At 37.2% G+C, this 63,452-nt stretch overlaps 2 protein-coding genes across 8 annotated transcripts; both read left to right on the forward strand.

The window, feature by feature from the left end:
- Positions 1-816: 816 nt before the first annotated feature.
- ATP5MC3 (ATP synthase membrane subunit c locus 3) lies at positions 817-4,367 on the forward strand. The gene is made up of 5 exons (XM_068407633.1): positions 817-927; positions 1,005-1,082; positions 2,074-2,151; positions 2,522-2,715; positions 4,121-4,367. Exons 2-5 carry the CDS (start codon positions 1,044-1,046, stop codon positions 4,233-4,235), a joined length of 426 nt encoding a protein of 141 aa, XP_068263734.1. The 5' UTR covers positions 817-927; positions 1,005-1,043; the 3' UTR covers positions 4,236-4,367.
- A 4,066-nt stretch (positions 4,368-8,433) lies between these two features.
- Positions 8,434-59,440, forward strand: ATF2 (activating transcription factor 2). 7 transcript variants are annotated; one of them, XM_068407837.1, is made up of 15 exons: positions 8,434-8,489; positions 11,737-11,780; positions 12,300-12,334; positions 18,151-18,219; positions 18,862-18,931; positions 21,370-21,466; positions 23,217-23,335; positions 25,424-25,552; positions 31,333-31,511; positions 31,838-31,952; positions 32,131-32,217; positions 41,688-41,837; positions 43,919-44,125; positions 49,965-50,070; positions 56,778-59,440. In XM_068407837.1, the coding sequence occupies exons 5-15, from the start codon at positions 18,884-18,886 to the stop codon at positions 57,002-57,004; spliced, it is 1,464 nt and encodes a 487-aa protein (XP_068263938.1). In that variant the 5' UTR covers positions 8,434-8,489; positions 11,737-11,780; positions 12,300-12,334; positions 18,151-18,219; positions 18,862-18,883; the 3' UTR covers positions 57,005-59,440. The 7 variants fall into 7 exon arrangements, with proteins under 7 accessions (XP_068263938.1, XP_068263945.1, XP_068263939.1 ...); XM_068407839.1 differs by lacking the exon at positions 8,434-8,489 and adding an exon at positions 8,500-8,763; XM_068407844.1 differs by lacking the exon at positions 21,370-21,466.
- Positions 59,441-63,452: the final 4,012 nt, after the last annotated feature.

A 63,452-nucleotide genomic window follows, 5' to 3' on the forward strand; every position in this document is an offset into this window, starting at 1 on the left:
ACCATTAAAATAATGATCCCCCATATCAAGTGAAAAACATCAAAGAACATGCGATTAAAGCAGGAATCTCGGGAAGGCATGCTCAGCTCGGTAATGGTAATCTTGTTTCGATTAAGCTTCACTAAAAAGGATTTTTTTCATTACTTGCATGTGAACCTGCTCATCATGCAAAAATGATTAAATAGTAGGGACTTTTTGAACACTTCAGGTGTTCTCGGACGCGCCTTCTGCCTGTGAATCTCGCCGCGGTAGGGCCTGAGAAGCTCCGGGGCCGTTTCTGCAGTCTGTGAAGGCCCCGCACCCTGACGGACCGGCAGCTCCGGCCCGGCGCTAACGCTCCCGCACACGGGGATTGCTCTGCCTTCCTTCACCCGGCTGGCTGGGCAGGCTGCCCCGCGCCGCCCGCTCCCCGCCTCCTTCTCCTCAGCGGAGTCCGCCGCAGCTCTGCAGAGCTCTCCCGGTTAACGGGCTTTTTTCACACCGGGAGTCCCTGCCCCGCCGGAGCGAAGCGACCTCACGCGCCCCGCTCCCCTTCCGCAGGCCCTCAGGGTGCCAGCCCGCGCCGCCCTCAAAGGCGGGGTGACAGCGAGGCCGCAGGGCTGCGCCTCCTGCGCGGTGCGCAGCACCGGCTAACGGCCCTGACCGCCGGGCTCCCGCCCAGCGCCACAGCGCGGCCGTCCCCGCATCACCGCCCCCGGCTACGTCCCCGCGGCGCGGCGGCCCAGCGCCACTGCGGCTGCGCTGGGGCGGGCGGGGCGAGGCACGGTGCGCCCCCGCCGCTGCCAATAGCGCGCCGGTACAAAGTGACCTTGGCGCCGCGCCCCCCCCTCTTCCGCCGCGCTGCATCCGGGAGCTCGCCGCCGGCCCCCCAGCGCCTGCGCAGAGACGCCCCAGCCCGTCGGCCCTGAGGTGCGGCAGCTGGAGCGGGTGAGTGGCGGCATCCGCCCCCATCGCCGCCCCCGCCCGCCGCCGGGGTCCCCCTCACTCTCTCCCTTTCTCCGCAGAGACACCGGATTGTGGCCCTCGGGACGCCGCCCGCTAAGATGTTCGCCTGCGCCAAGCTCGCCACCTCGCCCTCCCTGGTGAGTGGGGGCGCCCGGGCCAGCGGGGCGGGGGGGCTGAGCCTGTTCGCCGGCCGCGTCCCGGGCTGCAGCGATGGCGGCGGTGGTCGCGGGGCGGCCGGGGGTCGGGCAGGCCGCTGAGCGCCCCGGCGGGCCCCTAGGATGAGCTCGTACCGAGGGCTGCCCGCCCGAGCGCGAAGGGTGAGGAGTGGGGGCGAGCAGCGGCAGGGCCGGGTTCTCCTTCCCGCCTCCTTGGCGTGGGCCAGGGCCCTTCGCCGAGGTGAGGGGCCTTCGCACACGAACGCCGTAAGGGGAGGGCAGCGCAGCGAAAAGCTCTTGGGCCTGGTGTGCTCTGCGCCTTGCTGTAGGTCAAACTCCCGCCTGTTGCTTGTCCTACGTAAGGCCGGGATTTTTTGCCCTTGCAGAGGCGAGGGTCTGTCCTCCTTCAAAATGTCCTCTCTAGCCTGCAGAACGTCTCGTTTTGCATGGTGCAGGCGCAGGTTTCCCGTGCAGGAAGAGCTTTGTACAAGAGCCGGTATGACCTTAGGCGGCTGGAAGTCCAAGGACACATGCAGGCCGCTTGTGAAAGAGGATTCATTCATTTATACCGTGCTAGATTTAAAAATTCGGTTATGTCTGTGCTTTTAACAGCTTTGGGATTCATTGTGATGGCTTTTATTATTTTTCATTTGAAAATGTGTATCAGTGCCTGCTGGTCTGTCTGGCTTTTTTGTTGCCGTTTTGCTATGTTTTCTGTCAGTATAACACATGTACAGGTTCATTGAATGATATAGCTGTTTGCAATAACGTCTCCTGAAAACGGTGCTATCAAATTGCATGGCAATGTTTGCTTCTGTATCATTTATTGTCTATGCAGCTATGCAGAGATTGCTGTCTTTCAAGTAAGACAAATGGCTTAGTAGATAATAGCCTTATAATATTACAGACTGTTATACAGGAACAGCTGTGATCAAATGTTTCTTTTTTTTATAGCTTTTTTCTCCTCTTGCAGATCCGTGCTGGATCAAGAGTCTTGTACAGACCAATTTCGGCATCTGTGTTGTCTAGGCCAGAGGTCAAGAATGGAGAGGTACCTTATAAACAAAATTCTGTATCTTCCTAAATTACCTGGTGAGCCTAAATGTCCTCAACCTAGACTTCACTTCTACTAACTCAAATATCTGTAGTGTGAAAGCTGCTTTAAGTCAAACACCTAATAATACTTGTTGCTGTCTTGCTGTTTTCCCTGAGGAGTCTTTTACATTTAATGTTGATTGCTTTCAGGTGGAACAGGTAATATGCTGAAGTTTTTAACTCTTAGTTTTAGTTTCATCACTTGGAAGAGGAACTAGGCATTGGATCTAATGCAGCTTTTAAAACTGCAGAGTAACACTATCAAAGTGGTCATAAAAAACGGTCTGTGTCTGAATATAATGATTTTTCATGTTTTGTTTTCTTAGGGCAACTCAACACTTAATGGGGCCCAAAATACCGTCTCCCGACTAGCACTTAGAGAATTCCAGACTAGTGCTGTCAGCAGGGACATTGACACTGCTGCCAAATTTATTGGTGCTGGTGCTGCCACAGTAGGTGTGGCTGGTTCTGGTGCTGGTATTGGAACAGTCTTCGGTAGTCTAATCATTGGTTATGCCAGGTAATCAGTCTCTCTCTTATAAAACTCTTGAATTGCATGCAGATATATCTTGAGACAGCACCCCCAGATAAGCTAAGTTATAGTAAGGATGATGGCACTGTAATAAATTCTGTTAATAATTATTATTAATGCTAAACATGGCTAAATAGAATCACATGAAACTAGTATATTCATCAGGATGGCACTGTTGTTAAATTCAGAACTTTGTACACTCTACCTGGAGAGGAGACATGAAAGAAATGAGGTCATTAGACTTGGTCGGTGTTGTGGTCACTGAAGTCCAATGTTTCAGCATTCAGTTCCAGAACTGAGTTAAAAATCTAGCCTGGGTTTTTTCCTATGTGAGGGGAGAAGTCCAAAAGAGAACCTGTATGAAAACTGGTGATAAGCAATGTGCGTTTGTGTGCTTTAGACTTTGTAGTCAGGATTGTTGTTCACAAATGGATGGTTAATTCAGTTTTCTAACACATTCAGCTTTGCATCTCAGAATATGTAATTACTTTATCGAGTGAGTAATCTTTCCTTCTAGAAAGGTGAAGGGGGTGGTGAGGGTGGGGATTTTATAGTAGGGATGAACTTCTTCCAGATAAGTGTACCATGTTCCTATAATAGGAATAGTTTGCATGGTGTCATGGAAGAGCAGAACTGATACAGGCATAAAAATGCTTTACTGAAGGTTTAGTGTTCTTCATTACTCTTTCAACCAGTTAAGACTTAATTTAAGTCTTATTTCTGAATAAAGATTTTCAAGCCCTACTGAAGACAAGTTCACTTTCCACTTGAAGAAACATAAGCGTTTTCAGTACAAAACTAATGTCGTCTTCTTTGAATTTGGCATGAACATGTCAATAAGAGGTTGTAGAACATTACTTCGTAGTATTATGTTGAAGGTTTTTTTTTCTCTCCCACACCCTTCTTAGAGGGATAATTCATTGCATTTTTGCAACAGACTGCTGTGTTTCTTTTTTTGCTCTAGGTGGTTTCAGTTCCTGTATTTGTGTGAGAGCTACTTAAAATGTCATACAAATAAACTTCCTTGGAATGTAGTCCTAATGTCACAGATGTGAAATAAATTTATAAAGCATACTGCTGATGATAGTTTCTGCATGGGAAGATGTAGAGAAATCAAATTCAAAAGCATGTATGAATGTAGTCACAAAAACTGTGCTCATTTGGAAAAGCCATATACAATCTGCATAACCTGAATCTAGTCTTAATTGCCAGGTCATTTGTCTTCAGTAAAATCCTTGCTAAAAATTACTTCTGCTTGGATTTATTGGATTTTCCTCTTATGGAATCTGTGGCAAGGAAGTATGAGGTTCTGAATCTGTCAGATGCATTAAACTGTATGAAAAAGATCTTAATTGTAAAGATAAAAAGGTCTTACACATTTGCTTTCTTCTAGAAATCCTTCTCTGAAGCAGCAGCTGTTCTCATATGCTATCCTGGGATTCGCCCTGTCTGAAGCTATGGGTCTCTTCTGTCTGATGGTTGCTTTCTTGATCCTATTTGCCATGTGAAAGGAGATCTGCCTGTAATCCTGGCATTGGAATGTAACTCTGCATTTTATGGGACTCCCAAAATGTTGGTGTCATGGAAATGGATGCTATTTCCAAAGTAATTTCATTAAAGAGAACAACTTTAACTGTCAACCTGTTGCCTGCATTTATTATCTTTCTCGCTAGGATGCCTGGAAGACAGCATCTTGTCATTCAGTCACTGTGCATTTCTCCTGATACTGACATACCATGTAGGACCCTTCAAACAATGACTTAAAGTGCAACATTTTATTTATTAATATATATTGGAATGTCACTTGTTTGTTAAAGTTAATGTGGCATATCTTTGAAAGATCAAAGGATACACATTAAATGTGAAAGGCCTGACCTTGTTCCCTCACTTGTTTCAAACTTCTCCAGAGCTGTTTCTGTGCACAATTTGGTTTTTTTCTCAGGCTAGCTTGCACATAAGGTGTGCATGGGCATGTCTTGATAGAAGGAGCTAAACACAAATCCATGAACAGTGATAGGAAAGTTGTCTTTGCCTCAGTTTTCAGTTACATTATAAATTTTGATCACCATGGTAAAAATTTTCCAATTGATTTTGAGCAGTGTCCCAGTTGAACTAAACGAATGACTACTTTATATTGGTCCAAGGCATTTAATTGTGGCACATTGATATTATACACTTACAGTTACCGCATTCTTGGCGTCACCTAATTAAAAGGGAGAACTTCTAGCTTCCTAATTTTGTAAAGTCAGCCTTGCGTTATTTCCCAAATTCTTTTTAGAGCAGTAGGATCAAAGCATTTTTAATAACAAAACATCTGCAGTATCAAGATTTGCTTCTCACAGTATCTTTTAACAATCGAAATGCATTTACAGTGTTGTCTATACTTACAGCAACATACTGTGTGCTACTATATACTAATCTGGTGGGGGGGTGATAGCATCTCAAACTTTATTCAGAATATTAAATAATAGATCTCATCATTCAACAAGTATAAGCTGAACTTTGGAAGACGGTGAGCAAGCTTGTTACAAGCTCCGTCACCTTGCTGTTAAATGTGTAATTACTGAATTAAATCTGGGAAACTACTGCAAGCTGCCTATCCCTGGGGAAATGGAGAAATGACTAGTGGTTCTTAGGTCAGTGCAAGGTGCAGGTAAGACCTTTGTTTTCATTTGAATTCACATACCAAATTAGTGTTCATGTAGCCTTAACTTGGACCTAGCATGAGAAGCTACTTTCCCTATATGTTCTTAGAAGAAAGCGGTCATCTTCTCAAAAGGATTTAAATTTGCCATGTAAATACTTTTATATATCTGAGGTTTAGGAGTGTAGAATATGCAGCATCTTTAAATATTCATCTCTAGCATAGTATTAATAGCGCCTTATATGACTAGGTCTGCAAGTGGGTTTTTTGCAGGGTGAGGGAGGGGTGGGAGGTAAAGCATATTGCAGCTATCTTCCATGTGGTCTATGCTCACACTGGGGTTTTTTATGAACTTATTATTACCCATTCTCATAAGGTGTTCTGTTACAGACCTGACGTACAGTGCATTTGCCCTGGATGAAAGGCAGATAATGATTACAAGAATTCTAGGCTGAAGCTCATCTGTGTCCTGCCAGGTGGTGAACTTTGTTCTGTTCTTTCAGTACTGTAGAGATCTGTGCAGGCATCTGAGGTGGCAATCCTTACTTCCTAATATCATGGACTAGTCTAGTGGACTAGCTTAATTCAAGCTTCAGATGTCCATACCACTGGGATTTGGCTAAACAAGGATCTTCAGACTTGTGTTGGTCAAGCCTCACTCCAGCTCTATTAATCGTTTATCAATTTGTTTACATATAAAATGGTTTTGCTGAGTTATAATTGTGTGTTTGGTGTAGAGGGAAGCTCTGGCTAAGCTATTGCTCCATAACTTCAATAAGAAAGCCACCTCAGCCACCATAAGCCACTTGAATCAGCTTTGAATAATGATTTCTGGATTTACATCCACCACCATAAGCTACCTGAATCAGCTTTGAATAATGATTTCTGGATTTACGTCCCATCTTTTCCCATGTGGTTCGCCTGGTCAACATGTACCCTTTTCCCTGCAGCCTTGTCGGAAAGGCAGCAGACATCTCAGGTGACCCTGTATATAGATGTAAAGCCTGTCTATTTTAGTAGCACCATCTCCCCAAGGTTGTTACCTTTTGACTCACTCTTAGACGGGTGAACATGGGCCAAAGCCAAGCAAAATTGCTATTAGGTCGTGCCAGTCTTGAAAGAATCGGATCTCAGTGTTACAGATAAAGACTAATCAAGGTCTTTCAAAACATGGCAACAAACCTTCATGCCAGGAGTTTATCCTCCTTATAGACAGTAAGGGACTTATGAGCAACGGGCAGATTTTCACATGTGAACGATCACAGGGCACATTGACTCCCTTTCTCTATTGCTCTGTTTTCACTGCTCTGTAAAAACAGCTTGGTTTCAGTGGTTACTTGAGCACTTCCAACAGCTCAGTCAATTTGAGTGGTCTTAGAAAAAACTCCCTTCGGTTTTCCTAAAATGCCCACAAAAGAAAGAACTATAGTTCTGTAAAAGATTAAATGCTGGTTTGTTTGGGTTTTTTTAAATAATTCTTTGCAGTGATTGGGCAGCAGCAAGCTATCTAAAAGGACTCTTGATCTTCTGCATAAGAGTTTACATAAATCTTTTTCATAGGTCAGAGAAACCAGATCCAAAGCTCCATGAGGTGATACCGTAGGCTTCGTGTTCCTGAAACCTTTGTCAGTTTTTCTGGCATGGACCGTGCTGACCTTAGAGACTGTCAACTCGTGAAGATTCATGTTGTAGATTCTTCAGATACAAAGACTGTGTTCATGTTTCAGTGTTGAAGATGGAGCCAGCTGAAGCAGAGATCTTGATTGTCGCTGAATAACTACTCTGTACGCAACAGTGTTATCCTAATGTGTAATGAAGGAAATGTTTATGTTACCAATTACATTCTCAAATTATTGCTGCAGGTAAAAGTGATTCGTCCTTTCCATCCTGCTGCTTTCCCTCTGTTTCGGTTTTTTTGTACCTATTTCAGACCGAAGAAAGGCAAAGAACTTGCAGTTCAGTTCTCTGTTCAGGACTGATGCAAGTTCTGTAGAGCGCCCACCCAAACAATTTACAAGGAATGAAACATACCATATGGTCTCTTGCAAGTTCAGGGAAACTTATGCATAATGTAATTTACTGGAACTAATACTTTTTTGGAAGTATTTTTTTATTTCAGTCTCATACTCTCAGGTCAGTCTCAGAACAAGACGAGTGATACACAGACATAGAGTTAGAACTTCCATCTGTGATTCAGAGCACATACTAGCTAAACTGTGTTGCCATATATGATTATATTTTTTAACTCATCCAAAATGCTAATTACTTCTGTGTTAAATTTAGCTGAAGACGCTTCCTTTCCTCGTACAGTGCAGCAGCATTTTTGATACCATGTTAAATGAGGTGAATGTTTAGTGGCAGTATGACTTGAGGCATGCACCTAGCTCCTGCCATAAGGCAGGTGGTGTGTAGGGAGGCTGGGAAACCAAAGGAATACAGCCAGTACGTGGTTCTGGAGGGGTTATTATTCCAATCAGCGTTGTCACTGAGCAAAGCTTTGTAGTGGTTTAGTCTGTACCTGCTTTCTGCTGCTTTCCCCGAGCAGCACCTGCCAGCCCTCCTGCAGAACCATCAGCAGAGGATGGGTGCTGCCTCCTCGGAGCTCCCCACCCACCATGGCTGTGCACATCCTCCATCGACAGCAGCTTCACCCACCGTGCTGGGTCGGGCACGGTTTGGCTTGGCTGTCGTGGCAGATGTGTGGCCCAGATGTGGTCCTTGGCAGGAGCACGTGCGGGGCACACTCCTCTGAATGTTGGGCAGCCGTTTAACGCGACTAACGAAGCTCCTCGGCGACCGCGGCGTGAGAGCCGCTGTCAGCACCGTACGCTGCTCACTCCGGACGCAGCGCCTCGGTCACCCATCCGCGGGCGGACCGAGCAGCGCCTGCTCAGCTACACCCGCGCCGCGGCCCCGCTCGGCCGCACCCACGCGTTTGGCGCTTCCGGCCACACCGTCCCCCACCGCCCCGCAGACAGCGCCCAATCAGCCGCGCGCGCCGTCCTCCGCCCCGCCCCTCCCCGCTGCCCGCGGAGATGTCAGCGGAGCTATCGCGAGACGTGACGGAAGCCTGTGGGGGACCCGGCCTTTAATGTGCGGTTCGGCCCGCGTTCCCGGGGTGAGTTAGTAAACACCAGCGCGGCGCGGCCCGGCGGCGGCTCCTCCCTCCGCGCTGCGGCGGTGCCCGGGCGGGCGAGCGAGCGCACCGGGGGCGGAGGGGAGGGAGCGGCCGCGCTCGGCAGTAGGCGGGGGATACCCGGGAGGCAGTAACATGGCGCCGCCGCTCCTCTCCGCGGCAGCCCCCTCCCCCACCGCGGCCTGCGGCTCCCGCCGCCCCTAGAGCCGGGGCGGGGCGGCCCGGCCGGCGCCGCGGAGACCGTTACCCGCCGGAGGTAGGGGTCCTGGTGGGCGCCCCGACGGAACGGGCGGGCGGGGAGGCGAGCGGGTGAAGGGGGTGCAGCTCCCCGCATCCGGAAGCGGGCTGCCCCGCAGGGGCATCGCCGGTGCCTGCCGCGGGCCCGGACCGCCGCGGCAGCGGGGGGCGAGAGACAGCGGGGAGGGTGGGGGGAAGGGGGCAGCGGGGCTCGGCCTTTCCGCCTCAGCTCTGCTCCAAGGAGGCCTCTCCCTGCATCCATCTTCTGCTCTGAAGGGAGCTCTGGGTCCGTACCCGGTGTGGGGGGTGTTCGGGGGGAGGGTAAGAGCAGCTCTTCTCACCAGAAGGAGGTGTTGGCCTGCCTGGGATCTGGCCATGGACCTTCTGGGCCAGTTGCCCCATTGACTTTGCCTGTTATTGTGCATTATGCCTCTTGAGTTGTCTTAATAAAGGTCTCGGAAGCTTTCACGTGAAAAACCACCTCACAGACCCTCAAGCAACGGTGGCTGCATGATGTTGTAGGCACAAATGTGTCACACTACAATGCAACTTGATGTTTGGAGTTAGAGGATGTGTGTGCTGCCGTGTTGCTTCTGCAGCCTTGTTCGTTCTACAACCTTTTTGCATCACTGTTCTTGGAGTGACATCCATGAGTATGTTTCCATGTCCCATCCATGCACTCTGTGCCACTCATTTGCTTCTCATTATGTTGCTTTCTCCCAGAGGTGTTTATCTTCAAATAGTGATAGTCACCTGTTTCCTAGTGCTAGAATGAGAAATTCTACTAAAGCTGGAAATTCTGAATCATCTACTACTTTCCAAATAGAGACCCTGAATATGGCCAAAGTGTATTTTCTTTTCCACCTTTTAAAATAATATTTTTGTTTTCTTCTTATCATATTCTACTCATGGCAGTGAATGTCATGTCCCAAGCTCTTGCTGAGTGTAAAGCTAGATAGTGTTAATAAAAACAAATGTTCCTGAAGTTAAGGTCATAATACTGCTAGGTCTGTGTTAGATGCTAAATTCAGCACTAGCTGAGAGGATGAGGAGGACTCTTCCTTGTGGTCCTAGTCTTCTGTAAGTGTCTAGACATGATTTCTTCAGCCTTCTGCTGAAACATAAGTTACTCTCTATTAATTGACATCCAGTTGCAGACATAATTTCAGAGGGACAAACCATAGTCAAGTTAGGCATTCACTTGAATTCTATTAGTGTTTATAATTCTGCATTCCAGAATCAAAATCGGAAAGTTGTCTTATTAAAAAACAAAGCAATAGCTCTGTCAGGGACTGCTTGTTATCTAAGCATCAGAAGAAATGTGAAGTAATTAAAAAACCTTGATGTGTACATGGAGTGAAGCAGCTTTTTTAAAAATCCATTATGAGTTTATGTTTTAATACTGATATTGCATGCTAATACTTAATCAACTAGTTGAGCCTTTGATCACTACTTCATAGTGTAGTTGATATTTCTATCCTCATTAAAGTTCTAGAAATATGAACATGCTTGGTACGTCTTTTCCAGAAATTTCAAGACTGTGCAGCATTAACATAAGGTGCTTTCAGGTCTTAAATTTCATCATACATAATTTTATAAATAATTTGGTTTTTCATGCTACTTCTGTTTTGTGAGAAAGTGTTGAGCAGCCTGAAATATGATATTCTTTTGAATCTTGTTTAGTTAAATTTTGGGTATGTCTATTGCCTAAAATTCCTTTTCTGTCATCAGCTATTCTTTTTTTTCCTTCCACTATTAGTTAATTTAAACTTACAAATGCACATTTATATCTCTGAGAAGCTTTGCTAGCTTTAGAAGTTTATATGTTATTTCTAATCTCAACATTTTTTTTATCGTTTCTTAAAATGATCTTGAATTTCTGTATAAAATTAATGTATCAACTGTTTTCAAAGGAGCAAATATGATTCAATACTATTAACTTCTTTTTTGGAGTAATGAATAGATTTTAAGTTATCATTGTCCTGCATAACTTAACTACATTTGTTTCAAATCAATAATGTGTATGCTAAGGAGACATTGGATGTAGTTAGTGATAGAAATATCAGTCAATATTTAATAATGGCACAATAAATATTTTTTTTCCAAGTTTATGCTGTACTGTTTCCAACTTTGTTATGTGTCAGTTTCAGTTCAGCCTGAGAACTTTTCCATTAGCTTCAGTTCAGATAGGAGCTTCTAAGTTATGCCAAGCAATATAGTATGTTTCTCTTTCTAGGTAAATGCCAATGGTCATTTATATTATTACTTACTAGAAAGAAAAAGATCATTCTGTTTCAGTGAGCAATGGGAGTCCTGTAGTGGGATATTTGTGATATATTTAAAGATTTTTAAAAATTAAATTCTTAATTATTGTATTCAATTTTATACTTCAGGGCTGCAATCTGAAAAAATGTAAAAGTGAAGTAACTTTTTGTCAAGTTGTTTTTTTTTTTAATTTGTTGGAAGTAATGTAGCAAAAGGAGATTGGATTTCTAATGTTTGTTGGGTTGCTGAGCAATAGTAAGACATTCAAACCTAGATAAATGAACTGGGGAAGGTAAGTCCTAATATCTCCCTAAGCAAACTGTGAAAAGATCAGTGGAGTATTAACCCCTGTATATTTCTTCTCTGAGTTTCATTGGCCTTTCACTTATCTACAAGAGCTGTATTCACACAGCATGAATTTCCAGTAAGTCGAAGAAAGATCAAAGCACCTCTGGAAAATACTTGAGCCAGGGGGTTAACTTAGGAGCTGCCATATTGAGCCAACAGGAAGCGTTAGGTCTAAGGACCTTTCTTCATTCCATTAGTGCTCTCCGTTTACCGGAAATGTACCTTCATGTGGAACAAGCCTGCTCCTTCAGCAGAGCTGAAGTAACTTAATTGTTTTGTTTCTGTGCAAGTGACTATCTGTCCAACTGTCTTTCTTGTTCTTATTTGAACTTGTTAAGTCAATTGTCCTCACTTCTCACATCTTTTTCTTCTTGTCCAGATGCTCTCCCCGTTATTTGTGGAATCTTAGACAAACCAAGGAAGGTATGGAATTAACTTTAGGCATCAGTTACAAGCAGTTAACTAATAACATCAGCAAAAAGTGCCCAAAGTTTGGCTTTTTTAAAGAAAAAATCTGAGCCTTATGGTGCAAGCACAACATTCTTCCTTACTCTTCCCCGGAACTCCCTGATACAGATCATGTGTCTTCTAGGAAACAGCTCAACCACTCTATTAAGCAGTGAGGTGTGAAGAAGGAGCTCCCGTTTTCTTGTTTGTCTGTTTTGAGGTTTACAACCTTTAAATATTGTGGACTATGGCTTATAGTTTTCTTGCAGACTCTGCCTGAGCTACTTTTTTGTGATCCCACTTTCTTCATAAGTAGGAGTGTTGTTATTTTTCAACCTTTTCCTCCTCCATTCTCTTAATTGTACATTTTTATTTTTTAGGAATGCTAAATTCTATGGCATTACACAAATAGTCAGAACACTTTTGAAAGTGGACTTTAATGGTCAAGTGTGCATTACACCACTTTTGCTTCACCTTTCTTCTTTTGCTTCATAGGAAACTGAAAAAAATAGCTGTTCCAGTCCCTCCAGGTAAGTGGAGCAATGATTTTAAACTTTAAAATACAAATTTTTATTTTATTTATTTATTGTACTTCTTAGCAAGTGGTGTATTCTACATACTAACTTCCTATTTTTACTGACAGCAAAACTTGCAAGTCTGCCTCTATAAAAAATTGTAGAAATAAAGATAGGCGCAAATATGGGAGGTGATTAAAATGTACGCTGTGCAATGCTGTATGCAAGTATTGAAAGTATAAAAGGTACCCTGTTCATTTTGATTTGCGTTGATTCGTTTGGTTGCATGAGAAAGCCATCTCTTTTAATTTTGAAGTGTTTAAATTTGGAAAACAAAAATAGCTACTTTTTTTTCTCTCATCTAAAGCAGCATGTCTATTAAAATTCTTGTATGGAGTCGAGCAAAACACTAAATTCAGCTCTTCAGGAAACCATTAAGGGAATGTTATTCTTTACTGTGGCAAATATATTCAGTCCGCTTGACTTTACTTTGAAAAAGTATGCACCTCAAGTAGAACTCTTAAAATTGGTAAAGGCTTTGAAAAATTTTGACCTTCCTCTTTTATGCTTCAGTTTCCTATTGTAAAATGAAGCTTTAAAGTAAAATCTTAAAAATCTTATGCTGCCTAAAGCAGTTATGCACTATGGTGAGATCTACAGAAAAGCTTACTAAGAGTTAATAATTCTGTATACAGTAAGAGTTTTTATCTTGCAGTCAAAAGGGGCACAATCCGAGATCAAATGTAAAGAATAAAAGGAAATGTTGACTAGACGTGATCAGTCTTAAGGAAATACAAACATCCGTAGGAAAATACATCACTGATACTGTAACTTAAGCACTTTGTAATGTACAGACCCAGGGGAGGCTTGGTGCTGATGGACTACTATAGTTCTGATTTCTCTCAGTGGCCTAATACAGTTTTTGTCCAACTTACTCATTTTTTTTCAAACCAGAATGTACAGCTGTCTCTTGAGTTGGAGCCACATGCAAGTGGTCAGTCTAGCTGCATCCCGTAGGTTTGCATCCCATGTAAGCAGCTACTACTGTAGCTGGCAGACTGTCAGATTGTCCTCTACGGACTGTCCAGTTTGGGGGGGTGACATGCTTGTGAGAATGTGCATCTCTTCTTGCTCGCTGGCTAGTAGGGGAATGCTGAAATTGAAAAGTTTTAAGGTTTTGTTTGTTTTTTTGAATTGTTTTGTTTTGTTTGGGTTTTTTTTGTGTGTTTATAGTTGTCTGTCTTTTCTGTGTTCAGTTCAGGCTGTTTTCTTCCATGCTGTTTTGTCAGCCCTGACGTTACAGGAGGGCAGCCTCTGTATTGCTACAGTGCTTAGAATAAATAATTGCAGGGTAAAACTGCGCAGCCCGTGAGCAGGTTAGTGCATAGAGGTCTTTTGGCATACAGCATGCTTTATACAGGTAAAGCATTCAGGGGCTTTAGCTACAAGTCTGACGAGTCTTTACTAGGTATGTGTGAAGAATGATTTTTCTTAGCAAATTTGGAGAGGTTTATGCAAGGATTATCAATATGTATACATTTTAAACAGCTGTTTAATAGAAAAAAATTTTGAAACGAGATGTCCGTTGTGTTTTCCATGCTCCTGTATGTGAGGAATTAAGAGAAAACAGAAGAACCTTTACCAGTAAAGTAAGCCAACAAGACATTGCTTAAGTCAATGTGTGATTTTGTTCTTTTACAAATTGTCCGCAGCAAGGTATTTTAGAAGGAAGCCTGAGTAGGTAGTAATAGTTTCCAGAAAGCGTACTTAAGATGTTTAATTAAATTCTTACAAAAATATACAAATGATCATTGAAGCTATTTTTGTAGCACGTTTAGATGAACGTTAGTGTGATGTTTTATAGAAACATCTTTATTTTTTAAATAAGCACACTGTCCTAAATATTAGTAAATTGCTTGTAAGCCTGGTTTTATTTCTCTGTATTATATATATTTTAAACATGTATATGTACTTATGTATATATTTTACTGCACTGTTTGCTTTCCAAAAGTGATAAAAGAGCCTTATGACATTTTAAATAGGAGTGATGTGAAAGTATTTTGCCTTTGCATTGAAAGTATGGAGTAAACACCAAAAAAGTGAGATTACTTTCTGATTTAAGTACCAAAGTTGATTATACTGCTGAGATTATTTCGTGGTTTTCCCGTGTTCAGCTCTGATCCTGTTTCTCAGTGTAACTCCAAAGAATTCTATGTATGGGTTTCTTTATGCTACTGAAAGGAATTTACTGTTGGAAGGCTTACAGAAGAAAGTTGCAGTTCAGTGGACTGTAGTAAGAATCATTTCACTGAAGTGTTCGGTTTATCTGAAGAGGTAAGTTAAGGCTGGAGTTTCACGTTCAGATTGGATTGATTCAGGAACCGTCTCTTTTCTATGGGACAAGGTGTTTGCTGTTGCCTGCGTAACAATCCAAGGTGGCTATAATTCATCTCTAGCAATTGAGTTAGCAGTTTACATACTTTATTTCTCATTTGGTTGAGCGAGTATCATTTTTGTCAAGATAGCGCTTAAGTTTCTATTTTGGTTTTCAGGGGAAGAGTATTTTCTAAATTCTCCTTTCTTACTGTGATATTCTTTCTTAGAGCAGTCAGTCTTCAATAGCCTTTTGAAATCAGAGTGGCAATCACAAACTTCTTTTCTGAAAATTTGCCTTCTTTGTATTAGTCTTGTTATTCCTGTCAGGCAACAAACAATCCAGAAGGAAAACAGGAGGCAAAGGATGGGGTTGGTTTGTTTGTTTTTCACTAGCAGCAACAGTTTTAGTTGGTGGGCTATAAAGTTAACTAAAGCTGTCAGAACATAATCCAAGTTTGGATTGTCTTTTGCTGTTGTTCACCTCTGTTTCTAGGTATGACAGCGTCTTTATAGTATACTTCAAATTTCAGAGCTATCTTGGATTGCTCAGAATTTCATCCACTCAAATTTTGAATATCTCCCAAGGATGGAGATTCCCCAGCCCCACTGGGCAACCCCTCCCAGTGTTCAGCTGCCCTCACTGTGTGATTTTTCTTCTTTATTTTTTTTTTCCCCTCCCCTTGTACTTGCTCATAACTTTCTTGGTGTGGCTTGTGAATGTTGAATCTCGTCCTTTTGTTGTACACTACCCAGAGTCTGGATCTGTCTTCTCTATAGCAATACATCAGGTAGTGTAAGACAGTAAGAAGGTCCTTCCTTATCCATGCTGAACAAACTTTGCTTCCTGATATTCCTCTTGTATGTAATAGTCCAGCCTCTTAACTATTTTGATGGGGCCCCTGCTGGTGTCTCTCCAGTTTGTCATCTGTCTTGAGGGACTCAAAACTGGCCGCAACACTCCAGCTGTAGCTTCGCGACTGCCAGATAAAGGAGAATAATCACTTCCCTTCATCTGGTTCCCCCAGTACACTGTTAGCTTTCAATGCTGCAAGCGACATGGTGCTCAATCGTGTTCAGTTTGTTGTCCACCAGGAGTTACAAGTTCTGCCCCAAAGCTGCTTTGGCTACTTGGCCCTCAGCCTGCGCTGTTGCATGGAGTCATTTTGTTCTAGGTACAAGCTTTGCATTTGTCTTTGTAATAGGTAAATACAGTCCTTACTGATTTTGGCTACACTAATGAATGTGAGCCCTTTGTTTTCCCATCCTGTCAGATCCAGTTTCTGTTTAGATTTATAATGTCTGAGATCTTGCTGGAATGCATGAGTGAACTCCTTTTCTTTTAAGTGCAAAAATTTCAGTGCTTCAGGATACATTTTTTGTCCTCTCATGTTAGCTGGAATCCCTTTACAAGGCATTACCTCACAAAATTCCTTGTGGCCTGCAGTCAAATAATATTACAAAGTTCAGGAAATGGATTTATCTCCAACTTTTTTCCAGTAAGTTTGCCAGGAAGACAACACTTTTCTTTTTCACGAGGATTGATTTTTAATTTATAAATCAGGCATTCGAAATTCACAGGCTTCACAAACCAAAACATGGAACTAGATAATGACTTCATATGCAAATACGTGTTTTGGTAATATTCCTTTAAAAGAGAGAATGAGCGGACTTGAAAAAGTGATCTTTACAGCTTATAACCTAAGAAAAATACTACCAGTGTGGACAGAGCAGATTTTATGGCTGATACTATCTACTTGTCAAAGACTGACAACAAGCTATAGTAACAGAGTGGAAAAAATGCTCTCTGTGTACTTTTGTTAGTCAAAATCTTCATCCTTTGGATAAAAATCCAGAATTGTTTCTTACACCTTCAGACATTTCTGATATGGATGTAACTCTTCTGTTCATAATATATATCCACATGTGCATATCGTAGCCATTTATAACTATATGATGCCCCATGATCAAGATTTAACAAAGCAAATTCCCTTTACAATCTAAAGGAGACTGACTGTTGGTTTTGAACCTGCATTTAAAACATCTGACTGTTGCATAGCTGAACAAGGAGAATAAGCTCATTGGATAGCTTTTAAGTGTCTGTTGAAGTTCCAGATAATATAAGGATGTAATCCTAAAGCTTCATTCATAAGGGCCTTATTTTTTACCCTGAAGCCTTAGTTGTGAGTGTTCAAACTTGTACATAACCTTGTTAATACTCTTTATTGGTGACAGTACCAAGTTCATAATTTGAACAGTTCAAGAAATATTTCATCCCTTCAGAAACTTGAGACAGGTTATGAACTCTTTGCAAAGAACAGCGGAACAGTCTCCATCCCTGATTTGCTTTGGCATCCTTTCTTTGGTTCATAAATGTTTCCCTGAGTTGTCAGTGCTGAAGACTCTTAAGTTTCTGGCAGCCATTCATCTCTTCTTGGCTTGTGATCTCAGCTCAGTATCCTCATTCTGTTGAACGTATGTATTTAGAAGTGACACTTTGTAATCTCCTCCGCTCCATGTTTTCCTTCTTTGCTATTTGGTGCCCCTGACCAAGGACAGTGGGATCTCCTTCCCCTTGAAGTAATATCCAAAAAGTCTATACAGTAGTTTTTTTACTGTGCAGGCACAGACAAAAGGATCAGCTAATGTGTCCCCTACAGATCTCTGAGGTATTAAGTCTTAAATGATTTGCTTATGCTTACTTGATCTGTCGTGTGTCTAGTGCTAAATGGTGTACCAGAAGTATACATTCTTAGGACGGTTAGACAGTTTCAGAAGCCTTGCAACTTTTCATGACCAGCCTGTTGGGCGAGAGATGGATTTATTCTGCTTATGATCTTTAATCATAAAGACATCTTTATTCATCTTTATTTGCTTCATCAAGCCAAGCAGTGTTCAGAACTAACATTGTTAGATCTCCATACAAATACTCATATTTAAAGATGAATGTATTTCCTCCAGGGTAAAGTCACAGATGGGTTGAGAGTGCTTGTCATCTCCTGGCTAATTAGCTAATTTGGCCCTGTTACTTGACCTTAAAATGAGGTAACTTTAGTGTTCAGAGTAGTTACTCATCACTATTTGATTTAGTGATGTGACAACAATATCTTGATTTTATATGTTCATTGTATTTTTGTCATTGATGTCACAGCATCCGCATACTAGTTTTATGTATTGTCCAGTACAGGTTGGCTCAATCCAATCTGTGTCCCTCTTTCTCTTCCTGAAGCAGAGTGATGCTACCTTGTGATGTTTATTCTGTGCTTGCAGGATGAAAGAGTAGAAGCATCTCTCTATCTCAGAGAAGGCATAACTAATCAGAGGATGTATTGAAGCAAACCCTTTCTTTAAAAAGCTGTTGTGTTTCATGGGTGAATAGTGGGTATTATATCTTTACAAAATCAGGTATTATTACCTGTTAAATATTCATAGTAATTAATATCTTCTTTCAATTACAGTTCATTGCCATGAAAAGGAGGATATGATAGTTTGGCCTGTGAAACAGGTTTATATGTGAAATCTGGCAGGTATGTGTATTAGTATGTGTGGTGAGTATGCAAAACAGCACAAAATATAATGAATATCTAATACTTTCTTAAATAATTTTTAGCCTGTTCATAATTTAGTTGTATAGCTGAGACATTACTAAAGTACATGTTTTTGTAGTTAAATTTGTAATGGTTTACATAAAGGGCTATCTGCTAACTTATCTTTAAAGATGAGCTTTAAGGATTATGAAAAAACTAAAGAATCAACCACTTTTTCTTATCTGTTGGCACTCTATCCTTGACTACTTGGTATTGTCTGCTGCTTTGTTTTTTTTTTTAATTGTGGAAGTCGAATCATTATTACAATGTATTTTTATTTCAGTAACAAGTTGTCTTACTGTGTTTTCAGATACTTTTACAATTAGCCATGTTACGTACGAATACATTCCTTTCTGATTGAGATGTGTGTTCAAAACCTACCGTGCGTCTGTTGGGTTTTGTGTACCTTTCTGACAGAGCTTGGAATCCAGACTCTACTTGAATCCTGGGTATTTAGATTCTTAGTGTAGCCAGAAGGCAGAAATTCTTGTCCGTGGAATATTAAAATATCCTGTGGATGTTGATGTATTGATAATTTGTTGCAATATTTGTAAAATTTGTTCCTTTCTCATTTTAATACAGGTAGCACAACGACCTGTGGAATATGAGTGATGACAAACCCTTTTTATGCACTGCCCCTGGATGTGGCCAGGTAATGCTCTGACTTAAGTTATTAACATCGAACAAATAGGAGTAAAACAGTGAAACATATTTCTAGGGATTGAAGAAAAGGGGATTTATGATAATTGGTAGAAAGTATGTGTGTTTTGCTGAAAAGAGGGTGACGGCAAGAATTTCTAGTATTTTGTGTGTGTTTGTTGAGAAAATGCTATCCATAGAAGAAAAAAAAAATAAATTACCCTTTCTGAGCTGAAAACAATTTCATTTGTTAGCCCTGCTTTATTTGCTTTCATTAAAAAAAAAGTAAATCAAGAAACATCCTAATTTTTATCAGGTAACCTGTATTTTTCAGAATATTTCAGTGTTAGTGGGGAGCTCATTGTGAAGCTTGCTTGTCACTAATCTTCTCAACTATGGTGACTGCAATTATTTAATGGCATAATTTTTATTTATGTATATTTTTGTGTGTAGGAAGATGTTAACAGCGTGCATGCCACAAAATGCATTTCAATTCCTAATGTAGTTTTAATGCCTTCTATTAAATAGCATTAGTGGATACAGAGCTGAATGTGAACAGAAAAGTAAAAACATTATTGAGTGTTTTAGCAGATGGTTGCTTAAAAGGAAGCTGTCTTAACACTTTAATTTAGTAACCTGAAAATAAATGAATTTGCATTATCTGTTGCATGAACTGGACATTCCTGCATCCTTTATATAGAATTAATTTCTTAAGTGGAATTTTTCATTATATTATCTCTGCTGCCTTTATATAGAATTGATTTCTTAAACAAGCTGTATATTTTCGTTATATTAGTGCACTTGGATTTATTTGGATTTTGAGTTCAAAATATTTTCATTTTTATTCTGAAAACTTAGTTTTTATGATGAATGACAGCATTAATGTTATATTAATGGAGCCTTCTATATTTAAAGCAGGAAAGGACTAAGATTTCTTATTATGTCTAATGTGTTCAGAGACATCAAAAGTAACAGAAGAGGCCTGCCTTCTCTTAAGCAACATGTTTGTCCCCATCCTGTTTGAATCTCGTTTTGATGTAAGCTCTGTCAGAAATGTTTTGGCGACTAAATCTCATAGAAGATGCATCATGGGGCTACAGCAATCCTTGATTCCAGTGAAGGAGAAGAGAGAAGTTCATGTCCCTGAAAATGGGCAAGGCTTTTCTAGATGCCAGCTCATACTATAGAATAGAGGGAGGGAGTCAGGATCTGGAGATCCTGTTCCCTCTGAAGGAGCCTGTCCATCACGTAGCGGGGACAGAATGATATACCTAAGTCTCTTAGTGTGATAGAACACCAAAGTTTCTGGCTTATGCTGTATCTAGAGATAAGGCACAGGAGCTATGGAGAGCTGGGCATTTGGAACCCTTCGCAACAGAGTTCTAACAAAAAGAGTGCCTGGCCTCTATCACCTTGTCTTTCAGTGATCCTGCATTTTTAATTTCCTTCTCAGCTCCACACATACATGTCCTTTCTCACAGAAATATTCCGGATGACTGTACTCTGAGGTCAACTGAGCTTTCTGTATTGTTTTCTGAGAGTTGGCACTTGGTGTGTATCTGTTACAAGATATATGGGGAGTGACTTAAATTATTGAGGAATAATCAGAAACATAATTTGGGACTCAAACGTTCACAAAGAAAAGTAAGAATTTGAGTGTTTTGTAAAATGTATTCTTTTAGGAAGCCTGCATCTTGGGAAACATTTTCTTAGATTATCTCAATTGAAACACTAACTTTACCCACAATTACAGACACATAGCAAATTTCAAGTTAGTAAAAGTAAGAATGTCTATTTTACAGCACCTAGTTTGTCTGCGAACTGTTTTTTTAATAGAACGTACCCCAGATTTTGGGGGAAGTATGCAGAAAACTGGCATACTTCTGAAAACTTGAGCGATTTTTAAAATAGTGATAAGTTTAGTTCATTCACAGCTTTTCAGTTGTCTGACATTGTTCCAGTGTTTCCCATTCTATCTGCCTCTTATTTTATATAATAAATGGTCAGGGGCAGGAGCTATACTTTATTTTATTCTTACACTATTAAGTACAGTGAAGTCTGTGATTACAGATCAATTCTCATTATTGTGATAACACACACAATACAGAAATCAAATAGTGGTAATCAATTACTAAACATTGTCGTGATCCATTAGTATAGCAAATGGCTGTTTGCTAACGGTTGATGAAGTCTGCAGCACATTTTATCTTGGACTTTTGATGAATGCAGGTACTTATATCATTACTATTTAGTAATGATGAACATCATTTGAGTTGTGTAACATTTCTACTTGGTACGGTTGACCAAGGAACAAGATATATCTGCTTAAGAGGGTTGTCTGTAAACATAGTAATGATAGTTTTACATGTTGTAAAAATTGCTTTCTGTAGAATTGCATTTACTTTGTTCACACTGAAGATTACAACTGTTTCTTAAAACTTTCTGCTGCAGCGTTTTACCAATGAGGATCATTTGGCTGTCCATAAACATAAACATGAGATGACACTGAAATTTGGTCCGGCTCGTAATGATAGTGTCATTGTGGCTGGTTAGTATATACTTTTATAACTAGTTTATTCACTTTTCTGCTAGAATGTGCACACATTTTATCTATTTCCTGTACATAATGCATAGACTTACGTTAAGAGAATACAAAGCATTTTCTTCACTATAGTTGTCTGCAGTGTGTCCTTAGGCAATATTTTCATACATAATTACCTTTTGTCAGAATTTGAAGCCAGTATTATTCTCCATAAATAACTTTTATTTGGATCTGATACATAATCTAAATATTTTTCAATTATCAATACTTTAATAGTTGATTAAATCATGTAATAAGCATTTGGTAAGAACACACACTAATAAAGGCTGTGCCTAACAGGATCTGTTGACTAGATTAAACTGTATTTAAGTTTTAATTATTCATTAATATTACTTGTCACTTAAAATTTAAAATATGTAGTGTTTTTTACATACTATGGTGACATTAGAAGAATGAATCAGTAATTATTATTCTTTAAATGGGATAGTAGAAGAAAGATGAAAGTTTTTTGTTTTAATTTTAGCTTAAATTCAAAATGCTTTTACTGTATTTCCACCTCTGAATTCCTGGTATACCCTTGATCAGTTGTAACTAACTTTTTTTGTTTGTCCAGGACCAGAAGTAATCACCAAGGGATGATTGATTGCATTATAAATTTTAAAGTTCTTGAATGAAGAGAGCACATGCTAATTATTCTAAAGTTATAGTCAGAATGGTTTTTTTCAGTGGTGGAACAGCCTAAATGAACTTCACAAAGGCTTTCAGACATTTTCCAAATCTTTTTTCCTTATAAGTGGCTAATTTGTTAGGACAAGCAGACAAAAAAAATTGTTACTCTTAAACCAGCAGTTCTAAATGTGATCCTCAGCAATTATACCATAAGAAAGGGAACCTCTCAAATAATCAGGTGTTTGAGAATGAAATCATGGCAGTGTTTGTCTCTTCGCAGCCACATTCGAGTGTAGGAACTGTTAGTTGTAAATGCCAGCTTATGTTAGTAAGGCGCACATAACGTCACTTTACAATATTTTAAATGCAGGTAACTTTGTGGCAAATGTGGTTAATTTTGACCTGGTAATAATAGTGAAATAAGGGGAATTTACATAGTACAAAAAACTTTCTAGAAAGACTTTTTTGAAACTGCTTCATGCAGTAATCACCCAGATACCAGAAGTCTTATGATTCCAGCTTGACTATACAGGCATCGTGGGAGTCAATATGATCTTGCGTACAATATCACACTTCCTTTTAGAAGTTCCGCGCGCTTGGAAATAGTCACTGCTGTTTTCACAATATGAGAAGAAGCAAACTGTCTATGAGCTGTGCACTTTTCTCTTTTTCTCTCTCTCTTTTTTTTTCTTTTTTTTTTTTTTTAAATTAAAGCCTTCATGTATGCCTTATCTCTGTTTGAAAATAGAGCCTGCTTGCTCACTGAAGTGATCTGCTATGCTAGACTAGGCACTTGAGAATAGCTCCCTCTGGTTTCTGGACACAGAGGAAAAGCTTTGCCCTCCCAGCACTGTCAGGGGCTTACTGGTTTGCAAATTCAGTTGCTTGCCTCCAGCAGGTGGAGTTACACCTTCTGGTTGGCCTCCCTTCAAGGCGGGGTAGGGGGCCTGCTTGTGAGGCGTAAGAGAGTTCTTAACCACATCGTCTCTTTCTGTTTGCTTTTATTCTGAAAAATATTTAGGATAAGTAGGTTCATAAATGGTATTTTAAAAATAAAATTGTGGGGTTTTTATATACTTCATTTCAGATCAGACACCAACACCGACTCGATTCTTGAAGAACTGTGAAGAAGTGGGCTTATTCAATGAATTAGCAAGTCCTTTTGAAAATGAGTTTAAAAAGGCTTCCGAAGATGACATTAAGAAAGTATGTTCAAAAACTTTTCCTTCTCAGAGCTTCTACTTTTTTCATATCAGAAATTCCATCAAAAAAAGCAGACTTTGGATTTATATATTGCCTTCTAATTGTTACCAATAATCATTTCCCAGCTGCTTATATATGTTGTATGGAGAGAATACAATCTAAGATTACTCTTCTGAAGATTAGTTTACCTGATTATTTTTACATAGTTAGCATGGACAATGGGACACATTGACCTTGTCTTAATTCATGAAGTATCTAGGCTATATCTGTTGAAGTTAATCATTAGCTTTGATTGAAATTTCATTAGGTCCTCAATAAGAAAAAAATAAGTCTGAAAAGTAAAGAGTTTTTGCAGAAAGAAAAACATTTGCAAGAAACCCATGTGACAAGAACAGTATGTGAACACTGATTATTTTGATTAGTTTTAAAATACCGGTGTTATTGTAAGAATCAGTAGTTGTGATAACGAGAGTTAAATACTGACTAGATTTAAAGAAGTGTCAGTAATTTGGTTATAATTATATATACTATGTGTTGAAATAACTTTTGACTAGAAATTATTGATCACAACCTAAACATCTACTTTTTTTTAATGCACAGATTGAAATATAAGAAAAATTTGGCTTGTATCTGTTTAGCAACTTCATGTTTTTGTGAGGAACTTACCATACATTTACATGTGGTTTCTTCTGTTTATTTTAGTACTTCCCAGTCATAACTGGTTAGAGGCCCAAACATTTAAACACTTCTGCAAATGAAAAATTTTGTTCAGTGTCCCCTTTGAATAATTTTGCCTTTGGTTTATTATCTGGTTGATTTCCATAGGCCATGATAAAAAATATATTTTTATACTCATGTATACAGAGTTTGCAGAATCAGTGTGTTCTTTGTTTCAGTAAAGATTTTAATAGGTACTTGTGAATAGGATGGGTTATTATCCATTCCTGACAAAGCCTCACCCTTACTTTGTTACTGCAACTCTACCAAATCATGATTTTTAATTTTTTTTTTTTTAATTGATGTATGCTAACTGTTCTTAAAACACTACATATGGTAATACTGATTCTGGATTTGCTAATACCATATTTTCTGTGTAATCCACCACTACCTTGGAGGAGGTTATAGGTATTGCAAAATATTTTAAACATTTTAACAGTTTCTTTAATGGGTATTAATTTTCCAAGCTGCCCTCTGTGTAATGAGAAGAAACGCAGTCCTGCCATATCTCTGGTTGATTAATGTACATAAGCAATCATGGCAAGGGGTAGAAAAATTTACCATAATAGCACACTTTCTAGAGGGTTGATAGTTTAGTTTTTTTCTGTAACATTTCATAGTCAGGTGTGGTATGAAAAGAGATTCCACTTTTAACAGTCTTCCCTGCCCATTAGTAATATATTCCGTAGGAAAACTAGGAACTGAATTGAAAAAAAGCATCTGGAAGAACATAAATAGAAGATGAGCTTTGGGGGAAGTTTCTTCCAGAAGTATTTAGATAGCAGACTAGACAGGAGTATAGGCTTTCAAATCTGTAGTATTGCTTTAAGTATTTTTGTAACTTAATTTCTTTGTGGCATTTCAGATGTCCCAGTGGTTATATCTGTGTCGTAATATAAAACTTGCATTTTCAGTAATTATTTGCTGCAATAAGTTTGAAATTAATTGTCCACAATAGGTTTTTTTAATTTGGAAATGTAGTTAGGATTTTGTGCTTTGTGGCATGTGATATAATAATTTATAGAAGGGTGATACGTTCTTTTAACTGTAATTTTTAAGTGTAGCACAGTCCTTCCTCAGGTATAATTTTCCTGTGACTCTTGGGAAAGGAAAACTTGTAAGAGTGTTTTTAATTCTCAAGAATAAAATACTTAGAGTGACATTGGTGTTGAAAGACAGTGTTACTGAAGATTGGTATTCATGCAGATGCTGGAAAAATAGCCTTAACTGGTAATGCATGTACATCAAGATCCTCCAAACATCCGCACACCCCTGTTGTTATAAGGCTGATATTTCTCTTTAGTTGTTTACGTTTTCTTGCGTATTTTAATTTTTTAGAGATTGAGTAATTTTGTTTTATACTTTTGCTCTTAGATGCCTCTAGATCTGTCTCCTCTTGCAACACCAATTATAAGAAATAAAATTGAAGAACCTTCCGTTGTAGAGACAACTCATCAAGACAGTCCTTTACCTCATCCAGAGTCTACTACCAATGATGAAAAGGTCAGAACCCTTATTTTCTTTTTCTTTTTGGCATTCATTTTTCAAATCTTCTGATGATCTGTAAGGTTGTTGTACATGATGATAGCCACGCTACTTATCTGGTTGAAAGGAAAAGAATTTTCGTTTGCCATATTCCTGTGGATATATACTTAATTTGTTCAATTATTTAGTTAGCTTTGTTCACCATAATTATTTCTTTGCCTCATACAGCAGGGGATGTTCTACAAAAATGTAGAGAGATGAATGTGTTGCCTTTCAAAGCTAAGCACCAGCTAATTTTGTTTCAAATTTTATACTCTTTAGGCTATAGCAGCATGTTTAAAAGTGGTGATCTCGGGCATTTCGTTGTTTAGTGTTTACCTGAATACTCATAGAAGACTGAGGTATTGTTTGTCACTAGAAGATGTTGCAGTCAAATCAGTTTCAAAGCTATTGCTCTAGAGAAAAAATAAATGGTTTAATAGTAATGATAACGTTGACACGTGACTTGCAGTGTTTTCATCATGTGCAGTTCTCTTGAAGAATGCAAAATGAAGCAAAATCAGTGAGATGAATTAATTATTTCTATTCCTACTTCAATAAATAAAAATATTAGGAGCAGAACATAATAAAGCAATACAGTTGCTATAGTCAGTCTTTATTCTATGTGCATCTTCAGTGGGCAGTCTGCATTTGAGGGACTTAGCTACATTATTCCCCAAAACCAGCAGGACTTTTTAGGATGACAGGGTGATTCAGGTTGGAAGGGACGGCAGGAAGTTCCTGGTCCAACTTCCTCCTCAAAGCAGGGGTTAACTCTGAGATCAGACCAAGTTACTCAGGGCTTTACACAGTCTGATCTTGAAACCTGAGGAGGGAAGCTGCACAGCCTCTCAGTGCAACCTGTTCCAATGCCAGACTGTCCTTGTGGTGAAAGTGTTTTTCTTTGGATCCAGTCTGAACCTCTGGTTTCAGCTTGCACCCCTTCTCTTATATTGCCAGCAGGCACCAGTGTGAGAAGAGCCTTAAGTGTGTGACAGAAATTTAAGAGAGTTTCAATTCAGATTTGTCTTTACAAAGCTTTACTGAGTTTTATTAGTTAGCAAGGATGAGTAATCATAGGTAATCAAGGCAATCGTGTAGTCTCAAAAACAGTAAAAGTAGTTTAAAGGAATACATGTGAAGAGCTGCTTAGATTGAGCAAATCATAGTCCAGATCTTAAGTTGTCTTTATTTCATTTCTTCTTTCTTTCAGAGGATAGTTTTTTTTTTTTCGCTGTGAATACTTATTCTAAGTACTCTAATTTTGGCAGGAGATGGTATTAATATCTTTATACAGTAGTGGTTCAGTATCTCATTAGCATCATTACAAGTGAAAATTGTATCTCAGTGCTTGGCAGTACTTATAAACTTGTCTCATTCATGATGTAATTTCAGTGTTGTCACTGTAACAGTGCTGAAGTGAAAAGCTGCTGCTACTCAATGCTGTTCTGATGTCTGATTGTAGAGACAAGCTGAGCAAGGATGAGGGTGCTGCTTGGAGTGTGCTGCTGCTGAATGTGGCCTGCAGAAGTTGAGAAATGTGAGCAGAGTGTTGCTGTTTTCTCAGTTAGATCTTTATATTCTCCTTCTATAGGTGTATTGAAGGAGGGAAGATTTTCTTTTCAGGGCATAGCTGGTTTTAAAATATATATGCCACCGTAACCATTTCATTGGCTGAATATATTTTAGTAGCCTTAAATGTTTAGAGCCTCTTAATGTATGTGCAAGACAGTTCTAATTTTCCTTGTAGTTGTCAAAGGAATTTCTTAGAGACTCTTAAAAATTATGCTTAATTCTTTTCCTAGTTTTCTGAGAGTTCCCTGATTTCTATGAGGCTCCAATAAGAGTTGATATTCTGCTTTGAATAGACCAAGATAACATTAGAAGTTGATAAAGCCTTTTAGCCCTAAAATAATAAGCAAATGAAACCTAATTTATTCTTTGAGAGCTTTCAAATTCATTATAGTTTCTTATTAGCACTACTTAAAAGGGTGACCCTCAACACAGTTTCACAAGTTGCTTAGTTGTTGTCAGATAGCTAATTGCCTAACTTAATTATTTTAAAACCCATTGTTTTCTTACAGTAATAATCAATTACGATATTAGTTCTGGCCATCTACATTTCTGTATAAAGAATTCTGTATATTCACTGATAACATTAGGAAGTTATTGCATGCTGTTTGCTTTTAGATACAAAATAGTTGCAAATATGCATCTCTGAAAACACTTCTTAAATAAAGTAACTGTCATCTTCTGTAAAATGTTTTCCAATTCGGTGGTTTTTAGTTTCAAGAATAAAAGTGTTGGAGAGGTCCTTTCAGTCTGTCTCTAGTATCTTTGAATAGGCTTAAAACTTCTTTCTTGTGAAGGTGGGTAAAGGTAAGATCACTTTGGCTTAATCTCATGCTTGCAAATTCATCTCTCGTTCTTTAGCAGAATATATTTACAAAATGTTTTATTTCAGACAAAATTTATACTTAATTAGTGCAATGCTTTGATGACCAATTAGTATCTTCTATCAGACTGGTGTGCCTATGGTTTTGTTTTTATATGCTAATAAAATGTCAGTTTCCTTTAGATCCATACTTTTTAAATCTGCAGCTGGTGTTATTGCCACATTGTTGCAATAAGTAGCACATGCATGCATTTTTCAGAGCGTAGCATAGAGCAAGTTAGTGTAAGAAGTAAAGAGGAAGCTGAAAATACTTTGTTTTCAACTGTATAAACACACTTGTCAGTAAATGTGTTATTCCTTTAATGGTTAAGGATCGTTTCTGATCTTTTAAACAAAGCACAAATGCTGTCTTTAATAACACACAGAAATAATTGTGTGCATGTGAGGTTTCTGTTTTCAGAATTTCATAGATTTATTTCAGAATTTTATACATTAATTTTCTGACCATTGTTGAAATCTGGTTTCCAGACATCACTTTGTCTAATTGCAGATCGCCTTTTTCCTAGTAGGGGATCAAGCCAGGGAGAGACCCAGTTTTACAGTCAGTATTTATTAGAACACCCATCAAGTTGTTTTTATGAATAGCCAGTAAGTATTTACAGAGTGCCATAACTTACTCCTTCACTCATACACAGTTACCTGGTTGCAGCAACAGTTGGGAGGCCAATCTCAGCTGCTTGCTCAGAGGTGGAAGGTTGTACTGGCATGCCAGCGACTTCTAAGTAGCTGTTCAGAAAGTGTTCACGGCCAGGTTGGATGGGGTTCTGAGCAACCTGATCTAGTGAAAGATGCCCCTGACCATGGTAGAAGCGCTGGAATAGATGGTCTTTAAAGGTCACTTCTAACCCAAACCATTATATGGTTCTATGAAAGCCCTTCAGGGGGTCCAGTCTTTCGTAAAGGGTATATATAATCTTGTAGTCTGTGTTTGCATATAGCAGCCACTGTGGTTTTGGATGTCTGAATTGTACAGCATGTTCGTGATAGCGTGTGTGCACACGCTAGTGGCCATGTACAGATTCAGCTGGTGTTCTGAGTTTGTGAATCATTGCAAATTCAACAGGGACAATTTTCTCTGGAGCTCGGCAATTCTTGGGAGACTTTCACACACTGCCTCTCAGCACTTCTCTTCTTGGCCTTCTGTATTTTGGTAGCTATTTGCCCATACACACACACACAGGTACTTACAGAAGCCACATGCACAAACCCGTACAGAAGGGGCTGTTACGGCATTACTGTTGTTGAGAAGGTGTGAATATCTTGGTTAGTTTACATTTTTGTATTATAGCTGTATACATAGCTCCATGGCTGCTGTTAGCCAACTATCTTTTTCCCCTTTTTATGGAAATTGGAATTACTTTGCCATAGCTATTTATTCTGTGGTGTTCATATATCTAAATTTATACATATACTTTTATATGTATGTGGTTGCTACGTATGATGATGTTTCAGGTGAAAGGAAGAACAAGAAAAAGAGCTCTTACACCTCTGTTGGCTGTTAGGGGCAAACATGGGTGTTCCAGTGTCAGATCCCTACAGTGGCAATGGACTTTCTAGTGGCTCCTTGCTCATGGTAACGAGACAGGTAATAGTGGAAAACAGCAGGCAGGAAAGGGTGAAGCTGAAACCAGTGAAGAATGATACAATATTAGTTTCTGAATTAACCATTGCCAAAAGATTATCAGAGCAAGTATTCTCCCCTTATGCCTTCCTCTAATTTCCCACTGTCGAGCAGTTCAGTCTCCTTTATGTTTTCGCTGTGGCTCTTCTTACTGAATAAGATCCATATAGCTGTTATACCAAATTCCTTGTTTGCAAAGGAGTGTTTAATCCTGTCCTAAGAATATGCATTGGTCATCTCTTCCCATTTTTTTTCTGTTTCTGCAATTCCATACTGGATGTTTCCTTCTTTTCATGGAATGCTCATCTGTAATTCTAGGTTCTGTGTTCAAATATTTATAAATAACCCAGATTGACAGTAAAGAAAAATTTCTTGCTTTCCTCAATACAGCTCACTGTTATTCTCCAAAAACTCTCATTCACTGTAAATAGTCTTTTAGGTCCCTTGGGGAAAAGCCTGAACGAACTAATGAACCCTGATGACAAATCTAGCCTCTGAGCTTTTGAAGGGAGAAAATTTCATCATATAAAGTCCTTTCTTTTTTTAACGCCCACAGTTTGCCAGCCCACTTACAGTTCTATGAGGTGTTCAGACGAGCATACACATTTTGGAATGGATGTATAAAAAGAAAAACAATCTGTAAGACAGCTAAGACCTTACTACTTAAAGCTTTGTGGGTGAATTTTTAAAAATTTAAGCTTAATTCAGAGCAAATGGTAGTCAGTGTAGCTTATATGACACAGGTATGAGATGTTCTCTTTGAATTATGGTTTAACAGTGGAGCAACTGAAGTCTGCTGGTCTTAAGAGTGTAGTTTTATGTGCCATTGATTGCAGTAGCTAATGTCAAAAGAATAAATAACTTGGAAGAATCCTGTCTGAAGGTAAATCTGAAGTCTGATAATATCAAGGGTTTCCTGAGAAGGAAGGCATTGGTTACAATAAGGCATTTATAGGTTTTCAGAAACAGCAAATGCAGGTACTACATTCTGATTGGTAATATACTTTACCTGATTGCTAAGCTAAGAACTATAGTCAATTCTGTCTACTATTTACTTGTAAGTAAGGAAATTTAATTTCTGTTCTCAAATAATTTCTTCTGCTTCAGAATACGCATATATTTTGCAAAGCTATGAACGTAACACTCCAAATATTTTTAACTTAGTAGCACTCTACTTTATAGAAGTACATAGGTAAGGGATAAAGGCTTAAAACAAGACAGGGTTTTTTTTTCCTTTTTACTGAACCATAAAATTCTCTTGTTTCTCTTGTTTAAATCTGGAACAATGGACTGAAACTGAAATGTACATAAGGACGCCATAAAATGTTTTCTTTATTCAGAGTGTAGGCAGATATGATGGTGCTGATAGCACCATGGGTTTCTTGGCAAAAAAACCTTGATACCTGATCAAAACTGAATTGTAAGTAATAGTAGCCTTAGCATAAACTGAGCCAGGGTTTGTCATAAAACTAAAATCACTGTCATTGGAACAATTTCACTTTGATTGTTTAAATGATTCGTCCAAAGAGGGTTTTTTGGAATGTTTTTAATTGAATAACTGATTCTACTTGCATAATGTTATAGAAATTCTGATTTGTTCCATCAAACTGTGTTCATTTAACAGTCGAAATTAATGGTCTATAATTGTATTTTACAAACTGATTAATCTTTGTTTTTCCTCAGGAAGTGTCGCTGCAGCAGACCGCACAGCCTACGTCAACAATAGTTCGTCCAGCATCGCTACAGGTTCCTAACGTACTACTTACGAGTTCTGACTCAAGTGTTATTATTCAGCAGGCAATACCATCACCAACGTCTAGTACTGTTATTACCCAGGCTCCATCCTCTAACAGACCAATAGTGTAAGTTACATAAATCTTAGTAAAATATTTTCTTACAGAATTTGAAGATATTTTGTCTTATTTACTTTCAGTTACTGTTTCTGCAGTTAATGTGAAAATTTGAGATGCTTTGGTGTAATGTGGTGCTTTACTACATATGAAACATACAACTTTCACTACATGTGAAATATAATTCCATGTTCTCCACACATCACTAAGTTCATATTTTTGATCCCCAAATAAATATTACATTACAACTGTAATCAAACCAACCAATTTAAAATAATGTGTAAACTTGTTCTCTTCTCTGGATAAGTTTTCTTTTATATAGTTCATTCCTTTTTCAGTCCAGTTCCAGGTCCTTTTCCTCTGCTGTTACATCTTCCTAATGGACAAACCATGCCTGTTGCTATTCCTGCATCTATCACAAATTCTAATGTGCATGTCCCTGCTGCAGTTCCAGTAAGTAAGCATGATGCTATATTAATTTGAAAGTGGAGCAGATTTGCATAAGTGCGGCATAAAACTTAGTATTAAGCAGCTTGATAGCTGTTTTGGCTTCAGAGGGTAGTGCTGTCATGTGCTCTCTATTATGATAACATACTCAGGTTTTCTTCATTTTTATACTTTATCTGGTCAGCTTGTTAGACCTGTCACCATGGTGCCTAGTATCCCAGGAATCCCAGGGCCTTCCTCCCCACAGCCAGTGCAGTCTGAGGCTAAATTGGTAAGTGAAAAACTCCATTATTCCTCAAGAAGAATAACTTGAGAAATTAATTAAATTCTATTGCTTTTTAAAACAGCTTTAGTTTTCTTTTGTTAGCCTAAATTCTGCAAGTACAAATTTAATAAAAACAGAAAAACAGCAGCTGCATTTATTTTACAGTTATTTCAAATTCCAGCCTATGTTAGTTCTGTTGTTAATGGTCAATTTTATCTTATTTTCAATCATTTTTTTAAAATGAACTAGATTTTTAACTAAACTCCTTCTTGCTCCTTGTATTGGAGGATAGGAAATGTTAGTTAGAAGAAAGACAAGATTAGTAGTGTGTTAACAGTGAACATCATGTTCAGAGAAGAAGAATTATGTTTCCTCCCAAAGGATATGGTATTTCTTAAAAAAAGCTACAAAAAGAAAATTTTTTAACAGTATTTTCAGAATCTCAACTGAATATAGTCCATTTGGCAAGAGTTTTGTAATTAGATATGTATTACTGACATACTTGGGAAATTTTTTTGTGTGGAGGTTGTTTCTGTTGTGTCAGGGCAGTTTTGGGGATTTGGGGATTATTTGGGAAAATCATGAGTAAAACAAGCAGAAGAAAGTTTGTTTTGTTTTTTTTGTTTTGTTTTTTTTTTTAAATATTAGTGATCCAGTTGTGGTAGTTTGAATTAATCAATTTCATAAAAAAATTCTGCAACATTAAGTAGTTGCTTCTCTGTTTTTGCTGTCTTGTTTGTTTGTTCTAACTGTTCTAAAGCAGTAGAAAAATCTGTTATTAAACCATAATTAGCCCATTTATGTATTTACAAGATGCCTCTGTAAACAGTATAAGAGTTCCTCTTCTGACTCTTACTTTGTGCTAAAAAAGAATCAGGAACACCTGCTAGATAAAATATGTTTTTGTACATCAATATTTATAAGTGGGAGGATGTCCTTAACATCCTTTGATATCTCATTTCTCTCAACCTAAACCTGTGGGTTTTCTTTCGTTACCCATTTTCTCTCCTCAAACCGCAATATGAAAAACAGTGCATCTGGGAACACTAATTATTCTGCTGTCTGGAGTAATGGGATTCCAGTATAATGGGCACACTAGACCACATTCACCAAATACTGAAACTATTGTGAAGAGCTGGTTACCAGTGCACTGACTTTTCCTAATGCTGTCAGGTCTTCCTTCATTTTCCTCCTCTGTTGAATACGATGACTTTTAAAATAGTCTAGAGAGGGACAGAAACGAAGAAGGTCTGTTTCTGCGCATCCTTGTCCCCCTAGGAATGTGAAAAGGAATCTTTTAATACCTGAGGAAATACTTAAATGTAACCAGCTCTGATGAGATTAATTTATCTTAAATCCAGGAAAGAATAATGTGAGAAAGTAAAAACAAGAACTGTTTCCTCAGAAACTGTACATTCCTTAGAGTCAGGACACTCACACACTGAATTCTGCTTTGTGAAATCCAGGAGGAATTGATTTCAAATATTTTTTTAGATGGGCAAGAAGTTAGGTTTTTAAGCATATTACTGAGTGATTTGCTCTTACAAAGCTTTAAGCGGGGGAAAGGAAATACATGTGTGTGGTGAAGACTTTGATCTCACATTGAAGAAGCAATCACTCAGATGCAAAGAAAAACAAAGATCATTAGACTTAAAATTTAACAGTCTCGTTAGTCTTCTCATTAGAATTTAGCTAATATATGCACTTCGGTGATTGCTTATCTTTTTTTTTAAATGAGACTGTAAAAAGGGTATGTGCACTACTTCTTTCTTGTCGCTTAGTATAAAGCATGAGCAGAATTCAAGAATATCAGAATTATGTATATTTCTTATGCTTGTTTACTTTTATATAGTGCCTATTTACAAAAATAAAAAACCTAATTTCTTACCACTTCTGAAGTAAAAGCAATTAAATGAGAAACTTTATGTAGAAAAGCTTCCAAGAGGAGGACTAACTCACTATGCCATGTGATGCGTTGTTGGCAGATATGTGATGGTTTATTAACTGTAAAGTTCCATTTAATTTTTAAAATTTAAGTCTTTGTGATGCCAAATCCTTTCTTTTTCATGTATCTCTTGAAAATAATTTTGCTTGCTACATACTAAATTCTACAGAGGTATGGTAATCGGGTTTATTTTTCACTGGTGTTCCTGGTTAAGCCAACAGAAGACATAATACTTAGTTTTACAGCTGTTTGTTTGCTTTTCATTTCATTAATAGTTCACATTTAAAATTGAAATATAAGCTATTACACTGAATTAAATTTAATAAGTGAACACTGTATGTTTCATCACAGTGTATGTTTCATCTGTTAACAGTATACTGCAATTTGTGGATTTATTGGTATGTTTAAGTTAGCAGAACACTGGGAACACTTCCTTTTGCCTGCCATAGCCACATTTCTGCTTCATATTGGGGTGAAGTCTGTCAGCCTAGCATTCTTAGTGTCTTTTGGACAGAAAGCTGGATGAAGGGGTGAAGCTGTGATTTCCCTTCTTAAGGGAAGGCCCTTAAGAAGGCCCAGGAGTCAGGATTTTTATAGATCTTTGGAATTGTCTTGGCTGTTGCTTTATTTTATTTGTTATTTATTATTTGGATAATTTTTTTGTTGTTCTTTATAGACAGACCTTGCAGTCTCTCGGATTTTTTTCATATTGCATTAGAAAATGTAGAAATAGAATATGTAGCAAATATAAAAAACATGCTGGAATGGTTTTCTAACATTGCAGCTGTTCCTCAGATATTAAAAGTAAGTTCAGTAGTGTATGGGATGCAAAACTTGAGAAGTTAACGTGTTTTTTTGTATCTCCAAAGGGTTTTGTTATATATGCTTTTGGCCATCATTGTTTGAATCTTTCTTTTATTCAAAGACTATACTTTCCTAATATGGTATTCTGCATTTTCTGTTATCATATGTATGACAATACTATTTCAAGGTATTCTTAATTGACACAGATCTACCTGCTTCAGAGATTAAAATTCTTGCAGAACTGTTTGCAGTAACTTTGTCACTTTAAGATGCAATATCCCCAAATTGTTTGTCAGATATAGATCTGTCCGGTGTCGAAGGCACAACTCCGTATGTTTTGGGTGAAGTACCTGGCAGAAACGAAGGCAGGAACCACGCATTTCCCTTCGTTTGTGCTTTGTACCTTTCTTTACAGAGGCTGTTTCTGCAGTTCATTTCTTGCATGACATTTCAAGGAACTAATGTATTTTAGAGTTTTGTAATAAGAAAAGCACTTGGTGCTCTGATTTCATTCCTCATCTCGATCATTAATTTCTCTCTTACCTGTTTACAAAAGGCTACTGTTGTGTAGACTTCCCTTTTTTTTAAGTGAAGATGAGAACTAATTTGAGAAAAATCAAATTAGAGGTTGTATTGCCATTATTTCCTAATGCTATGGAGTTTAATTATTTAAATACAGATTTGGGGAACTTAATTTCTAAATTTTTATTAATGTGAAAACAACACACTTTTCTTCTATTTTGACGAATACCTGTTGTCTCCTTATGAGCTGCATATACCAAATTGTACATAAAGTATCATATATTTTTTTATATAAAAACATGAATGAACTTTACTAAAACAAACATGACATTTTGATTTCTAAAAGTTAAAGCTTAAAATAACTGGCAGAAGATGTCTTTGGTAATGGGTATAGGATGCCTTCCTGCCTTCCTAGAACACAATTAAAAGTTTTCTTCAGCTATCCTAGAAGCCTTAAAACGTGTTAAGAGAACTAATATACTTGCTGAGTATTTTTTGCCCACTATGGACAGCTTTTGGAGGCTTTTTTCCCAGTTCATAAATGGGCTCTCTTACGACGTTTGAAAGTGTTCTTAGATTAGAGTATCCAAGCTTAATGCATAATAATCAGAATTGTGTATTTATTTGTATATTTGATGAAGTTTTCAGTCTGAAATGTCGGACTCCTTCAGCACGGCAGTTCTGGTTATTTATGTGAAGCGAGTTACTGAGTTGTCACTTCTAGAACTCTGTTCTTTCTTTGTTGAAAAGCTCTTTTCTCTGGTTACTGTTAAAGTTGCCTGGCACTAAACGATCACATGAATTCCATAGAGGGACAGTTGCATGTGAGAACAGGTTCACTGAGTGAGTTAGCAGATTGAAAAATGTATACTCACTGCAAGAAATAATGACTGGGAGGAAAGAAAAAAAGTCGTAAACAAAAAAAAATAAATGAAAAATTATATAAAAGCCATGAGAGACAAAAATTTAAAAACTGGCTGTGCAGTGAGCCAAATCCTTATGATTGGTGACTTTATTGGAAGAGGCTGTCAACTGAAACAGCTGAAATTTAGTGGAAGAGTGTGTTAAGCACAATCTTATGTGTGTGCTTCAGCACTGAGACATATACAGTGCTATATGTGTTTCAGTACTGTGGGATAATTACGTGAAATTAGATTGCATTCTAATTTTATTGTCCAATATTGAAGTTATTGTAGTGAACATAGCTGCTCCATTCACACCTGTGAAAGGCACTGTTTCTATGGTTTTGAACATTCTTGGATCCTTTTTCTCCTGTTGCTTGTAGAACTGAAGTGAAATATGACTAGAGATTTTATTCAGACACAAGCTGTCTTTTACTGCTATTCTTTTGAAAATATCCTTGTATCTTGTACTGAGAATGACATTCAATAGGAGTGAAAACAAGTTTCAGATCTCTGTGGCACACTTAATGGTATAAATTGTCAGTTTTTCTGACATGACTCCGTATTTGTTGTTATGCTAAAGAAACTAAGTCCCACATGCTTAAGTCAAATCAAATGCATAAGTCAGTTCTGTGGTATTTTAGAGAGGCTTAGAAGTAGATGCAATAAATGTGTTTAAAAAAAAACCAAAACAACAAAACAAAGCTACTCCCTCACTAAGATAAGGATGCATGATTCTAAATACTGCAGAATTGCTTCTGATCGCTTTGTGAGATCTGTAATGTATGCTTTCTGTATATGAAATGTGAGCCATGAGTTACTCCTAGTTGTAGAATGTCCTTTTTTTTGAGTGTACAGCTTGTGGATGCAAGCTTAATGTTCAGACCCTTCTGCGTGGATTGCAGACATTTCTGAAGAACTTAAAAATTGCTTTAACACTGAATGGTTCCCTCTGTCTCCTTCTACCCATATAAAACCTTTTGTCACAATCTGAGAAATACCTTGCACACAGTGGGCAACCAGTAGGCTTTCTGCAGGAGGTTTCTACTGAGAAGTGACAGAGGGCAGCTTGGCAAATGTTCAGAAACCGACATTAACTTGCTGGAGCCCGGCATGGGACCTTGTGTTCAGCAGAATTCTTCTGACCTGTCTTTCTGCATGCCGAGCTAATCAGCAAACACCTAATGAGCCTACTCTAAAGAAACAGACCCTCTCACAACCTACTTCATTTTCATATGTTCTCTGGGGGTGGAGAGACAAGATTTCATAAGGACTGATGATGCTGCAAAGACCACAATAATGATAATTAACTTGCTGAATTTAGAAGATTATGCTGTTAATTAGTTGCAAAATAAAGATAAGTAATAGAGCGGCAGATGGTAGGATAACACCCAGGAGAAGGAGGGTTATTACTCTGATGAGCTTTTGTGGCAGATATGAAATATGGATCTGAGTTTTTCACAAATTGTTTCTGGAGAATATGATCTTGTTTCTGTGAGCTCTTGATGGAATGATCTAGTCCTACCAAATTCTGACAGATGTGGTGAGGATTTGTTTTCAAGGATATACATAAACAATGAAACCTTGCTAATAAAGACTTTTAAAGCTATTAAGCTATTTGAAAATACCAATTTTATTTTGCCTTTAATAACCAAATAATATCAAACAAACCTTGGTTGTCATGAGGTTTCCCCACATAATAATGCTTACATACGTTTATTCTAATACTAATTGATTTTTAAAACTGAGATTCTCATCGTATTTGGGGTAACTATCTCACTACTCACAGGAAGCAGGACATCCATGTAATATTTTATTCCAGCATTACCTTCTAAAATATGAAACCTTTTAAATACATAAGCTGGATATCTCCTTGTGAAAACCTGGAGATATTCCACAGATTTTCACAATATTTCTATTTTCTATTTCTGTTTCCATAGTACATTTCATTTAACAATGTAATTGTCAAAAGGAGTTTATGTACTTAAAAGTTTACAAAATTATAATGTTTAATTGTTAGCATTACAATAGGGAAGGTTAAGTCCTACTTTGACTGTTTGCATATCCATTGTGCCTGATGATAGATCTTTTATAATGTAGACAGGATTGTGCTATTTCCTTCACTTTCTACTGCTATTTTCAAATTAAATGTAGAATAGACAAATTTAATAGCGTGAAGTTCCTTTCTTTTTAGGTTAACTGTGCAAATATTTCTTTAACACAGATGCAGAAGTAGAAAGGATGGAGCTAGACAATAATAACAGTTACTTGCCTTATGTGCACACTAAAGAAAAAAAAAAAAAACATAAAACCCTAATTACTTTTGTTTCATCTCCCAAATCTTCTGAACTTGGGCTGTCTTTCACTAAGGAAATGGAAATGCTAGTGAAACTTTTTAAGTAACCGACTTTAAGCAAACACTAAAGCGTTTCCAGGAGTTCATGGAGTCTGTTGTTTTGGGGTGTTTTTATGGAGGTTGCTTACATCAAGATTTTCTCATGGAGTCACAAGCAGAGTAGATCAGACACTCTGGCCATACGCATACTGACTGCCTAAATGATTATGCTCCACTGCCATGAAGATGAGAAGTTAGCTTGTTATCACTGAACTTACATATTCAGACACTTGAGTTGGATGAAATCTAATCATTTTTACTTCTCATGGCAATGGAAGAGGAATATATATATGCCAAGTTGCTATGACTTGGTTGAGTAATTTTTGAGACAGTAACTTTTAAAAAATCGCCCAGTATGATGGCTTGAAATAAAAGAGAGCATACCCTTTAAAACCTCTGCAGAAGTTAAAATAGACACATTGTAACTGCTTTTTTACAACTAATTTGTCCTGTCACTACTCTCTTGATTTTGACTCCTGAAAGTTTGTCGTATCCTGCGAAACAGCAAATTATGATACAAGAAATACTTCTAAAGTAGTTCAGATGATAAATGAAAGTACATTGTGAAAAATCAGATGTTAATAACTTATGGGAAGGATATTGGATAAAATTGTCATATTAACATTAAATACTTGCTACTTTCTTTAAAAAATAGTTTTAAAAAAGTGATTTGGGACTGATGTGTCTCCCTGGTAGTCCTGGTGGTATCTTAGAAAATTTTACCATTTAATGACCAGGATTAGTTAGAATTTAAAGAGGGGTGTGTGTGGAAATGATCTTATCAACCTTTCAATTGTTGTAATTAGATCATAGAGTTTGGTTTTAGTAATTTTAGGCAATTAGAAAGCACTTAGGCCTTTCTGTGCTTGTTTAGCTGGAGACAGGGATTGAAATTTTTTTGTTAGCTTGTTTTACCAAGATGAATTAGGAAGGTACAAGTTGATTCTTGAGTTTGTTTTAATGCTGTAAAGAAAGAGTTAACTACTGAAGGGCTTGGGATTTTCAGAGTACTGTACATATACTAAGAATTATGGGCATGTTATCTCAAAAATTTGTGTCATCCTGCCCTAATGCCTGCAGCTATCCTAAACTCTTGTTAGAGCTGAGCACAGGGGAAATGACTGTAAATTTGTCTTGTGTACTTTGCTGAAAGCACCTTCTTCATTCCAAGGAACTTACAAAGTTGATACAAAACTGAGGTGGGGAACAGCACTTCATTAACAACGAATTTTTATGTACGCTTTTATGGTCCCTGTTTGGGATAATGTGTGCTGTTAAATTCAATGTAGAGCAGTCACTATGGAAGAGACTTACGACAGAAGTCACTGGCTAAATATTCTGTAAGAGCAAGCCAGCAGAGGAATGTTGGAGTTTCTCGGTTCTGTTTGTATGATATCTGCTGGTGGTGGTTAGATGCTGCAACCAACTATGTGGATTTGATAGTTGATGTAACTTGCCATATTGCAGACCTGAAGATTTTTGCAGTTCTGACGGAGGTAATCTGCAATCTGTTGTTTTAATTGCAAAATATGAACCAGGAAAGCCCATCATCATGCAAGGTAGGAGAGAGCTGTCGCTATATTCCAATGACTTAATTCTTGAGAGACATTGGATACTGAAGTTTATGGAGACTATCTGCATAAATAGGTGAAATGTCTTCTGCTTACTTTGAGGTGGCCAAATGCAGCCTAGCTCTGGCATTTTTTAAGACATTCTATCAATACTAGTACTGTGGCAATACTTTGTTCATATTCTAAAATATTATGATAAAAGTTATCAGAGTTGTCATAAACTGTCATGTATTAAGTCATTAATCTGTTCTTAAACTTGTATTGGATTCTTCAAAAATCCAGTGCTCATTAGAAAAATATTCTTTAAAACAATTTGTCTAGGTAAATTCTTAAGTAACGCTGAAAACTGCATGATAAATTACACAATATTAATAAAATTTTAATAAATAATATGGAATTACAAGCAGTTGCATCTACTGAAAGTTAGTATGACCTTTTATCACTTAAGATTAAGAATTTTTTTGAAATAGAGTATATCATCTGTTATAGTTTTAATAGATTCCACCAAAAATTGAGTGAAATAATTTTCAAGAGATAGTCAAGAAAATGCTTTAAAAGTTGTCAGTAATTCTTGAATGTATTATACACAGCTGAACTTTGAAGTTACTGTTCTTCATAGTGGCTGTGTAGAATAAAGGAAGAACTTCAAACCTTTTAGCAATTTTGTAATGTAAAATAGCATGTCGTAAGTTACCTTGCGTATTTCTATATAAATAAAAGCTAATCTTTACATACAACCAGAAGCTTGTTACTGTTTTGTGCATTATTAAGATGTTTCAGCAAAGACCTTGGCTTTTCTATAATAATTACTCATAAGAAGGATTGTAGAGGTGAGTATTTGTAAAGACCATGAAAAAGTGGAATCATAACAAACTATTTAAAAATGGATAGAGAACACCAGAATTTTTAAAATGGAAAGAAGTTTGATCTGTTTTTTACCTATTTTCCCTCATGTGTGGTGGTTTTCTTTCTGATCTGTGCCTTGTGTAATACCAGCCTCAGCAACTGTTGATGGCCTTCCAGTCATCTCTTTGTGGGCACAGTTCATCACGAAGGAGGCTTTCTGTTTACTTATCGATACAGCTTACCACCCTTCTCTTTCTGAGGTCCTATGTAAAGCTCATTGCTATTGTCATGCTTGCAAGAAATTGTCACATATCAGTAGGTGTATGTCTAGATCACTGTTGAAAGCCTATAAAAAGAAACATCTATTTTAGAGTTGGAGTTCCTGTTTCTAAAATGGAAATAACTACTAATATAAATCATTAATAACTCCTCAAGTTAACATGAGAGAATATTTCCTTTTCTTTTTTTTCTTTTTTTTTTTCTGCTTGCAGAGATTGAAAGCAGCCTTGACCCAGCAGCACTCTCAGGTAACAAATGGAGATACTGCCAAGGGACATCCAAGTGGGTTGGTTAGGACTCAGTCAGAGGAACCACGACCACAATCACTACAGCAACCTGCAACTTCAACAACTGAAACACCGGTATGACAACAGAGTGGACATGTACTTCCCACCCCCTTCTTTATTATGCAAAGGAAATCTTTTTTCTTTACTCTTGATTTGTAAAATAGAGGTTGTTATGTGCTACAGACTCCTCTTGGAGTCAATAGTTATGTAGCAGTAAAATGTTTATAGTTCTTAGGTGTTCTTAAATGCTTCTAAAATGTATTATCCAATATGATGATTTCAAAATAAGTATTAGCTATCTGCTCAATTTTAGAACTAAGTCCTCCTGATTCCTGGAGTGCGTTAAGAGGAAGTTCTGTGGTAACTGAAAATTGTACAGCTGGTTAATATATATTTGAAAAAACTAAGTGCTTTTGTATTTATATTGCATCTGTTTAATATTTTATATCATAAACACTCTTCAGAAATTTTTTTAACTGCATCAGTTATCATGCTTATGTTAATTTGCTTGAAGGATCTTTTCAGGGTTGCCATACAAAGAATCTCAGCTGTGTGATTAAGTGTACTGTGTCATCCCAGGTACTGAAAGGGGGTCTATGAGCTTAGGAACCGTGTGCTGTCCCTTTGGGGTGGTAGGTGAGAACAGGGTAATAAAGGGCAAGACCTCTGAGTCAGACTGGAAGTGGGAGTTCTGCTGGAGGAGATACTTCCATGAGTGAATTCTGGAGGATTGCAGCTGTTCTACTTCAATAAAACTTGGAATGTTTTTGTTTTATGTGTTTTCAAAATGCTTTTGAAAATTTCTAAGAGTATTTTCAGAATTCATAGCATAACACCGATTTTATAACGGCTACATACTTGGCCCAGAACCGGAATGACCCACATCTGCAGTGAAAGCTCTCAGATTCTTAGACTGTCCACGGAAATCAAATAATGTATCAGAACAAATATGTTTGGAGCAAAAAGAGGAAAAAGGTTACCCATTGTAAAATGATCTCCTTCTTAACGCTGCTGTTCTCCCATATTACCTTAAGGTTTTTAAAATAATATTTTCATAATACCACATAGCAGAATTTTCAAGATGAAAAGTTTGCTGTTTGCTTATTTTGTGGTTACTTTATAATAAGTATTTTTTTTAAAAAAGTGTTTGATTCCTAAAAGGCTGATTTGAGTTCCCATGGTTTTTTCATTATTAGCTGTCTAGGATTTTTGCCAACTGATACGTGTTTGGGGTTTTTAATTTAAAAATAAAACTTTCTTACTGTGCTAGACCGAATGTGCAGGTGCACCTGTGAATACGTCATGTAGACAGTTATATTCTGTCTGTCCTATCACTTGGAAAGATTTTAAGATCCATTATACTGTTATCATAATTCATTAGATCTTTGCCTAGAGTCTGTATACAATTATGGAAGGAGTATAATGTATAATTTAAACTATTGAAATATTTTGATCCTGTCATAATACGTGGGAGGATATAAGGGAAATTGGTATGCAGTGGTGGGGAACACATCAACAAGTAGGAAATGGCTGTTTTGAGATCCAGGGATCAGTGAGTATCAGGATTGACAGCATTTGTCAAACAGCTTCTATATATTGGGCATAAACAATTGTGTAGTGTTTCAGTTGTGGCTAGGTTTGCGGGAAGGGTATTTGGGAAGGGTCAAAAGTAGAAAATCTGTTTCCTGCTAAATGTAACTTTTAAAAGCTGTTTTGGGTGAAGAGTTTATTTTAAAGTTTACCTTTTCTAAATACTTGTGTCGTCAGAATTGGTAAAAGAATGTCTAAGAGTCCATCTAAAGAAGTATTGCTTCCAGGCTTTATTCAGATGCCAAATGCAAATGTCATATAAATCTAACTCTGTGAAGTGAGTGGCTTCTTCTAGTGGAATTTTAAACCAAAGCCAGAGCCATGATTAAAATGTTACATGTTAATGTAACTTGGTAAGGAGTGTAAATACAGTAAAAGTTTTTAAAACATAGCTGTAGAGTTAAATGACATAGCTTTCCACAAAAGAAACGTATATAACCTGAATGTATTTAGAAATGTTGTGAATGCTTTTCTCAAGATGTGGTGTGTATTTATACTAGTGCTGTAGGTTAAGTCAGTAATAGTATTACACTGATAACTTCTTTAATACTTTTTACTGTTTTCAGGCGTCACCAGCTCAGCCTACGCCACAAACACCAAATACAGGTGGTCGGCGAAGAAGAGCTGCCAATGAAGACCCTGATGAGAAAAGAAGAAAGTTCTTGGAGCGAAACCGGGCTGCTGCTTCCAGATGCCGACAGAAACGGAAAGTGTGGGTGCAGTCATTGGAGAAAAAAGCCGAGGACCTGAGCTCGCTAAATGGCCAGTTACAGGTATACTCTTTATTTCAAGTAAAAATGTATAAGTTTTTACATTCTTAGACAGTGATCCTGGATCAATGGAACTCGAACTTCACATGAAATCTGAAGTATAAATGGTTTTGTAACTGGTGGCTCAGGTCAGAATTGAAAATTCAGCATTAATTTCATATATCAGTAAAAGAAGCATATAAGAGAATACTCATTTCAAGATGTGTAAACTTTAGAATCATGCCCTTTTGTCCTTTGTTCCATTTTAAATAACTTTCAGACTGTGATACTGAACAAGGATAACAAGATGTGTTGGAGTAGAGGCTTATTAGCAAAGTGATAGCCTTACCCTAAAAACATCTTGTTTGTAACAATTTGTATCACAGCCTGAGTTATTTAAATAAGATTTGGTTGATTTCCTTTGGTTCTTTTTAACTTCACTTTTTTTCCTTTAAAGTGAATGTAGTGCTCGTGAAAGGTGCCAGATTGACATCACTGGAAACTGAAGGCCTCTTTTGTCCACAGAACAGGTACAGCACAGGCAGGGGCAGTGCAAATTTCCCCACACTGCCCTCTCAGTGTGCGTAAATGCTATAGTGAGGGAAGTATAATGTGAGAGGGTAGTCTAGTGTATGTTGCCCGTCATTTTTCCACCTCATCTGAGGTCGTCAGTTGTTGGGAAGTTGTTGTGTGGGCACACTTTTAACCCTGTAGAACAATCCATGACCCTTTTGTTTAAACTACTGTTAAATGTTAAAGCATACTTTCTTAAAGTTTTCCAGCAGCACATGAGAATTGGCACAAGGTATTGTTTCAAAATAAAAAGTCTAAAAGCTTTATTTTGAAAATTACAGAAAGGAAAAATGATGTCATTTCCTAAATGAAGCATTCATTTAGAAAATGCAGTGGAAAGTATTTTGGTATCTTTAAGTTTCACTTCTGGTTCTTTCATCAGAGCTGTTCACTGAATCAGATTCATAGATCTTTTCCTTCCTATTAAAACTGCTCTTTCATGCTGTTTGATATAGAAAATGTCCTAGCTTGACCAACAAGAAAGTGGGGTATGTTGACATGACTTTTTATCATGTAATTGAAATTACAGTGTATCAGTCATCTTTAGCTTCATGTCTTTAAAAATATTCAGCATCCCAGACTGTAAAGTGTAAGAAATTCATACCTAAGTACACAATGTGAAATTGTTTCCTGTGTTCCGAGAATCATGATACTGTGCACCAGCATTAGTTAAATTGCTTGCAAATATATAGTCTTCTCATACCTGTTCACAATCTGTAGACGTGTTCCTTTAATGCAGTCACAGTCCTCACTGTAAACCCATTAATTACAAAATGGTATGCAGCACCATAGCTTAAATAATCTAAGAAACAAGTGAAGGTAGATCTATAGGAAGAAAAACAAAGAACAAAAAACATCAGCTGTATATCCATTTTCTTAGTGAAAATAATTTTTGGTATTATGTGAACTGCCTTTAACTTAGACATACCAATTTTTATAGCTGAAAATGATGTAAGTATGATAACCATAACCAAAAGATTTCCATATTCCCAAGAGTTAACTCAGTAATAGTGAATTCAGGAAAAAGAATTTTCTTACGCTCTGCCAAAAGCAAAACCGTTAACTGTGAAGAACAGAATGACTTGTAAAGCAAACTGAATGCCAGAGAAATAATTAAACTGTACTTTATGTGAAAATATCAATCAATCCTATATTTCCATAGTAATTCTTCACTTGACAGGCTAACACAGCTGATCAGCATAGTGGGCAGTAATGACCCATGATTACTTACTTTATATTTAATAGTAAATTTAATAAGTTTGGATTTTTGCCTTAGTCCAGTTTTATAGACTGAGTGTTAGGGTTTAGTAGTTCATATTTTGTTTAATATCTAAATGACCTGCTCAGCTGAATTTACCGAGATGTCACATTTCCAAAAGTAGGTTAATATCAAAATGACTACATTGCATTGCTTCACATAACAATTCTGACTTCTTTCAACACAGTTAGTAGCTTTCTTGTAATGTCTACGTCAAAGCTTCTAATGTCAAGGTCAAGGTTTTTAAGACTGGAAGCTCTCTAGCAGTACATACAGATTTTGAAGAGGTTTACTTGATTGATCTATAATTTGTTCCACAGTTTTCAGCTTTCTTTAGATTAACGTCTGACTACTTTCTACTTTTAAATGTTTGAATGTAATTTCCTTTTTAAGCACTATTTTTCAAATTTTTACTTAAGGGAAAATTTCCATCAATTACATCACACCAGTAACACATTTAGGTTAGGTTGGCTGCCTTTATTATAGGCTCTGCTATGTCAGGTTTTTTTCATGCTTCCAACCTTTTAAAGTTTATTTACTGTTTGATTTTTGTGGACTGTATTTTCTACTAATATGTTGACTTCTTTATTGATCTTAAATTTTATATTCCACATTGTGTTGCCTCTGTGCCTTGCACAATACTGCAGGGGATGGTGTGCTGTATCAGGTGTTAAGGAAGTATTGACAGTGTGTTCCCAGTGGCCGCTCAATCATATTGCAGGATCAGATGCCAAAGTTCGTTATATGGTCTGTATTTGGTCCCTGTTGCTTTAATAACCTCAGAGGGCAAAGTATTAGTAGAAGAATGGCCTGCCTTCCTCACAAGGTTAGTGTAGGTTTTAAAGGATCAGCAGTCAAGTGGTGGTTTGTACTAATGCTGAAGAAGCTGCTTTAGGAAGGCTAAACTATGAAAGAAATGCCCTTAAGTAGAGGTCCTTTCCCATATAGAGGTATCTTGTTGAAGGTGTCCAAAAAGAAAGAGGAAGAGCAATGTTTAACTCAGCCACAGGCAGTCCCCTGTCCCCATAAGTCACATCTGCCTGTCTTTGATGATAGTTTTGGTAAATGCACCTCATAAATATTGTCCCACACTTTGCTGAGTATGGGTTAATCTGGTCCCACTATTATATACACATTTTGGATCCAGAGAGAAATAGGCAGATACAGAACATATTGTACACTGCATGCTATGCCTTTGTGAGAATACAGAAGGGAACGTATCTTTTTAAAAATGGAGTGCAGGTGAAAATAGATCTGCTGTCCCCCAGAAACCTGCTTTCTAATGTTAGCACATTTTCAAATGTGGGAACATAAAAATTCTTCTAGACAGCACGTGAGGTATATTTCATGCTTATTTAAAGAAATGTTGATGCCTACGCTTGACTTGATATCTCATTAATGAGGAGGACCTTTCCAGGGCAAAAACTCAAAAATAATCTTTCTTCATGCCAACTGTTGAAGTGTTTATTCCATGTGTTTCTTGTTAGCTTGTTTTCAACATGTTAACCCCATGTTAAATGACCACCACATGTTAACATGTTTTGAATAACATGGAAAGACTTGCTATTGTCACATACATGGTAAGAAACTACAATGTGTATGAGAGTTGGTTCTACCAATCCCCCTTTATTACCAGTTAGAAGTGGTTCTTACTGGTAATATGTAAATTGCAACCATGGATTGCCTTTCTGTGACATTCCATGTACCATGTGCCTAGCAGACATACTCTGTTCTACTTTCGGGAATGATTTGTGCGTTGCATATAGCACCGTTGTCACACAGTGTTCGTGTTAATAACAATGCTACCTATGTATTCAATGAGAATGCCTCAACTTTTTTAGTATAGGAATGCTGTTCCATTTTTTTTCAAATCTGCTTTAATGTAAGATAATATATTTGCTTTTTCTATTTCTGTTAGCAAAATTCTTAGTATTTATAATACAACTGACAATCTATAAACTGCCTTTTCAAAAATGTTTTACGAATATTAGTTTTACTTACACTGATAAACAGCGACTTCATACTTATATGTGCTGTTTGTGTATAAAATTCTTCCTTAAAATGTGGGAGATAAAGGTGGAAAACTTCTGAAAACCTTTTCCGGATTTGATCACTTAGTTTGCCAACATTCCTTTAAACTACCAGAAGTATGTTTCATTATTCATGGATGCTGTTGCTTCTGTAGATTATAAAGAGGTGTCTCAAAACTACATCAGCACTTTTTTTTTCCCCTAGTTCTGTCAGTTCTGTGCAGCTGCCTGCTTGGCATCCAGGTTTGTGGCTCCTCTAGTAAATAACATGGTGAACTAAGAGGAGACAGAGAGCTGGAGGCAGGAGTAGTGTGCTCTGTTAACAGCCCAAGATTTCAGGACATGTAATGCCAGCTGGTAGAGACTTTGTGGGGTTTTTGGTTGGGTTTTTTTTCATTGCAACCCTTTTTGTTTGCAATCACATTTTTCTTTCATTAGAAATGTTTGTGAAGTCAGATTTGTTGCTTTCTTTTAGCTCTTCCTTTTGTTTTAAATGTAAAGTTTCTAAAAGGAATATTTGACACAATAAAATGACTGAATAGAAAAGTAGTCCTTAATGGTTTAAGAGGATTTTGCAAGTATAAAGGCTTGAAATTTTTTGTCTTCTAAATGGAGAGAGAGGACACAAAGGGGAGCTTTTCTTTTAAAAATCTGGTATTTTAGTTACAGTATTTATAAACTGTGTTACTTAGTGTAATTAAACTTAATAAATTCTGTTCTTAAATAGTTTTCCTTACTTTGTAATCCTTCTAGTTATAATTCATCTCTTCTCTGACTGCATTGCCTTATTTCTAGCTTGCAAGTAAATAAGTTGACTTTCTTGTGGTTTTTTTTCCAGATAATTTTAGTTCCAGTCCAATTTTCCTGTGTTTGTTTTTTCTTTAACTTGCATTTGCATTTACCAAACGATTATGTTGTGTGGCATATTATGCTAATGTGCAAAGGTTCTTACAGTTTAAGTAACTTCAAGTATCAATGGAAAGGATTTATATTTAAAATAAAATAACCCCTGAAAAGCATATATTGTGACAAGATACAGGTATCATAGAGCATTACAGATAACTTGGTTCTGCAGATATGTAAACATTTTTCTACTATTTAAAGTGAAAATGGGTCTGTCAAAATGCCATACCATTCTTAATTTGGATTGTCACATATAATGCAGTTATGTAGCGCTTCTCATCTATAGATATCAAACTGCTTTACAGAGAAGGTAAGTGTCACGGTCCTCCATTTTACAAATGGGGACATTGAAGCACAAAGTAGTAAAATGACCTTGCTCAAGGTCACCCAATAGTGGAAAGGCCCAGCCTGGAAATGCACCCAGTCACTATATTCTGCACGTACTGTCTCTTAGATTATCATCCGCTTTAGTGACATAAACTGACACTTCGGGATTTTGTCATTATTATCAATTATTTCTTCGTACAACACAGTTATGTATGGTTGCCAAAGAGAAAATTGATATGGAAGTCAACAGACATTTACAAAGTTATTTTCCGGTGCATGAGATTTTCTTTTTTCAAAGTCCAAGTACGATTATAGTCACCAAAAATCATTCTGCATTGGCCGATTTTTTTTTTTTAAACTTTTTTTAATGTTGGCTGTGGCATCTGTTAAAATGTGGGTAGTTAAATGTAGGTTTACTCTGATGAGAATTCATCACAAAACCTTGCAGAAGAATCTTACAGTAGCTGGATCATGTGAATGAGACTATGTGTAGACTCTGCATCTGCAAACTGAAAACCATATGTTGTATTTTCCAAAAAAGCATTTCCTAGTTTAAGAAGATCATAAAATAAAGTTAGCCAAGTTTCAGCTAATATTTACATATTCTGAGATAAAAGAAATGTATACATTTTTGCAATATATACCAAATGGAAGCTTCTTGTATTTTATCTACCCCTAAATGAACAACTGAAAATCCTATAAAACTTAATACTTACCTTCAAAATGTGTGTAGTTTGAGCCTGGTAAAGTACATAACTTTCTTCTCCTTTAGAATGAAGTCACCCTGCTGAGAAATGAAGTGGCACAGCTGAAACAGCTTCTTCTGGCTCATAAAGATTGCCCTGTAACCGCCATGCAGAAGAAATCTGGCTATCATAGTGAGTAATGTTCCATTACCTACAGCCTTAGGCTGCATCAATGAAATACTGCCAAAGTGAACTGAATGAACATTAAAATTGAGAAATGCAGTTCTAAAATTACATTAAAGATTTTTTTTTTTTTTTTTAATCTTGAAGATTATTGGAAGACAGGAATGAATATGTGATGTTTAGAAATATATTTCTAAGCCCTTTCAGTTCAAGTGTTGCATAACATTGAAGGTTTTATGTTGGTTTAATAAATGCATATGATAATTAGCATTTAAGGACTATCGGTTACTACACCTGCTTTGGAAAATATGATTAAAGTATTAAGAGCACATGATAAACCATTTTTTATACTTTATCTTAGCCTAGTACAGTGAAGGGTCCTTGTGGGTTTTTTTTTCTTCATCGTAATGAGATTTCGGTAGAGGTAATGTAACAGCTGTCCTCATTTACCATAACATCCAGGATCAGTCAAGCCGTTAAAATAATCAGATGCAGGTTCATGGCTCCTACTGTACAATGTCTTCTAGATTGTTTTGATTTCCACATTAAGCAACTACTTTTCTATAAACAAGGTATTTAAAAAAGCAGTTCTAATACTGAAGGGAATACTGAGAGTTTCAGTAGCATTTTTTTTCTAATACGTATTTTTACTTAAAGGTGCTCATTTGATTTTCATCCTTCCAGCATCTTAAAGGTTAATTATGCTTTCCTGACTTGTAACTTCATTTTTGGATAGGATACACAGTGCCAGAACCAGCTGCTGCTGCTGCTGTAGAATAAATGGCCAATTTTGTCCATTGTACACAAATTTGTTACAAATAACTGAGCTGGGAATGCATTAGGCAACATTCATAATATATAACCCACAGCTTTCATTTTTATGATTTAGTGATATTTCAGGATATTTGTAAATGTGAAGATTGTTTCTGCCATATGTAGCCACTTCATTTTAATTTGCCAGTGTCAGTAATTCAGGAGAATAAAGGAACATTTTGTATTGCATGCAAACAGATCCTCAGGTGCTTGCGATAAAACTTAATGGCCACCATCTTTACTTGTAGTCATTGTAAGCAATTTCATCAGAATGGGCAATATTTTTTAATTTAAAAGATTCAGGAGATTTAGCAACCCTCTATTGCCATATATATTTAGAATACTGATTTTGTCAGTTTTGAGCTTATAAATCTTGGTCCTTTGATCTCCAGTCATTTTGACAAGACGGAAAATAGCATCTTGGAGTAAATTGGAACAGTATAGAAATATGTTTGGGATTTATATTAACAATGATTGCTGCAGGGATGAGGCCATTATGGCTCCCATCTGACAGAACAACATCATTTCATACGGAAGCTGCTAGGGGATAACATTATGCATGCAAGATTTTTCAAAAAAAAAGACAACAAACTGTAGGTTTCTTGAATTTTGATGTTTTGAGGATGTGTGTTCCTGAATTGTCATGAAAAATGTTTAAACATTAAGTCTGAAACTGGTAAACTAATTACATGCTAAGGATTTCTTCGTTGAAGAATTAACGAACGGCCTGTATAGTAATGCTTATTTTCTGCCCTCAGAAAATTTACTAAATTTACTGAAGAATGCAAAACGTGTAAGAACTAAAACACTAGTCAGTGGAAAAAGCCTACATTTTAGAAAAAAAAATAATAAGCAAGGAGATGGGAAGGATAGCTCACCTAGTTTCTTGAAAAGTCTCTTGAAAGTCAAAGTTCAACATGAGTGATAGCTGTAATGCCATCCCTCTGAAAGGATTTTGTCACATTATCTCCATGTGAATATTGTTAGGAAAGCTTGTTGGCTAAGTGACATACCCACAGTCCAATTTATGAGAGGAAGAAATGGTTTCAGTTAATACGTTCATGAAAATTGTTTTCATATAAAGTATTTTTAAATAAACATATTATGTTCATCAAATAATCTAATCTTTGTTGAATTGCTTCAACAAAGTATTGAGTGGTTTAGCAGTCTGTCTCTGTGGAAGAAATTGAAGACACCAGATTACAGAGCTCCTGCAGTGCTGAATATTGTGCACTACTGAGACAGTGCTAGTTTATACCATGCAGATCGTGTTTTAATGGCTAAGTCCACATTTAATGGGGTTTCATGTACAATGCACTTAAATGGGCACAAATATCTATTGCTTTTCAGGGTATTTTTGGCACTTACTTTCACATATCTTTTAAGATCTTTTGGATTTCCCAGGCACATTTTTTCTCGTGCCAAGTGAAAAGCACGACAGTGCACATACCCGTTTCTTTTTCTAAGATTGTTCTTGGGATCGTATTTTCCTTATTTAAAAAGTCTTGTGCCTGCTCCAAAAGGGGGTGTAATCAGGACAGAGAAACCAGAAAAATTGTTATTGCACTTTGAGACAGCGTGGATTAATTTCTGTTGCAATGTTTAAGTTTTCAGCCAGTTTAAACTTTTTTATTTCCCAAAGAAGGATGCTATTGGTTCTGAGTGCATCTTTAAACATTGGGCGGGGGGGGAGGAAGTGCCGTGCGTAGGAGAAATCTAAATGCTGTTCATTTATTTTTCATTTTAGCTCTTCTAATACTAGATTATTTCTAAAAGTCTTCTGCAATATTCCTATATTTTCTCAGGCTTTTTCTGGACTTGGAGCAGGAAAAAGGTGAAAACTTGTGAGAAGAAAATGTGTTGTGAAAATCAGAGCTGTAAAAAAAAAAAAAAAATGAAAAGGGTGTTTTAAGTATTTTTCATAGTTTTCAAAAGGACATGATAATATTGAAGAAAATTTGTACAAAACTGAATATAAAGGAAGATAATAGAGGCTGCAATGTAGGTGGTATTAAATGGGTTTTTTTGTGTTCTTTCTCTAGTTAGTTTTAAAGAAATGGTAGAAGGTGACTAACCAGTTTCAGAGCTCAAATAATGCGAACCACTCAAACCACTATGTTCCTACAGCCTGTCCTGGACAGGCGACAGTCCTTCAGTGACTACAGGAGATATTCACAAAGGCCACCTCACTGGAAATGAACGTTTCTAGGCTTGAGTCCCTCTATAGTCATGGATGACCTGATGAGAATTACCATGAGGCTTCCTTTCTAGTGATTATCAGGGAACCGAAAGGAGTTCTGGATCACATGTCAGTGCTTGCATACTCGCTCCCATTTTGGTTTTGGTGGGTTTTCTGAACACTGAAATCCTCCTTTGTTTGCTTACCTTACTGAAAGCTATTGGTAAGCAATGCTAAGAAGCAAATAATAGCAATGTCTGACTACTTTAAAAGGGTACTTTTTAGTACATCCTCAAAAGTCTCCTCTGTGCTTTGTTTGGTATTTTTTTAAATCTTTTCTATAGCTCAGTCCAGCACACGTGTTCCATTACCAAAATGGCTCACTCCTCCTCATGACGCAGCCTGTCTAGGAACTGTGTAGCCTTCAGGACAGTTCATGTGATGTAGGTCTGTAAATTTTCAGCCTTCTAATGTACACGTTACTTCTGTAGATTCATTTTTAATTTGGACAATGTACTTTCCTTGGTTTGAGGCAAAGCTGAGGGAGCCATTAAAAAGCTGAAATGCCTAGGCTTTTTTCTACATTGTTAGCTACATTATGATTCTGCTGTGTATCAGTTGCACTCTTGAAACCACAGTCCCGTGCCTGGCAATTGTCTGGTCAACTAAGAAAAAAGAAAAAAATTAGTCGTAATTTAAATATGACTTGCCTGTGTTCTTCTAAAAGCCTTTGTCCTTTATTCCCAGTCTTCAGGCTTAAGAAAACAAGTCACCTTTGTAAATGAGGTGACTTAAAGTATCTTCTGTATTCATTGAGCAGATTTTCTTGTTTGGTTTTAATTCTTCAGATGGAGTTCTGTATTTAGTTTTTGGCTGCTATTCCTGTAAAGTTAGGGCTACATAAGGAAGGATTTTGAAGTAAAGGAAGCTCTTCTTTAGGGTGGCACCTCATTTCTAAATATTACTTTGTAGTTATTGCAAGGATTTACACTTCCAGTAAAATTTATTACCATAAACTAGTGTTAGGTCTGTATCTTATATAATCACCTGTCTGTTCTAAGCTTCCCCCTCCCTCTAGCCCCTGGCATCTGAAAAATCATGTGCTTTTGTCTATTCAGCACAGTATGTTTGTTCATCTGCTCAATGATAGGAAAACTTCTATTGTACATTGGTGATCATAAGTATTCTCATAACTGTTTCTTCCATTGCATGTATGGTCTTCCTGAGCCCATCAAAAAAGCAGAAAATCAAGCCTTTCTCATGTTCTTTACCACTGTGATATTTTTACAGACATTTCTTTTGAGTTAACGACATACATTTTAAGGGATACAGAACAATGGAAGACCTTCCTTCTCTGGCTGAAAGATAATTATCTACTTTACTTCCTCTCTATCTCTGGCTTGTAGCATTTAAAACTAACCATTGTTCTTGAGGATAAGGAGGATTTGGCCAAAAAGGAAATTGGGGATCAGCGAAAGAAGCATAATAGGAAGACAGATTCATAGGAGAGTAACAACAGCTCTGAAGAGGAGGAGGAGGAGGTGTTACAGCGGGGAGACTGTATTTGATACATGTCGTCCCACTTGCTGCCATTTCATTCTGTCTGAGGGGAAGAATATGCTACTCTCATAATTAGTAATTCAGTATTTTTCAGGAAGTGGCACTAGAGTTTCTGTTTTTAACAAAGTTTGCATGTGTTCTTTCTTATTGTTTTTACATGAGTTCTTGTAGGTCTTGATAGAGGTGTAGCAAAAATGAAGTCCTGTTGAATAGTGTTAACTGAGTTGGCACTCGTTCATGCTCTTTCTGTTCTTGAATGGGCAAATCCTACTAAGGATCACAAATGTCTTTCAGAAGTATTTTAATTTTCTTCCTCTTGCTGTATACAGTTACCATGTAACCTTAGGATACGTGGTAATTGTCAGCAGACCTACCTAGCTCAATATCATCTGTCTCTTATCTCCTTTAATGGGTGAAAGATCTGTGTTTGAGAAAATGCAGTATCTGTAAAATAGTTGGCCTCGTGGATAAGAACATTATGATACTTTCAAGCGGTTATGTCCATGCTCTTGTAGTAGAGGTATAAGAGAAATAGTTACCTTGTTTGTGTAGGCAGTATTTCTTAGAAAGAAATACAGCAGGTTTGCTTTTTGACCTTACCATTCTTTTCCAGAAGCGCTCGATAAGAGAACTGTTGTTTTCAAGCTTTGAAGAGGAGTGTGTTCTTAGTATGCATGGGATTGCTTCAGATATCTTTATGTTGGGGACTTGACTTGCTTATTAGTGAATTTTCTTACCCGTAGCTAGTATGTCATGTAAAGCTCAGTACATTGTAAACTTCATTTCATCATTGTTTATTCATGCTTAGTGTTCCTTTTAGTTGCTGCTGTTAGCCTGGTTTTCTATGGAAATGAGGCTATGATACCACAGTGGTGTTCGTGTTTTAGTGTTAGTGTCATCCCTTCCCATCCCTTCTCTTCCCCTCGGTAACTTTCGGATTTGTAGGCCAATCTTGAGCAAAAGGGATTGCAAAGGCAGGTCTAGAGAAAATCAAGCTTTGTTCTGTTGCTATGTCTCAAGCAACAGTTCATTCTGCTTCTGGCTATGTTTGTGTGTATCTTTGTATATTGTTATGTTATACAATAGTCGGTAGTGTTTTAAAAGGGACTTCCAGTATTCCATCTGTATACTGGGTTTAAATCAGTGTATAAAACTTTTGTGAAAAATACTTGAAAACACTAAGTAGCAGAAAGTGGTACAAAACAGTTATAATTAAATTCAGTGTTCATACTTGTAGTTTTGAGTGAAAAAACAGTAGGCTTATTTTCCTTTTTTTTTTTTTTTTCAGTCTTTAGCTCAGCTTTTTGCCTGACAGTGTTTGCACAATGCCTTGGCTAACTTTTGCAGCTCTAGAAAAAAAAGAATGATTTTAGCACGACTAGGATGTCTGTGCAAGAAAGACGTTTTAAATCATGACCATTTTGTAAATTCTAGTTTTGCACAATGAGAATTATTTTTTAATCTGTTTACCCTCTGTCATGAGAAAAAATGATGCAACTGTGTGGGTAATTCACTTCAGTTTTGTGGAGAGCACCACAGAAGATATTTTTAAAATATTTTTTAACAATTTTAAATCTTATTGAGAGCCATTTGTATACTAAAGAAGTTACTGGACTTTACTCTGTTAAAAGAATGTGGGTTGAAAACTTGTGGAAGTATTGTCCAATTAATATAGTGGTGTAAATAGTATTTTTTCAGTTATTATATTTGTGATCACAAGTATTCATTACTGAACGTAGAATTATTCTCATTTGATTACTAAGCAAACATAGTAAATAGCATATGTTAAAAATCTAAAGCAAATTCATATAGCACTAGGAGATCTGGTAGCATTTTTAATGTAGAAATAGTGCTTATTGATGTGAGCATTCATCATCACAATTAGGCGTAGTACCCACCAGCTGATTTACCAGGCAGGAAATTGGACAATTTTAATCATCAGTTTGAAGATGTGAAAATGTCCATGTTTCCTGACTATTCTGTACTGCAGTCCATATTTTTTGTTTACAAAGTAGTATTTTCTTTAAAAAATGAAAATAAGATTGTTTTGCAGTTTGTGCTGCATTACACCATGAGTTTTAATTACGTAGGGGATGATTGTTGTTACCTGGGACGTGGTGGTGTGCATTCTGGGGAAAAAAATAAATGAATTTTTCTTCTTCAGCTGCAGATAAGGATGACAGTTCGGAAGACATATCGGTGCCAAGCAGTCCACACACAGAGGCTATTCAGCACAGTTCTGTCAGCACTTCCAACGGCGTAAGCTCAACTTCCAAGGCAGAAGCGGTGGCCACCTCCGTTCTCACCCAGATGGCGGACCAGAGCACAGAGCCGGTGCTTCCCCAGATCGTCATGGCGCCTCCCTCCCAGTCGCAGCCTTCAGGAAGTTGATTAAAAACTTGCATTTCATCAGTTTCTTAGATTTACATTTGTGACTTTAAAGGGAAATCAACAAAAGACCAGTCTCCATCTAGGAGAAATTGTAGCTTAAAATTTTATTAATTTTTAAAAATCCAACTTAAATTTGGCTTTAACGATTGGCGGGTGAAGTTGAGACAGAACACCAGTTCTAGTCTCTTTGCAAAAGACTTTTTTTTTTAAGTATTAGTTTTACTAGTTATTTTTTGTGCTTAATGTGTAAAGTGTGTGTACAGTACAATGTGGTTTATTTCATTTTTAATTTGGTATTATTTCAACAAACATTGGGGTGAATTACTAAAGGTCATCCCCAAGACTGTGATAGTAATATTATGTGACATTTTTATACCAAAGTTCTGCATAGTCCCTATTGACTTTGTAACGTTAGCAAGGTCATAAAGCACTAGGCAAGAGAAAGACAGTAACAGTAAATTTGCTTTTAGTCTTTTTGCCTTTTTGTTGATTTGCACATTATGAGAGGAAGAACATTGGGAGACAAACATTTGGGTTGGTTTATGTATAGCATTTTGGTTGGCTTTTTAACTGTTGGGGTTTTTAATTTGTTTAATAGGGCCAGTACAGTATACGAGATACAGTACTTTTATGCACATACGTATCCTAGATGAGGATCATTACTAAATAGATTTGATTTTTTTTTTATTGATGTCAGGTGTTTTTTTTCCCCTCCAACACTTTCATTCTGGGAGGAGGAGAGCTTTATTTCTCCAGTCAGAATAGATATCTATAACTACCCTTTGTTGCTAGGCTGAAACCAGTAAGCGTATTGTAAAATACAGGGTTATCAAATACGGAATACTTAGTATTCCAAAGTAGGCTGATATTTTGTGGATTTTTGAGTCGCAGACTGAGGAGTTTACTCATGGTTTTGGATGCCAGAAAAGCCTAAAATCCTTCTTCAGACAACTCAAGACTTTTTTTTGTCATTGTCTTGTATTTGCAAGCTAACTTGTACTTAATTCTTGTGTAAGCACTGTCATCTTTTAGTAGCAAAAATTTTGATACCTTTCTTGTGGAAAAAAAAAAAAATCAGTATCTACCGTATCTTGGAAACAATGTAATTATAATGTGGTGTGTGTGGTGTGTGCGTGAGAATGGTTCAGTAGTTAATGCCAGCAGTCTTTTGCTTGAATGTTTAAAGATGCCTTCAATGTGATGCTGGCTGATAGGCGATTGCAGTTTTAAAATGTTATTTACTGTGCGAACTTGGATAACTAACATTCCATGATGTAGTTTGTTTCTGATGAGATGATTGTAGGTACACTTTTTCTCATTATCCAATCATCCGTAGGATATTGAGTTTTTTAAATGTGCCATTATCTGTTTTGATTCTGTACTCATGTTCAAAATACAGTACAATATTTTACAATAGATTAAGTTGTTTAAAAAAAGTAGATGTGTGCTTTCAGGTCGGAAAACTTTGTATAATAGCAAAAAACAGATGCATAGTAGCAACTGGCAGTAAAGCAGGATTCCATTATGTATATAACAAAGATTTAATGCATTTATAATGGGTTGTGTAGTTCATTTGCTCTTCCTTCTCCACACTATATTGTGTGTTTTTAAGTGTCAGTGCCATCAAGTTTCTATTTGATTCAGTTTTAAATCTAAAAATGTAATTGATCCAGAGGAAAATCATGATTTCTACATTATATATACAACCATACTATAATGAAAACTGGACAAAAGTATCTAAGTCATATATGTATCATTGCAGGGCTTTAAGCATGAAAATAATAGGGATTCTAAATATTTTGTACTTTAAAACTAAGAAAGTTGAGTTGATAACCTCATGTGTTTAAAAGTCTTACTTTCCCAATTTCAAGATTAAAAGCTGTAACAGTTATTGAACATTTCCAGGGTGGTGAAATACAATGGACCTCTTGTGAGAAGGAAATTAATTGCAAAGGCACAAAATGTGAATTCTGCAAGAAAGCTATACAGTCACTTTTCATTGTAGTTTTGGTGGACTAGGTAAGGCCTCAGTGATTATACTATAATTTGCTCTCCTAAACACAAAGGCTTTTAAATCGTATTTATATAAGTGGAGTTTTTTTATAACAAAACTGTCGCGCTTGTAAAATAAGTCTACATAAGTGTATAGGAGATATGTAAACAGTTAATGAATTTGACAGTGGGGCTGGAAAAAGAACCATTAAAATCTGCGTTCAGCAAATAGAAATTATTAGTCGTACTACCATGGATTCCATTTTGAGACGTATGTCACACTACTTCTGTACTTAGCATTTGGGGTCTTTACATTTGACATGTTTCACAAACTGTACTGTTTTCTTTTATGTGCAGTTTGCATGAGTAAATCATCAAAGAGAATAAAATCTATCTTTAAGTTATGTTCCTATTTTAATGAAATTATAATTGTTCTAAAAGGCAGCAGTGTCTTCAGACTTATTTCTTCATCCTTGCAATTATCGGCATTTTTCTGGAAGCCATTACTATAATGTCAAAGTAATGTTATGTAAATAACATATGTTTCCTTAGAAAATAAGCCAAATTCCATTGCCCTGCGGTTGAGTTTCCAGCAGCTTCTGAGGAATCAGCCTTGTACCGTTAGTTCCAGGAGCCCAAGGTAATCCGCAGATGAAGGACCTCATAAACATAGCTTGGTGATCCCAGATGTTGCTTAGCCATTGCTGGTTGCCCCGAGTTCCACAGCAAAAGCGTTGTGTGTAATCAGAATTTCCAGCTAACTTCCAGATACCTTAATCTTATCTTAATATACATGAGGCTAGGAAATAACGGATACAGTCAGATGAACTGCTCACAATTCTATTGTGAAAGGCTGAGAAAAGATCATGCCCTCAACGTTTGATTTTTAGAATATTAAAAATGGTTTGGGCTTATTCATGAACATTGGAAACATCATATATGGCATGGCACATCCTGTTATGCCATCTTTTGAAAAGTTCTTGACAGACCTCTGATGTGGAGGGTTTGGAGGGGGGAAAAAGAAAAGGTAAAGTAGCTGTGTACTTATATTTATTGCGTGTGTTGACCAAAGGAAATTAAATTTAAACTGTACACGACTTTGAGCCCAGTATGAGAGTAATGCCCAAGGCCTCTGTTTCTTCATTATGTTCTTTTTCTGGCAGTTATGCTTGTCGCTCCAAGGAAAAAAACACAAAGGCTGTATAACAGGGCAGCTGAGGGGGGAACCAACCCACTTTTTATTCTCTACACTGTAAAAAGACCTGGTTTTATACCTAGCTATCCAATCTTTTTCTCTTCAAAATGCTAATAGAGGCTGGGCAAAGAAAGATACTACAGTGATGGAATGAGATGACAGAAGTGCTGGATGAGTGGTGATTTCAGCTACCAGAATTACAGAAGTAATTTGCTTTGAAACACACACAAATGCTTTAATTGGTCATCATAAATGATAATTAGGAGAAAACAGTGAAATTAAGTGTATCCTAATAAAGTAAGGTATGTTAAATTGCACTGAAGGAAACTTCAGCAATGCTTCTTGACATGATTAATATACTCATGACAATGTGCCTAATGAAGGTGGTTTGCATTTATGTGCTACCTGTTGCTTCCCTCAGTAGAGAAATAATTTGAACTGCACTCATTTACATTGCAGAACAGTGAGTGTAAGATTGGCTTACAGCAGTCTTTTCCTTTACATTTATTAACCTTTGTATGAACAGTAATACAGGGATGATGTATTTAACCCATGTCTTGTGTAACACTGTGTAGGGTAGGTCCAGATAAAATTACAGTGAAATAATTCGGATTTTCAAAGTTTTATATTCTTCAATAATGTCTCCTTTTAATTTTAGGGTTTAATATGACTTTTTCTTTCTTTTTCTTTTTTCTTCACGGAATTTAAGATCATGACCTTTCTTGTTCTTCACATTCTTCCTCTTCAAAATATTTTTTCTTTGTGTGATGAGCCCCTGAAAGTGTTTACATATTTCAGGTGGAATTTCTTCTTTTTGCATATTGTTTCCTCCTTGATTGTGTTAACTCTCTACAGCAAACTTTAATTTCAAGAAGTCAGTAGTTAGGAAAGGAATTTCTGCACACTATGTATCTTGTTGTCTTCAGCTAAGATAGATATGAGAAGCTTATGAAATCTTGTCATTGACATCTTCCTAGAACAAGATATATTACAAAAGGCATATTTAGGTCTGGAAGGATGTCCTGAATCTCCAGTATGGAACTTTTACTGTTGCAAAAATTTCATTACAAATGCTCTGCACAACTAATGAGCACAGGTTGTATGCTGATGGCTTCATAATTCTGCAAAGTGCAGCTATCTTCAAAAAGAGTTTCTAACTTCCGAGGTGTGGGGTTAGTTATAATCTAATTACATCGCTGTCAATAGAATAACAAGACACAAACACTTGATCCAATTTGTGTAATTATTTTAAGCATTGCTCAAAGTCTCTATCCCTGTTTATTACCAATTTTATCATGATGATGTATGTTGTTCCGAGCTCTTTATGCCTATTTATTTTTGGGGAAGAGGAGGGAGGGCAGAGAAGGTTCTTAAATTTTTAAATAAACTACCTATAACAGTATTTAATTTGGGAACAAATACTTAATCAGCAAAGTGTTGTGAAATCATTATGCAACTATATTTATTATTTTTAATCCATAGGTAAAGAGACAGTGCTTAAGCGGCATAGACTGATTGGAAATGGTAACGAGCATGAAAGGTACAAAACAGCTTGAAGCAAAGAAAAGGATTCATGCTTGAGGAACTTCTGTTTGTTTTTAATACCAATGGCAGACACAGAGTAGGTAGTGGGCAGTACTTGGGACAGCAGGGCCTGGTGATACTCCGGCTCACAATAATGAGCTTTAAGGACAGTACTCTGTACCTTGGGGAGATCAGTCAGTGCTAGGCTGAGGCGAGCTCTGGGAAGGAGTGTGCAGTCACCTACGTACCTGCAGAGGAACGGAGGTACAGGTAGCCAGGTTTTCCTCGCCTAACTCTCGCCTAGGGCCAGTTTAACACATCAAAGTACAAACATGTTCTGTTACAATTTCATTTCATGCCGGCTCTCCCCAGGCGGACTGAATGCAATGAGTGCAAGGCTGACGGGTGTGTTTAGCTACCTGTAAGACAAAAGTTAATGTATACTTTTTTTTTCTACTGCCTAAAAAGCTCCTGCTCTTGTTTTGCCACAAGCTAGTATTGGCATGGTAGTGATACAGTATTTCCCTCCTGTTATTCGAATCACTTGTTCTAGACCATTACAGAAGGCAAAAATACTGTTCTTGAGAAATCACTGGACTGATGCATTTTAGAAACAGAATGATTTCAAAAAGCCTGCTAATTTGTTTATGTTTAAAAATAAAATGGGAAATTACGTCCACGTCTTGCATCTAGGATTCTAATCAGGAGGAAAGAACGACAAGCAAAGAGAGAACGAGCCCTCTGTTTCTGCAGCAAGGTAAATTACCTTTCTGAATAAATTGGAAAAATGAAATGGAGGGAGAAAAGTCCACACCGTTTGCCAACTATTCCCTCTGAATGAGAAGGCGTTGTGTTTCACTGCTTAATTATACCAGCCCTTTTCTCTGACATGAAGATGTGTTCTGTGATGATCTGTTTCTTCAAAATGTTTACAACGATATTAGAAATGTTTTGATCTCGCTTGAGGTAAGTAGTATAAACATCCTGTTATTCATGACTGTGTGTTGAGAAAGATAATCTTAAAGGCGATATAATGTATAGTACAGTCATTCCAGTTGTCTATAAAATGCCAACAAACTTTATAGTCAGCATAGTTATGATTTCAAAGCAAGTAAAAGGCTAATATTTCAGTTTTCTTGTCTTCCGTCCTCCCTTTCAGCAGAATTGCCTTAAAGGGCTAATGATTTTTGCTGAAAAAATAGATAATCCTTGTAAATGCTGAACAGATGCTGTATATTTCACTGGATGATAGGAACATTTTGAACACTTGACCATTTTGTTGAATATTTAATGAGTCTCAAGCTAGTAAGTTTACAATTTATGACTTTCATGTATGTGTGAATATATAAAAGGTGTCTTTATGCTGTCTCTAACAGTTTACCCAAACTTTTTAGAGCTCTGATTAAAAATGCATGTGTATACTTACTAAACGAATACACAGGCCCTTAAAATTTTGCAGTACACCATTTCAAAAAATATTTGACTTACACCAAAGCAGCTTTCCTACAATGACAATTTCAAGCAAACTTGTGCCTGGTTTATGAAGAGGTGAAGATTAATTTTACCCTAGTGAAGTTGGGTTCCTTCTATAATGACGCTTTCCCAAGCAAGTAGGAGAGCAGGATCTGGTGTAGCCAGCTGTTAATCACCATCAGTGCTTCTGTCAGTAAATATAATTTAGTCGAAGAAAATGTGAGTGATGCACAGAAAGTCTGTGCATCATGATCCAGCGATTAT

This window comes from Nyctibius grandis, chromosome 9 (assembly GCF_013368605.1).
Source record: "Nyctibius grandis isolate bNycGra1 chromosome 9, bNycGra1.pri, whole genome shotgun sequence".
Lineage (NCBI taxonomy): Eukaryota > Metazoa > Chordata > Aves > Nyctibiiformes > Nyctibiidae > Nyctibius > Nyctibius grandis.

Coding starts and splice junctions, on each gene's coding strand:
- ATP5MC3 (XM_068407633.1), top strand. CDS start 1,044: ATGTTCGCCTGCGCCAAGCTCGCCACCTCGCCCTCCCTG. Junction 2,152..2,521: donor CAGAGGTCAAGAATGGAGAG/GTACCTTATAAA, acceptor TTGTTTTCTTAG/GGCAACTCAACACTTAATGG. Junction 2,716..4,120: donor CTAATCATTGGTTATGCCAG/GTAATCAGTCTC, acceptor GCTTTCTTCTAG/AAATCCTTCTCTGAAGCAGC.
- ATF2 (XM_068407837.1), top strand. CDS start 18,884: ATGAGTGATGACAAACCCTTTTTATGCACTGCCCCTGGATGTGGCCAG. Junction 23,336..25,423: donor CCGAAGATGACATTAAGAAA/GTATGTTCAAAA, acceptor TTTTGCTCTTAG/ATGCCTCTAGATCTGTCTCC. Junction 44,126..49,964: donor CGCTAAATGGCCAGTTACAG/GTATACTCTTTA, acceptor CTTCTCCTTTAG/AATGAAGTCACCCTGCTGAG.